The sequence below is a fragment of the Coregonus clupeaformis genome, unplaced genomic scaffold (genome assembly GCF_020615455.1).
Source record: "Coregonus clupeaformis isolate EN_2021a unplaced genomic scaffold, ASM2061545v1 scaf0280, whole genome shotgun sequence".
NCBI lineage: Eukaryota > Metazoa > Chordata > Actinopteri > Salmoniformes > Salmonidae > Coregonus > Coregonus clupeaformis.
The window spans coordinates 302,006-374,094 of NW_025533735.1; the positions used below are offsets into that span (position 1 = coordinate 302,006).

Below are 72,089 nucleotides of genomic sequence, written 5' to 3' on the forward strand. Positions count from 1 at the left end.
ACCAAGTAGGCTATTTGATCATAATGTAAAAAAGGCCTCCAATAACATTTAACATGGAAATAGCTGTTCTATCATTCAGCCTACAGTAGCAGCCAATGTGTGGTGTTCCTTCCGTAGCCTCCACTATTATATTAGAAAGTTAGGTCATTTACAGACATTCAATAGTCAGAGTAGGTTTGATATATGATCACTTATCGTGCTGACCAACCTGAAGGTCTCTGTTGGAAATGTGAAACATGCCTAGGCTACATGCTCTGTCCTGCTACTGGTAGGCCTGTAACGTTATGGGAACTGATCTGAACAGGTTTAGGCTGGTCATCTAGGATATGTAGGCTATAGCTGAGGTATAGACCTCCATCTGCATATCACTAACAAACCGCTATTATATACTCAGCAAAAAAAGAAACGTCCTCTCACTGTCAACTGCGTTTGTTTTTAGCAAACTTAACATATGTAAATATTTGTGTGAACATAACAAGATTCAACAACTGAGACATAAACTGAACAAGTTCCACAGAAATTGAAAAATGTGTCCCTGAACAAAAGGGGGATCCAAATCAAAAGTAACAGTCAGTATCTGGTTTGGCCACCAGCTGCATTAAGTACTGCAGTGCATCTCCTCCTCATGGACTGCACCAGATTTCCCAGTTCTTGCTGTGAGATTTGCCGACGACACAACAGTGGTAGGCCTGATCACCGACAACGATGAGACAGCCTATAGGGAGGAGGTCAGAGATCTGGCCGTGTGGTGCCAGGACAACAACCTCTCCCTCAACGTGACCAAGACAAAGGAGATGATTGTGGACTACAGGAAAAAAAAGAGGACTGAGCACGCCCCATTCTCATCGACGGGGCTGTAGTGGAACAGGTTGAGAGCTTCAAGTTCCTTGGTGTCCACATCACCAACGAACTATCATGGTCCAAACACACCAAGACAGTCGTGAAGAGGGCACGACAAAGCCTATTCCCCCTCAGGAGAGTCTAAAAAGATTTGGCATGGGTCCTCAGATCCTCAAAAAATTCTACAGCTGCACCATCGAGAGCATCCTGACTGGTTGCATCACCGCCTGGTATGGCAACTGCTTGGCCTCCGACCGCAAGGCACTACAGAGGGTAGTGCGTACGGCCCAGTACATCACTGGGGCAAAGCTTCCTGCCATCCAGGACCTCTATACCAGGCAGTGTCAGAGGAAGGCCCTCAAAATTGTCAAAGACTCCAGCCACCCTAGTCATAGACTGTTCTCTCTGCTACCGCACGGCAAGCGGTACCGGAGTGCCAAGTCTAGGTCCAAAAGACTTCTCAACAGCTTCTACCCCCAAGCCATAGACTCCTGAACAGCTAATCATGGCTACCCGGACCACCCCATCCTTTTTATGCTGCTGCTACTCTGTTAATTATTTATGCATAGTCACTTTAACTCTACCCACATGTACATATTACCTCAACTACCTCAACTAGCCGGTGCCCCCGCACATTGACTCTGCAACGGTACCCCCCTGTATATATAGCCTCCCTACTGTCACTATATTTTACTTCTGCTCTTTTTTTTCTCAACACTTTTTTTGTTGTTGTTTTATTTTTACTTTATTTTTTGTTTAAAATAAATGCACTGTTGGTTAAGGGCTGTAAGTAAGCATTTCACTGTAATGTCTGCACCTGTTGTATTCGGCGCATGTGACCAATAAAATTTGATTTGATTTGATTTGAGATGTTACCCCACTCTTCCACCAAGGCACCTGCAAGTTCCCAGACATTTCTGGGGGGATTAGCCCTAGCCTTCACCCTCCTATCCAACAGATCCCAGACGTGCTCAATGGGATTGAGATCCGGGCTCTTCGCTGGCCATGGCAGAACACTGACATTCCTGTCTTGCAGGAAATGAGCAGTATGGCTGGTGGCATTGTCATGCTGGAGGGTCATGTCAGGATGAGCCTGCTGGAAGGGTACCACATGAGGGAGGAGGATGTCTTCCCTGTAACGCACAGCGTTGAGATTGCCTGCAATGACAATAAGCTCAGTCCGATGATGCTGTGACACACCGCCCCAGATCATGATGGACCCTCCACCTCCAAATCGATCCCGCTCCAGTGTACAGGCCTTTGTGTAACGCTCATTCCTTCTACGATAAACGTGAATCCGACCATCACCCCTGGTGAGACAAAACCGCGACTCATCAGTGAAGAGCACTTTTTGCCAGTCCTGTCTGGTCCAGCGACAAGCGCCGGTGATGTCTGGTGTGTTCCTGCCTTACAACAGGCCTACAAGCCCTCAGTCCAGCCTCTCTCAGCCTATTGCGGACAGTCTGAGCAGTGATGGAGGGATTGTGCGTTCCTGGTGTAACTCGGGCAGTTGTTGTTGCCATCCTGTACCTGTCCCGCAGGTGTCATGTTCGGATGTATCGGTCCTGTGCAGGTGTTGTTGCACGTGGTCTGCCACTGCGAGGATGATCAGCTGTCCGTCCTGTCTCCCTGTAGCGCTGTCTTAGCCGTCTCACAGTACGGACATTGCAATTTATTGCCCTGGCCACATCTGCAGTCCTCATGCCTCCTTGCACCATGCCTAAGGCACGTTCACGCAGATGAGCAAGGACCCTGGGCAATAAATTGTCAGAGTCAGTAGAAAGGCCTCTTCAGTGTCCAAAGTTTTCATAACAGTGAACTTAATTGCCTACCGTCTGTAAGCTGTTAGTGTCTTAACGACCGTTCCACAGGTGCATGTTCATTAATTGTTTATGGTTCATTGAACAAGCATAGAGAACAGTGTTTAAACCCTTTACAATGAAGATATGTGAAGTTATTTTGATTTTTACGAATTATCTTTGAAAGACAGGGTCCTGAAAAAGGGACGTTTCTTTTTTTGCTGAGTTTACATTATAACCTAGCCTACTTTACATAACATAACATCTCTTACTTGTTGCAAAAAAAACTTTATGAATGTATCAATGATTTCCCCTCAGATCAATCATGCCCGTTTTAGCCCTTCTGTCTACATTCTCAGATACGTTTAGAAAAGAACAGATTGAAAGACAATAAATAGCCTACTTTTAATGAATACAAATAAGTGTGAGACATGGCCTTGTGTTGCTGCACTGTCAATAACTACCTTAACAAACAGTGACTTATTATTATGATTGACAGTTCACCTGACTGTTTGGATATGTATGTTTGTAAATGTTTTATTTCTAAGAGATTATGAATAAGAGAACAATTGACATTCTAGAATGAGTTGTCACTGTGTTCACCACAACCAACATGCTGGATCTCTGTTTAGGGGTCAGTGGTCTAAAATGAGTCTCTCTGGAGAGAGAGAGGAGGGGGTCCCTGCCTCTAAAATGAGTCTCTCTTGGGAGAGAGAGGAGGGGGGCCCTGCCTCTAAAATGAGTCTCTCTGGAGAGAGAGAGGAGGGGGTCCCTGCCTCTAAAATGAGTCTCTCTTGGGAGAGAGAGGAGGGGGGCCCTGCCTCTAAAATGAGTCTCTCTGGGGAGAGAGAGGAGGGGGGCCCTGCCTCTAAAATGAGTCTCTCTGGGGAGAGAGAGGATGGGGGCCCTGCCTCTAAAATGAGTCTCTCTGGTGGACATGACACCAAAGCTAAGAGGTGAGATTACAGTTTTGTTTAAGAATTATTAAGTACATTTCCAAAACTCTATGTCCACAACATTTTCAAATTATTGCTTATGGGTACCTAAAATATTACGCTTTGAACACACCGACTGCGTCATTGCGCAAAATAGTATGCAGCATCATCTAAATATGTGTGCAACAAAAGTTAAACATTCACTTTCTGCTACCATTTCTGTCAAGCCGTATACACATACAGTTTGACGCATACGTTCGATTAATCCAATTTATGCACCACACAGAACGCACTGCAACTGCCTCTGCAACGCAATACTGAAAGGCAAACACAGCGTTCCATTGGAAATGAATGTACTTCTGGTACCAAAATGCAATAACGCAGTCGGTGTGTTCAAAGCGTTACTGATCTCAGATTTTTAATTAATAGAATTTAGATGTATATGAAAATGTGTTATTTTCGCAAAATGCTATATATCCAATGTTTAGCTGGAATGGGATGTTCGTATCCTGTATATTTGACTGTGATATTTGGTTGTCTCACTTAGCTATCTTAAGATAAATGCACTTACAGATGCCATATCTTAATTTGACCCAGTTTCTCACAGCAGAAAGATTATCCTGCAGCAACAGGAACTGTGAATTTTTATGTGGATTGTAATTCATTAACATTTTTTGTTAGGGCAAATCAAGTATTTTCTAAAATACACTACAATACGGACGGTCGCTATGATGACTGAAAACACAACCGTGGGACAAACTAGTGACACATTTCTGGGCAAGGGCGGTCCATTTAAAATTAATTCATTCTTCCCTCACCCTTTGCCCTGCAAGTGTCCACTCATTATACGTCATGATACATCATCAGAAGTGTCCACTCATCATACGTCATGATACATCATCAGAAGTGTCCACTCATTATACGTCGTGATACGTCATCAGAAGTGTCCACTCATCATACGTCATGATACGTCATCAGAAGTGTCCACTCATCATACGTCGCGATACGTCATCAGAAGTGTCCACTCATCATACGTCATGATACGTCATCAGAAGTGTCCACTCATTATACGTCATGATACGTCATCAGAAGTGTCCACTCATCATACGTCATGATACGTCATCAGAAGTGTCAACTCATCATACGTCATGATACGTCATCAGAAGTGTCCACTCATCATACGTCATGATACATCATCAGAAGTGTCCACTTAACTTGAGGGCTGAGGGGGGAGGGAGTCTTTTAAGTGTTTGAAACGCTGCCATGGATAGTTTCGAAGTAACATAACCACATGATCAATGATGTCCGAAGCTTCATTTGATCTCATGCTTTTTCGAACCATGTGTTGCAAAATGCGAGAGATCTCACTGATTTCTCCCTGGTGCCGGTGCTTTTTTCGAAGCAAAGTATTTTTCAAACACTGACCTCTACTGGACACCTTATTTACACATTTAGTTTGATGTCTTCCAGTTTGTAGCCCCTGAATGGGAGCTCAGCAGGTAGGGACGGGGATTTGGATCAGACATCAACATAGGCACAATATTGAATCCCTGCTATAGTTGAACAATTATTTTTTGTTGAACCACACAATCTTCCCATTGTTGTTTAAATAATGTGTTTTATTTAGTGTAGCCTATGATAATATTCTGTCTTTAGTATAAATAAATAATACCACATATGCATCGTTTTTGAAAACATAGTGAACTGTGATGGGGAGTGGTGGTGTATCCAGGGAGAAAACTAAACTGATCTTCTGAAATGTCATTCCTGGTCTTATGCTACCATCTATTGGAATAATTTAGTAACTGCAGTAGTACTGAATAAAGTATATCCTTACTAATGTAGTAATTACTCAGATTTTCAAAATATGACATTTTCTAGTTAATTTTACCACTTACAACCATAACATAACAATTTATAGCATAACAAACAATGAAACTGACATAAACCAAAAACACCATACATTTAGTTAACTATATATATATATACTATTTATTTAGATGGGTGACATTATCTGCCAAAGTAACACCACTGTAGATAAAGAAGAGGTCTCCAGTAGGTGAACCAAAACATTTAAAGGCCAATTTCTCAAAAGTGAGGTTGCAAGTTTATAATCTTTCAAAGCAGAATTACTTTCCCATTGTTCCTCAACTGTAGTGTATGATATACCTTTTTCTAGCTGAGTCTCTACTTTTATCCAATGTAAAAAACACAATTTCAAATTTTCCTACATAAAATCGAGCCGGTCGGTCACATTTGACTGTGTAAAACCTAGCAGTACTACTTATTTCTCTGAGAGTGAGGCAGATATATATTATTACTATGTAAAACCCTAGCAGTACTACTTATTTCTCTGAGAGGGAAGCAGATATATATCATTTTACAAAAAAATAAACAATGTTTGTCTCTGAAATGAAACCATCAAGTGATAGATTTTAAACAAATACATGTCTTACATTGAACAACCCCATGCCATGATTAGATAGTGAAAAAACACACCAATCTCTTTCATAATGTCTTTAAACAATAGAAGCTAATTTACAAACATTTCTGAAAATGTATATATAGCGTTTTAGAATAAAACTCTTGTTTCCCCATCTGAGCTCAGAGCAGATGAGAGACGTAATGTTTGTCTCTGTTGTGTTGAAGTCCAATCAAGCAGGAGAGACCAGCCTCCCCTGTACCCAGCTGTGTGTCCATGAAGAGTGACCAGTCTATGGGTCATCCTATACAGTTCAGAGAGGGAGACTTTTCTAGTGAACAAAGGTAAGAAGAACTCATGGGTCATGGTCAGTGAGTCATTTCTCCTCTCCCATTTTCCCATTTATTTTTGTTGTTTTCATAATCCATAGGCTAATCCTTTTTTCCATTTTCATAGTCCTTAAACAATATTAAACAAACATCAACTACCTGGTACCCCTGCACATTTTTATTTTTATTTTATTCATTTCACCTTTATTTAACCAGGTAAGCCAGTTGAGAACAAGTTCTCATTTACAACTGCGACCTGGCCAAGATAAAGCAATGCAGTGTGATAAAAACAACAACACAGAGTTACACATGGGATAAACAAAAACATACAGTCAATAATACAATATAAAATCTATATACAGTGTGTGCAAATGTAGTAAGTTATGGAGGTAAGGCAATAAATAGGCCATAGTGCAAAATAATTACAATTTAGTATTAACACTGGAGTGATAGATGTGCAGAAGATGATGTGCAAATAGAGATACTGGGGTGCAAATGAGCAAAATAAATAACAATATTGGGATGAGGTAGTTGGGTGGGCTAATTTCAGATGGGCTGTGTACATGTGCAGTGATTGGTAAGCTGCTCTGACAACTGATGCTTGAAGTTAGTGAGGGAGATTAGAGTCTCCAGCTTCAGAGATTTTTGCAGTTCGTTCCAGTCATTAGCAGCAGAGAACTGGAAGGAATGGCGGCCAAAGGAGGTGTTGGCTTTTGGGGATGACCAGTGAGATATACCTGCTGGAGCGCATACTACGGGTGGGTGTTGCTATGGTGACCAATGAGCTAAGATAAGGTGGGGATTTGCTTAGCAGAGATTTATAGATGACCTGGAGCCAGTGGGATTGGCGACGAATATGTAGTGAGGGCCAGCCAACAAGAGCGTACAGGTCACAATGGTGGGTAGTATACGGGGCTTTGGTGACAAAACGGATGGCACTGTAGTAGACTACATACAATTTGCTGAGTAGAGTGTTGGAGGCTATTTTGTAAATGACATCGCCGAAGTCAAGGATCAGTAGGATAGTCAGTTTTACGAGGGCATGTTTGGCAGCATGAGTGAAGGAGGCTTTGTTGCGAAATAGGAAGCCGATTCTAGATTTAACTTTGGATTGGAGATGCTTAATGTGAGTCTGGAAGGAGAGTTTTACGGTCTAACCAGACACCTAGGTGTTTGTAGTTGTCCACATATTCTAAGTCAGACCCGCCGAGAGTAGTGATTCTAGTCGGGTGGGCTTGTGCAAGCAGCGTTCGATTGAAGAGCATGCATTTAGTTTTACTAGCGTTTAAGAGCAGTTGGAGGCTATGGAAGGAGTGTTGTATGGCATTGAAGCTTGTTTGGAGGTTTGTTAACACAGTGTCCAATGAAGGGCCAGATGTATACAAAATGGTGTCGTCTGCGTAGAGGTGGATCTGAGAGTCACCAGCAGCAAGAGCGACATCATTGATATACACAGAGAATAGAGTCGGCCCGAGAAGTGAACCCTGTGGCACCCCCATAGAGACTGCCAGAGTTCCAGACAACAGGCCCTCCGATTTGACACATTGAACTCTATCTGAGAAGTAGTTGGTGAACCAGGCGAGGCAGGTATATGAGAAACCAAGGCTATTTAGTCTGCCAATTAGAATGTGGTGATTGACGGAGTCGAAAGCCTTGGCCAGGTCTATGAAGACGGCTGCACAGTACTGTCTTTTATCGATCGCGGTTATAATATCGCTTAGGACCTTGAGCGTGGCTGAGGTGCACCCATGACCAGCTCGGAAACCAGATTTCATTGCGGAGAAGGTACGGTGGCATTCGAAATGGTCGGTGATCTGTTTGTTAACTTGGCTTTCAAATACTTTCGAAAGGCAGGGCAGGATGGATATAGGTCTGTAACAGTTTGGATCTAGAGTGTCACCCCCTTTGAAGAGGGGGATGACCGCGGCAGCTTTCCAAACTCTGGGGATCTCAGACGATACGAAGAGAGGTTGAACAGGCTAGTAATAGGGGGTTGCGATAATTTTGGCGGCTAATTTTAGAAAGAAAGTTGCAGTGGAGTGGGCAAGTTGCAGTGGAGGGTGCAGAGCTGGTGGCCGGGGTAGGGGTAGCCAGGTGGAAAGCATGGCCAGCCGTAGCAAAATGCTTGTTGAAATTTTCGATTATCGTAGATTTAGCGGTAGTTACAGTGTTTCCTAGCCTCAGTGCAGTGGGCAGCTGGGAGGAGGTGCTCTTATTCTCCATGGACTTTACAGTGTCCCAAATCTTTTGGAGTTAGTGCTACAGGATGCAAATTTCTGTTTGAAAAAAGCTAGCCTTTTCTTTCCTAACTGATTGTGTATATTGGTTCCTGACTTCCCTGAAAAGTTGCATATCGCGGGGGGCTGTTCGATGCTAATGCAGTACGCCACAGGATGTTTTTGTGCTGGTCAAGGGCAGTCAAGTCTGGGGTGAACCAGGGGCTATATCTGTTCTTAGTTCTGAATTTTTTGAATGGGGCATGCTTATTTAAGATGGAGAGGAAAGCACTTTTAAAGAACAACCAGGCATCCCCTACTGACAGAATGAGGTCAATATCCATCCAAGATACCCGGGCCAGGTTAATTAGAAAGGCCTGCTCGCTGAAGTGTTTTAGGGAGCGTTTGACAGTGATGTGGGGTGGTCGTTTGACCGCGGACCCATTACGGACGCAGGCAATGAGGCAGTGATCGCTGCCAAGCAATACGAACTCTGAGGATAGATGGGGTTCAATCAATTCACATATGGTGTCCAGGGCACAGCTGGGGGCTGAGGGGGGTCTGTAGCAAGCGGCAACAGTGAGAGACTTAATTCTGGAAAGGTGGATTTTTAGAAGTAGAAGCTCAAACTCTGCAGGCTATCTCTACAGTAGATTGCAACCCCACCCCCTTTGGCAGTTCTATCTAGACGGAAAATGTTGTAGTTGGGAATGGAATTTCTGACTCTTTGGTGGCCTTCCTAGGCCAGGATTCAGACACTGCTAGAACATCAGGGTTGGCGGAGTGTGCTAACGCAGTGAATAACTCAAACTTAGGGAGGAGGCTTCGGATGTTAACATGCAAGAAACCAAGGCTTTTACAGTTACAGAAGTCAACAAATGATAGCGCCTGGGGAGCAGGAGTGATACTGAGGGCTACAGGGCCTGGGTTAGCCTCTACATCACCAGAGGAACAGAGGAGGAATAGAATAAGGATACGGCTAAAGGCTTCAAGAACTGGTCTTCCAGTGCGTTGGGTACAGAGAAAAGGGGCAGATTTCCGGGCGTTGTAGAATAGATTCAGGGCATTATGTACAGACAAGGATATGGAAGGATATGAGTACAGTGGAGGTAAACCTAAGCGTTGGGTAACAATGAAAGAGATAGAATCACTGGAGGCACCGATTGAGCCGGTCTATATGTATGGGGGTGGGACAAAGGAGCTGTCTAAGGCAGGTTGAGCTGGGCTGGGGGATCTACAGTGAAATAGTACAATAAGAAATAACCCGAAACAGCAATAGGCAAGGCATATTGACATGGGAGAGAGGCATAAAGCAATCACAGGTGTTATTCGAGAGAGCTAAGACAACAGCTGGTAATGGCGATGAAAGTTTGGGCTGAGGCTAAACAGATCAACAGGATGGGGTACCATGTAAAGGAACAGTCCAGCAGGCATCAGCTGTGTAGCTGAGTGATCATAAGGTCCAGTGAACAGCAATAAGTAAGTCCGAGAGCAGTTCAGTGGCTGCTACGCAACAGGCGTATCATCAACTTCTGAGTTGATATAGTTTAGTAATACCACTGTGGACATGTTTCTACAACCTTCTGAGTTCATATAGTTTAGTAATACCACTGTGGACATGTTTCTACAACCTTCTGAGTTCATATAGTTTAGTAATACCACTGTGGACATGTTTCTACAACCTTCTGAGTTCATATAGTTTAGTAATACCACTGTGGACATGTTTCTACAACCTTCTGAGTTCATATAGTTTAGTAATACCACTGTGGACATGTTTCTACAATCTGAGTTCATATAGTTTAGTAATACCACTGTGGACATGTTTCTACAATCTGAGTTCATATAGTTTAGTAATACCACTGTGGACATGTTTCTACAACCTTCTGAGTTCATATAGTTTAGTAATACCACTGTGGACATGTTTCTACAATCTGAGTTCATATAGTTTAGTAATACCACTGTGGACATGTTTCTACGACCTTCTGAGTTCATATAGTTTAGTAATACCACTGTGAACATGTTTCTACAACCTTCTGAGTTAATATAGTTTAGTAATACCACTGTGGACATGTTATTCATTCCAGAGGCTACTACCACACTCAGAGAGCAGAGTATTCTGTTCCCAGCTGTCTGTCTATGAACAGTATTAACATCTACAATCTCTCTCTCCTTTATCTCTGTAGTGGATGGTCTACTCTGTTAAAGGATCAGTATTAACATCTACAATCTCTCTCTCTCCTTTATCTCTGTAGTGGATGGTCTACTCTGTTAAAGGATCAGTATTAACATCTACAATCTCTCTCTCTCTCTCCTTTATCTCTATAGTGGATGGTCTACTCTGTTAGAGGATCAGTCCAGGTGTGCAGTGTGTCAGCAGGTGCTGAGGGATCCAGTCTCTTTCACCTGTGGACACAGGTTCTGTAGACAGTGCATCACCAGATACTGGGAGAAACCTGCTCCTTCAGGAGACTATGACTGTCCTCAGTGTAGAAAGAGATCCAGAACACGTCCTGTACTACAGCAGCTGAGTCAACCCAATAAAACAAGAGGCTCTGAAAACAGGAAGACCACTTGCACACGTGGGCCAAGTCAATACCTTAATATCATTTACAGTAGTTAACTACAATATTATGAGATAATAGAAGTTACTGTATTTGTGGAAGGCCCACTTTTCATCCTGTCAATGAATGTTTCTGATACACATCATTTTCCCTCTTCCCTTGTAGTGGATGACAGCCTGCAGAGAGCTATAGTAAACCATAAAGACAGTCTGAAAAGGAGGTATGAATGTGTGATAGAAGGCATCGAAAAAGCAGGGAACCAAACTCCCCTCAACAGGATTTACACAGAGCTCTACATCACCGAGGGAGAGAGTGAAGGGGTTAACAATGAACATGAGGTGTGGCAGCTAGAGACAGCATCCAGGACACCAACCTCACATGACACAGCAATCCACTGCAATGACATATTTAAACCCTTACCAGGCCAAGAGAGAAGCATCAGAACTGTGCTGACGAAGGGCATCGCTGGCATCGGAAAAACAGTCTCTGTGCAGAAGTTCATCCTAGACTGGGCTGAAGAGAAGGCGAACCAAGATGTGGATATCATATTTGTGCTTCCTTTCCGGGAGCTGAACTTGATTAAAGATCTCCAGTACAGTCTTCTCAGACTTTTAAATGGCTTCCACACAGAACTAGACATAGGCAATGCAAAGAAACTCACTGCCTGTAAAGCTATGTTCATCTTTGATGGTTTGGATGAAAGCAGACTTCCATTGGATTTCCAGCACAATGAAAAGGTGTCTGATGTCACCCAGACATCGTCTGTCGATGTTCTGCTGACAAACCTCATCAAGGGGAATCTGCTTCCCTCTGCTCTCCTATGGATAACCTCCCGACCAGCAGCAACCAATCAGATCCCCCCTAAGTGTGTTGACCAGGTGACAGAGGTACGAGGGTTCAATGACCCACAGAAGGAGGAGTACTTCAGGAAGAGATTCAGCGATCAGGACCTGGCCAGCAGAATCATCTCACACATAAAGACATCAAGGAGCCTCCACATCATGTGCCACATTCCAGTCTTCTGTTGGATTTCTGCAATAGTCCTTGAACACATGTTGAGTACAGACAAGAGGAGAGATATGCCCACGACTCTGACTGAGATGTCACTACACTTCCTGCTCATTCAGACCAGCCTGAAGAACCAGAAATATCATGGAAGAGATGAGATGGATCAACAGGAGCTCATGGAGTCAGATAAGGAAATTCTTCTGAAGCTGGGAAAGCTGGCGTTTGAAAATCTGGAGAAGGGTAATCTCATGTTCTATGAAGAAGACCTGAAAGAGTGTGGCATTGATGTCAAAGAAGCCTCAGTGTACTCAGGAGTGTGCACACAAATCTTTAAAGTAGAGTCTATGTTATTTCAGAGAGTGGTGTACTGCTTTGTTCATCTGAGCATTCAGGAGTTTCTCTCAGCTGTCTACATGTACCATTGTTACACAACCAAGAACATGGATGCACTGAAGCCCTTCCTCAAGAGAAAGTCTAGAGCTGCGTCTGAAGAGCTAACCATGCATGAGCTGCTGAAGAGTACCGTGGATAAAGCCTTGGAGAGCAAGAACGGACACCTGGACCTCTTTGTCCGCTTCCTTCATGGCATGTCACTGGAGTCCAATCAGAAACTCCTACGAGGTCTGGTGACACAGACAGAAAGCAGTCCAGACAGCGTCCAGAAAACAATCCGATCCCTTAAGGTGATGCAGAGGAAGAACATCTCCCCTGAGAGGTGCATCAATCTCTTCCACTGTCTGATAGAGATGAAAGACCATTCAGTACAGGAAGAAATCCAAGCGTACTTGAGGTCAGAGAAGAGATCCAAAACCTCACACATTCTCAGTGTTCAGCACTGGCCTACATGCTACAGATATCAGAGGAGGTTCTGGATGTGTTTGACCCGAAGGTATACAAGACATCAGAGGAGGGTCGTAGGAGACTGCTCCCAGCTGTGAGAGGCTACAGGAAAGCTCTGTAAGTATTCAGGGAAATATCCCACACCAAAATACATTGTAGTTAGAGCAGCATTTTTATTGGCTGACTGGCTCTGTAAGTACTCATGTGACTATCCCTCAGACCAAACTTTACTGTATGTAAGAACAACAATATTTTCATTGGCTGACTAAACTTTCTATCAGCTGAAAAGTCTTAAACAAATGACAAACGGATCAGAAAAGTTGTTGCATTGAGACATCTATACACAGTGTTCACATTATTAGTGCAGGGGTAACAGTGTAAGCAGGAAAGCTAAATGTAACATTTTAATACAACCTGTCCCTCATGGTATTTACTCTGTTGACAGACTCACTGGCTGTAAACTCACAGACACATCCTGTGAAGTGTTGGCCTCAGCTCTCAGTTCAAACCCCTCAAACCTGAGAGAGCTGGATCTGAGTAACAATGACCTGAAGGATTCAGGAGTGAAGCTGCTCTCTGCTGGACTGGGGAATCCCCACTGTAAACTGGAGACTCTGAGGTCAGTATTCCTGTAGTTGGTCAACAAGTGATAACTGTTCACCAGATCCACATGTGTTTACCAGGCACACATAGTCCACACCATATGTGTTTGGACAGTGAAGCTTACAGTTTTACATTTAGTGCTATGCTCCATCATTTTGGATTTGAGATATAATGTTTCATATTAGGCAACAGTACAGAATGTCACCTTTTATTTGAGGATATTTTCATACATATCTGTTGTACTGTTTAGAAATGAAAGCACTTAATGTATCTAGTTCTCCCATTTGAAAAAGTAATAAGTATTTGGAGAAATTAATTTAGTCCAAAGTTTAGTATTTGGTCCCATATTCCTTACCTGCAGTGATTACATCAAGCTTGTGTTTCTACAAACTTGTTGAATGCATTTGCAGTTTGTCTTGGTTGTGTTTTGGATGATGTTTTTCCTAATAGAAACTGAATGGTGAATAATGTCCTGTCATTTTGGAGTCACTTCACTTGTATTGTCAGTAAGAATAGAAGATCATGTGGATGCTACTATGATTATGAATAATCATGAATGAATCGTGAATGATGATGAATGAGAAAGTTACAGAGGAACAAGGATCATACCCCCTCTGTTATTGGTAATGGTGAGAGGTTAGCATGTTTTGTTGTAGCCTCTGTAACTATCTCATTCATTATTTTTCATGATTCATTCATGAGTTTTATTAATCATGGCATTATAAGGATTAATTTTGTAGTGTTTCGAAACATGTTATCTACTCACTTAGACAGAAAATTACTCCAGTCATCATCCACCATTCAGTTACTATTGGGCAAAACATAACCCAAAACACAACCAAAACAAACTGCAAATGCAACCAACGAGTTTGGGACCAAATACTAAACCTTGACTATTTTAATACACTATAAGTGAATTGGTCAGAATACTTATGACTTCTTCAAATGGGGGGACTAGATACATAAAGTGCTTTCATTTAAAATGTTAGCTTCTCTGTCAAAATAGATATGGTGTGGACTGTATACTCAATACAATCTAAATATGATACCTCACTGTCTGTCTTTTGACTGATACTGCTTTTTAAACTGCTCTGGTCAGTCTACTCAAATATTTGTACTATACACGTTTCTCTCTACACACAATATTATGATTTTTTTTTTCTTCCTCACTGTACATGTTTCTATCTAGAAGCAATAATCTGAAAATTTCTAATAATGATACATTCATTTATGAATAGATATGGCAGGTTTCAGGACACTGATATATCTGAATATGTTGAAAAAAATATACTGCCACTATTTTCACCACCAAAGAATAGCAGTGTGGTTTTAATATGATTTGACTCTTTGCAGGCTGTCAGGCTGTCTAGTCACAGAGGAAGGCTGTGCTTCTCTGGCCTCAGCTCTGAAGTCAAACCCCTCACACCTGAGAGAGCTGGATCTGAGTAACAATGACCTGAAGGATTCAGGAGTGAAGCTGCTCTCTGCTGGACTGGGGAATCCCCACTGTAAACTGGAGACTCTGATGTCAGTATTCCTGTAGTTGGTCAACAAGTGATAACTGTTCACCAGATCCACATGTGTTTACCAGGCACACATAGTCCACACCATATGTGTTTGGACAGTGAAGCTTACAGTTTTACATTTGGTGCTATGCTCCAGCATTTTGGATTTGAGATAGAATGTTTCATATTAGGCGACAGTATATAATGTCACCTTTATTTGAGGATATTTTCATACATATCTATGTTACTGTTTAGAAATGAAAGCACTTTATGTATCTATTTCTCCCATTTGTATATGTCGTAATAATTTGGACATATTCACTTATATTGTATTAAAGTAGTCATAAGTTTAGTATTTGGTCCCATATTCCTTACCTGCAGTGATTACATCAAGCTTGTGATTCTACAAACTTGTTGAATACATTTGCAGTTTGTCTTGGTTGTGTTTTGGATGATGTTTTTCCCAAAAGAATCTGAATGGTGAATAATGTCCTGTCATTTTGGAGTCACTTCACTTGTATTGCCAGTAAGAATAGAAGATGTTTCTGAACACTTCTACATTCATGTGGACGCTACCATGGTTATGAATAATCATGAATGAATCGTGAATGATGATGAATGAGAAAGTTACAGAGGAACAAGGATCATATCCCCTCTGTTATTGGTAATGGTGAGAGTGTCACGCCCTGGCTCTGGGGACTCTCGTATGTTGAGCCAGGGTGTTAGTTTCTATGTTTTGTGTTCTAGGTTGTGGGTCTAGTTTTTGTATTTCTATGTTGGCCAGGGTGGTTCCCAATCAGAGACGGCTGTAGCTCGTTGTCTCTGATTGGGAGCCTACTTAGGTAGCCGTTTGGAATTTGTTTGGTGCGGTATCTTGTTCCGTTTGGTTTGTGTCTGCACCGTAGGACTTCACGAATCGTTTGTTGTTTTGTTCGTTGTGTTGTACATCAAATAAAAATGTATGCATATCACGCTGCGCCTTGGCCCGCTTCATTGAATGACGATCGTGACAGAGAGGTTAGCATGTTTTGTTGTAGCCTCTGTAACTTTCTCACTCATTATTATTAATGATTTTTCTTAATCATGGCATCATTAGGATTCATTTAGTAGTGTTTAGAAACATTTACATTTTAGTCATTTAGCAGACGCTCTTATCCAGAGCGACTTACAGTTAGTGAGTGCATACATTATTTTTTATTACATTTTTTCATACTGGCCCCCCGTGGGAATCGAACCCGCAACCCTAGCGTTGCAAACGCCATGCTCTACCAACCAAACTACATCCCTGCCGGCCATTCCCTCCCCTACCCTGGACGACGCTGGGCCAATTGTGCGCCGCCCCATGGGGTCTCCCGGTCGCGGCCGGCTACGACAGAGCCTGGATTCGAACCAGGATCTCTAGTGGCACAGCTACAGAAACCTGTTATCTACTCACTTAGACAGAAAATTACTCCAGTCATCATCCACCATTCAGTTACTATTGGACAAAACATAACCCAAAACACAACCAAAACAAACTGCAAATGCAACCAACGAGTTTACAACCAAATACTCAACTTTTGACTACTTTAATACACTATTAGTCAAATGGTCAGAATACGTTTGACTTCGTCAAATGGGGGACTAGATACATAAAGTGCTTTCATTTCTAAACGGTGAAACAGATATGTATGAAAATACCCTCAAATAAAAGGTGATATTATATACTGTCACATCATATGAAACATTTGATCTCAAATCCAAAATGCTGGAGTATAGAGCCACATTTAAAATGTTAGCTTCACTGTCAAAATAGATATGGTGTGGACTGTATACTCAATACAATCTAAATCTGATACCTCACTGTCTGTCTTTTGACTGATACTGCTTTTTAAACTGCTCTGGTCAGTCTACTCAAATATTTGTACTATACATTTTTCTATCTACAAGCAATACTTTGATAATTTGTCATTTCTAATAATGAAACATTCATATATGAATAGATATGTCAGGTTTCAGGACACTGATATATCTGAATATGTTGAAAAAAATATACTGCCACTATTTTCACCCCCAAAGAATAGCAGTGTGATTTTAATATGATTTGACTATTTGCAGGCTGTCACGCTGTCTAGTCACAGAGGAAGGCTGTGCTTCTCTGGTCTCAGCTCTGAAGTCAAACCCCTCACACCTGAGAGAGCTGGACCTGAGCTACAATCACCCAGGAGACTCAGGAGTCAGACTGCTCTCTGCTGGACTGGAGGATCCACACTGCAGACTGGAGAAACTCAAGTATGTAGAGGGTTTATGTCAATGTTCATATCAGACATGTTGGAGTTATCAGGCTAGTTAAGACAAACATTCTGACCACCACTTGGACTAAGGTATATAAAGACTGTGTGTGTGTGTGTGTGTAAGTGTGTGAGTTCACGTGTGTGTGTGTGTGTCCAGTGTGTGTGTGTGTGTGTGTGTGTGTGTGTGTGTGTGTGTCCAGTGAGTGTGTGTGTCCAGTGTGTGTGTTTGTCCAGTGTGTGTGTGTGTGTGTGTGTGTGTGTCTGTGTGTGTGTGTGTCTGTGTGTGTCCAGTGTGTGTGTGTGTCCAGTTTGTCGTGTGTCGTGTGTGTGTGTGTGTCCAGTGTGTCCAGTGTGTGTGTGTGTGCACGTGTATCAGTACACACACTGGACACACAAACACACACACTGGACACACATACACACTGGACACACACACACACACACACTGTAAACACACACACTGGACACATACACACAAAGGACACACACACACACAAAGGACGCACACACACACACACACACTGGACAAACACACACACTGGACACACATACACACACACTAGACAAACACACACACGCAAACACACACACACACACTGGACACACACCGGACACACACACAAACAGAAACACACACTGGACACACACAAACAAACACACACTGGACACACACTGGACACACATAACACACACACACACACACACACACACACACACACTGGACACACACCGGACACACACACAAACAGAAACACACACTGGACACACACACAAACACACAGACTTACTCACACTGGACACACACACACACACACACAAACACTCTGGACACACAAACACGAACACTGGACACACACATACACTGGACACACACACACACTGGACAAACACACACACACTAGACACACACACATACACTAGACACACACACACACACACACACTAGACATACACACACACTGGACACACACACACACAATGGACACACATACACACACTGGACAAACACACACACACACACACTGGACATACACACACTGGACAAACACACACACACACACACTGGACACACACCCTGGACAGACAGACACACACACTGGACACACACACTGGACACACACACACACACACACTGTACACACACACACACACTGGACACACACACACACACACTTGGACAAATGTATATACTGACTGTGTGTGTGTGTGTGTGTGTGTGTGTGTGTGTGTGTGTGTGTGTCCATTGTGTGTGTGTGTGTGTGTCCAGTGTGTGTGTCCAGTGTGTGTGTGTGTCTGTCCAGGGTGTGTGTCCAGTGTGTGTGTGTGTGTGTTTGTCCAGTGTGTGTGTGTCCAGTGTGTGTGTTTGTCCAGTGTGTGTATGTGTGTCCATTGTGTGTGTGTGTGTGTGTGTGTGAGTTCAGGTGTATCCCTCAATGACTGTCTGTTCTTCTGCTTACCACTACAGTGTGGAACATGGTGGAGAGAACACAATGAAACCTGGAGCTAGAAAATGTGAGTGTTGACTGCTGTGAAGAATATGACTAAGAATAAGTCTTAATTCAAGTGAAGTCAAAGTCAAAGACCACCATCATTACTTACTTGGTCATATTAAATATAAGCTGTAGTTCTACAGAAGCACAAATCAGGGACACCAAAGTTTACAAAGAGTTGCTTTGACAATGTGTGTGTCTGTGTGTGTGTGTGGCATGTTCCTGTTACATTAGAAAATGTGTGTGTGTGTTCATGCATGAAGATGTGTGTGTGTGTTCAGGATGTGTGTGTTCATGCATGCATACAGGATGTGTGTGTGTGTTCAGTTTGTCTGTGTGTGTGTGTGTGTGTGTGTGTGTGTGTAATTAATGGGAATAAGTGTGTTTTATATTACCATACAGTATAACATATGATCATTCAACAAGTCTCAAGTTACCTTAACTTCTCCTTTTGATACCTAGAAACATCTACATTAAATGAATTAGTGAAAAGTGAGTTAACATTCTAATGTGAATGATGCTGATTTCTAATATTGTGTCTGGTTTCATCCATCAGATGTCTGTGATCTCACACTGGACCCAAACACAGTAAACAGACTCCTCTCTCTGTCTGAGGAGAACAGAAAGGTGACATGTAGGAGAGAGGAGCAGCCGTATCCTGATCACCCAGAGAGATTTGAGTTCTGGCCTCAGGTGCTGTGTAGAGAGGGTCTGACTGGGCGCTGTTACTGGGAGGTAGAGTGGAGTGGGAGAGGGGCTGGTATAGCAGTGGCATATAAAGGAATCAGCAGGAGAGGATGGGGTAATGACTGTTGGCTTGGATACAATGACAAGTCCTGGAGTCTGATCTGCTCTGACAACAGTTACTCTGCCAGGTACAATAATAAGTCCACTACCATAGACGTCCCCTCCTCCAGCTCCCACAGAGTAGGAGTGTATCTGGACTGGCCAGCCGGCACTCTGTCCTTCTACAGAGTCTCCTCTGACACACTGACCCACCTGAACACATTCTACACCACATTCACTGAGCCCCTCTATCCAGGGTTTAGTGTTGATGATGACTCCTCAGTGTCCCTGTAAATAATAACCATGGTAACACTGGACACACACACACACACACACACACACAGGAAACACACACAGGACACACACACACACTGGACACACACACACAGGACACACACACACACTGGACACACACACACACACACTCACACACACAGGACACACACACACTGGACACACACACACACACACACACACACACACACACACTGGACACACACACATACGCTGGACACACACACACACACTCACACTGGACCCACACACATACACACTGGACACACACACACTGGACACACACACACACTGGACACACACACATACGCTGGACACACACACACACACACTCACACTGGACCCACACACATACACACTGGACACACACACACTGGACACACACACACCTGACACACACACACACACAGGACACACACACACACACACACACACACTGGACACACACACACACTGGACACACACACTCACACACACTGGACACACACACAGACACTGGACACACACACATACACACTTACACACACACTCACACACACTGGACACACACAAACACACACACACACTGGACACACACACATACGCTGGACACACACACACTCACACTGGACAAACACACTCACACACACTGGACACACACACACATACTGGACACACACACACATACTGGACACACAAACACACACACTGGACACACACACACACACACACTGGACACATTTCCATGTGTTGGATTTTGATGAAAGGAAATCCCATATAGCCTACTGGACAGGACTTTGCTATGGCATCTTCTGTTTGGGTGTCTCAGGTCAGGTCTGAGCCATGATCAGAATGTGTCTCTGTGTCTATTTCCAGCCCTGCCATTTCTACCTGTCCTGATCTAGTGTTTCACCCCTGACCTCCTCACACCGTCTCACTGTCCATGTCTGCTTTTAGCTCCCACCTCTACTTCACTGTGTTATAATGGACCTTATGCTTGTTATGTCACCTCTGTAACCAGTTATCAAACATACTGACCTTTCTGACCCTATCCCATGGCCCTACTTTCTACAACTGAACATTTCAATTCCTCTATGAGTTTTGTTTAGTGTCCATTTACTTATGTATGTATTTGTTGTATATTGGGGTTGTGCTGCAGAGCATCATGGGGGTTTGTATGTGTTGAGATGATCACGTTCCAGATAAATGGTTGAACTGATTCCTGTCTCCTGTCTCATCATTATTTAATTATTATACAGACGTGGTTATGAAACCCACAAGACATAACAAAAGATTGGTGATGAGTAAGTCTGAATCTACAGGAACTATTCTGTCTGGAAGAAGTGGGTTTTTACAACTGTTTAAAACTGTTATTTTCTGTGGTACAGAATAGGCTAATGTTAGCACAGTGTATTGATAGCAGAGGCAAGTGCATAGTCTAGCTAGCTAAGAAAGAGCGTTAACCAGTGGTGTAAAGTACTTAAGTAAAAATACTTTAAAGTACTACTTAAGTTGTTTTTTTGGGTATCTGTACTTGACTTTACTATTTATATTTTTGACTACTTTTACTTTTACTTCACTACATTCCTAGAGAAAATAATGTACTTTTTACTCCATACATTTTCCCTGACACCCAAAAGTACTCGTTACATTTTGAATGCTTAGCAGGACAGAAAATGGTCCAATTCACACACTTATCAAGAGAACATCCCTACTGCCTCTGATCTGGCAGACTCACTAAACACAAATGCTTTGTTTGTAAATTGTCTGAGTGTTGGAGTGTGCCTCTGGCTGAATGTACATTTTTAAAACAAGAAAATCTGGTTTGCTTTATGTAAGGAATTTGAAATGATTTATACTTGTACTTTTACTTTTGATACTTAAGTATATTTTAGCAATTACATTTACTTTTGATACTTAAGTATATTTAAAACCAAATACTTTTAGACTTTTACTCAAGTAGTATTTTACTGGGTGACTTTCACTTTTAGTTGAGTCATTTTCTATTAAGGGATCTTTACTTTTACTCAAGTATGACAATTGGGTACTTTTTCCACCACTGGAGTTAACATCGTCATGGACGGCAGAAAAGGACTGGAGACGGACGTCGGAGTGGGAAAACAACGTGATTAAAAAGGAGGAATATACAGTGATTAAAGGAAAGGACATTTATTCAACTGTGAAGACAAACCTTTTAATTAAATCTGCTAAATGAGCGAATTTAGGAGGAAACTTCAGTGAGTGAAGTGAAATGAAGATCACATGACTGAGGAAAATATTGCTTTGGTTGAGGACAATATTGAAGTGAGTGACAATCAGGAGCTTATTGAGAAATGAACAATTATTGGAATTGATGGAAACATTGGACAGTTTGATAAAAGTATTGAGCAGTGGAGCTCATATACAGAACGGTTTGAATATTTTGTTCTTGTAAATGACATGGATGAGGACAACATTGTGCCTACATGTTTTAGTGTAATGGGGCCAAAGACATTTAATTTACTAGGCAGCCTGCTACAGCCAGACAGAACAGGTAATAAGACGTATGGGGATATTGTGGAGATACTTAAAGGACATTTTTCACCAGAACCACTAGTTAATGCTGAAAGGTTCAGGTTCCACAGGAGACATCAGGAAGAGGGAGAATCAGTAACAATGTTTGCTGCTGCATTAGAGAAACTACCAGAACACTGTGAGTTTAATGCTGTTCTAAATGACATCATTAGAGACAGACTAGTATGTGGGCTACGGAGTGAAGCTACACAAAAGAGACTGTTGACTGAAAGTCATCTGACCTTGGCAAAGGACATTGAAATCAGTGTGTCCATGGAACTAGCTGCTAAAGAGGCTCACCAGTTGAGTTAATCAGGAACTTAGTGGGTTCATCTAACAATCCTAATCATCAGCTGATACATTTTTATCTCATACACAGGGTATAACCATTCCTGCTGCTATTTGTTCTGATATATATTTTAACAGTATTGTGTCTCTAGCTGTATAACCATTCCTGCTGCTATTTGTTCTGATATATATTTTAACAGTATTGTGTCTCTAGCTGTAAAACCATTCCTGGTGCTATTTGTTCTGATATATATCAGAGACTCCAACCAGACCCAGAGAGTAGAGTCTCCAGTACCCAGCTGTCAGAGACTCCAACCAGACCCAGAGAGTAGAGTCTCCAGTACCCAGCTGTCAGAGACTCAAACCAGACCCAGAGAGTAGAGTCTCCAGTACCCAGCTGTCAGAGACTCCAACCAGACCCAGAGAGTAGAGTCTCCAGTACCCAGCTGTCAGAGACTCCAACCAGACCCAGAGAGTAGAGTCTCCAGTACCCAGCTGTCAGAGACTCCAACCAGACCCAGAGAGTAGGGTCTCCAGTACCCAGCTGTCAGAGACTCCAACCAGACCCAGAGAGTAGAGTCTCCAGTACCCAGCTGTCAGAGACTCCAACCAGACCCAGAGAGTAGAGTCTCCAGTACCCAGCTGTCAGAGACTCCAACCAGACCCAGAGAGCAGAGTCTCCAGTACCCAGCTGTCAGAGACTCCAACCAGACCCAGAGAGTAGAGTCTCCATTACCCAGCTGTCAGAGACTCCAACCAGACCCAGAGAGTAGAGTCTCCAGTACCCAGCTGTCAGAGACTCCAACCAGACCCAGAGAGTAGAGTCTCCAGTACCCAGCTGTCAGAGACTCCAACCAGACCCAGAGAGTAGAGTCTCCAGTACCCAGCTGTCAGAGACTCCAACCAGACCCAGAGAGTAGAGTATCCAGTACCCAGCTGTCAGAGACTCCAACCAGACCCAGAGAGCAGAGTCTCCAGTACCCAGCTGTCAGAGACTCCAACCAGACCCAGAGAGTAGAGTCTCCAGTTTCCCAGCTGTCTCTATGAAGTGTGACTGGTCCATGAACAATCTCTGCATTGTATCAGCAGAACTACGCCATTTGATCAAAGGTAATATGAGAGAGACAGCACTTTCAACAGTACCTTTTATTGTTCAGAGGGTTTTGAGTTCACTTCCTGGGTCGGCGAGAAAGGGTCAGAACTATATATCAGTACCTGTTGCTTACTCTACTCTGTTAAAAAGTTCATAATGACATCACATTCATTGAGAAATAGCAGTGAACAATCTCAATGTCCTTATGTTTTTATAATGTTCTTTCAGCTCTCTGCCAGAGGATCAGTCCAGGTGTGCAGTGTGTCAGCAGGTGCTGAGTGATCCAGTCTCTATCACCTGTGGACACAGGTTCTGCAGACAGTGCATCACCAGATACTGGGAGAAACCTGCTCCTTCAGGAGACTATGACTGTCCTCAGTGTAGAAAGAGATCCAGAACACGTCCTGTACTTCAGCACCTGAGTGAACCCAGTGATGCAAACCCTCAACCATATTTGTTGATATGACATGGCAGGTGGAGAGGGATCCCCATATATAACTCTGTGGGGACACCACTAGATGGAGTCAGAGTGCCACTGTCACACCACAATTTATTCTCACCACAACTACGAGTTATTGTTTAAATGGAATGGAATAGTCCCAAAGGTGCAAAGATCAGTGGAAATCAAGTTCACCTAAAATACAGTACCTAACATTATGAATCCTTTACCCAAGTCTAGTGTGAAGCTATGATTTCAGGATGTTCAGAACATTCCATTTTCAGACAGAAAGGTAGAACTGACCTGAAACAGGATACTGGGCCTCATAGTAGGAGTGCTGATCTAGGATCTGCCCATATAATCGTATTCATTATGATCTAAAAGGCTAAACTGATCCTGGATCAGTACTCCTACTCTGAGATGGTTTGTGGATACGGCCCCTGACCTGAAACAGGATACTTTTCTCTTCATTTAAGCTTTTGTGTTAAAATTCTAAATCCCTGTAGCTCATCAACATGGGCTCCTACTGTAACTATGGCAACCAGGACTAGATACACTGAATTACTGTGTTGATGTGTCTCTACAGCTGAACAACTCTTTCCATGATGGAGGACCAGATATACTGAATTACTGTGTTGATGTGTCTCTACAGCTGAACAACTCTTTCCATGATGGAGGACCAGATATACTGAATTACTGTGGTGTTGTGTCTCTACAGCTGAACAACTCTTTCCATAATGGACAGTATAGATTACGTGGTGGTCTACAGCTGAAAATTAGAGGGAGTTAGATAATGAATTACTGTTTGTTGTGTCTCTACAGCTGAACAACTCTTTCCATAATGGGGGACCAGATATACTGAATTACTGTGTTGATGTGTCTATACAGCTGAACAACTCTTTCCATAATGGAGGACCAGATATACTGAATTACTGTGTTGTTGTGTCTCTACAGCTGAACAACTCTTTCCATAATGGCCTTGTCATTGAACAAGCCCAGAAGGCCAAAGCCTCTTCTGCACACAACATGATGGACAATATCTTTAAACAATATCTTCAATTAAAACCCTTCATTAAAACCCACTAAATATAATTTTAGTGAACCCCTTGTCCTTCCAGGTGTTAGACTATTATCAGTGAGTCAGGTGTTCTCTGAACCTGGTCCTTGAGAGCCACTGGGTGTGAGCTCTGTGGGCTACGGAGTGAAGCTACACAAAGAGACTGTTGACTGAAAAGTCATCTGACCTTGGCAAAGGACATTGAAATCAGTGTGTCCATGGAACTTGCTGCTAAAGAGGCTCACCAGTTGAGTTCATCAGGAACTTAGTGGGTTCATCTAACAATCCTAATTATCAGCTGATACATTTTAATCTCATACACAGGGTAAATCTTCCACCTAGAAAACATAATATAATAGAAGTCACAACCGCTCCTCTGTGTGATCTATGTAATCAAGGTGCCTTGGGCTCCTTTAATCATATGTACTGGGAGTGACCAGGGGACATGTTTTGGAAAGAGGTATCCTCATACCTTGTTCCCCCAGACTGTTATCACTTAATGATAATTCACCACTGTCATTACAGCAAAGCAATGATCTCCTCCCTAAACTCCCAAACTCTCTAGAGAGAATTAGGCCTACCCTGACTTAGCTACCCAACCTCATTATGTAAAAGGATATCATGATGCTCAGCAGACCACGAAACATCAATGTTGAAGGATAAATGTTGATCGGATAAAGTTTATGATAGCCATAACTGAGTCCATAGTTTTTTAAGTCAATGCTGAGTTTAGCCAAAGCACGCTCTGGCAGTGTAGTCTTATCAGTGGCGAAAGAGCCAGTAGGCGGGCAGACAGTCCCTGTACCCCTGTTAGCAGCTCTGATTGGCTGCAACTGGTATGTTACTTATATTGATTGACAGCACTTAATGGGCAAGACTATAGGAAAACAGATTCTCCCATTGGAGAATATTGAACGAGGGCTCATTTTGGCCCTAAACATTCAATTTTTACTGGGATTGTTTTGCAGATTCTTTTTAATTAATGTTCAGCATTTATCAAAGGGCCATTCTAAATTGATAAATGGTATGGATCTTGGCTGCGGGCTGCCAGTTGAATAGCCCTGACCTAGATGTTTAGAAATGTGTTTGCTAGAGCTCTGCTTCCTTCTGTTTTTATGTTGGAAGCCAGTCAATTCAACCTCTCATAAGATCCAAGTCACTGACATGAGGATTGTCATTTCATTACTTGAAATGGTTCTTATTTGATTTATTTTTCAGTCGAGCCCAAAAATTGACAATCCATCTGTTTCAACCAGAGAAGTGGTTCTGCAACTGGAAAGAACAGAGAGTGCATTTGTAAATATCAATGAACAGTATATCACACAGGGTTGGGGTCAATTCCATTTCAATTCCAGTCAATTCAAGAAGTACACTGACATTCCAATTCTCTTCAATAGTTTTCAATTAGGAAAATGTGGAATTGGAATTTGGTTAACTTTTTTAATTGAATGGAATTTAAATGGAATTGACCCAAACCCTTATATCTCAACACAAAATGGCTGTGATTATTTCATTCTTGCACAGGTTAACCACTTGTGTTAGGGAAATGTTTTTGGGATACTTGTGCAGTAGCCATTTTGGGGCTTGTTTCAATTCCAAAGTTTAGTATGTATCCCATGTTCCTAGCACGCAATGGATACATCAAGCTTGTTACTCTTCAAACTCGATGGATGCATTTGCAGTTTGTTTAGGTCGTTTCTGATTATTTTGTGCCGAATTGAAATGAATGCTAGATAATGTATTGTGTTGTTTTCTAAACACTGTGGATGCTACAGACGTCTTACCGTGCCCCCACCCCAATGGACGTTTCATGCTGAATAACCACCACTAGTCAGCTTCCTGCTCCCCCTGGCTGTCACAGAAGAGGTAGAGGAAGACCATGAGCTCAGGCCAAAATACTGTGGATATCATCTTTCTACACTCTTAGGGAAGAAAAAGTGCTATCTAGAACCGAAAAGGGTTCTTTGGCTGTCCCCATAGGATTTGGGGCGTGTACTATTCGGTGCATTAGCCTACAAAATAGGTAATGGAATGATTACAGTTTTTCTTTCTTAATTATATGAAATAACCCTTTTCAGAAAAATCAGGACATGATTGAACAGTTATTGGTTTAGTAAATAAGAGTTGATGTGTTGGAGTAAAACAGTTCATGTTTTCAGTGACCAGACAATGTATTCAGTAAAACAACTGTATGAATTCTGATTGTTTTTATGATTTCAGCTCAACAAACAAATGCTTGGATATGATTCTGAAGACTCAATCAGCAACATAGAAACAACAGAAGATGAATATGTGCCAGGAACAGAACGTGGCAACGAGAGCAGTTTAGAGCTTTACTGTATGGAAGAACAAAGGCCTTTAAGGGACATAGAAATACTGAGTCTGACACCTCAGTGCAAGAATCCGCAAGTTCACTTGAAGTCATGCACGTTACAAAGACTAAAGATTGATCAAAACATTACTGTCTCTTTTGTGAGAAACCACAATCAAATGTTGCCCGACATCTGGAAATGATTCATAAAGGTGAAGCTGAAGTGGCAAAAGGCCCTTTCTTTCCCAAAGAACTCCAAAGACTGGAAGCTCCCACTGACCATACAGAGACAACGAGGGGACAGAGCACACAACAGGCAAATCATAAGAGAAGGCAAAGGTGTTATAGTTCCTTGTAAACAAAGCAGTTTCCCAAATGGAAATCCGAAAGATTTCTTGCACTGTGCAAACTGCCAAGGACTCTTTAAAAGAACATTCCTATTGTTCAGCATTCACAATGGCATTTTCTGTTGTGACAGGATTGTTATGTTTGGTTTCTCAAGTTTCCACTCTGATGCTGCATTTGTAACCATGTGGAAGTTGGGAATTTTACCAGTTCTGAAGCCGTAAAAAGCAGTTGGATGCATTCATTTAATTTGAACTCATTGATAAACGGTGGTTGGCTAATGGCCAATAACTTCATCAACCATGAACTAAAAGTACAGTTATCATGCTTGTAACCAAATTATAGAGAACATTATCAAAAACAGATAGATTTTTATAAATAATGTTTTGTTGTTGCATTTAACTGCCAAAAATGCTGTTATAGAAACCATTTCCTTAGTAGGTGAGGTCAGAGGTCACCATGTGGGAGAAGTGGGCGCTCAGGATGATAGACCAGTTTCCCACTAGTAATTACCAGTTGGAGGGCCATTCAAGTGGATTTATGTAGTAAATTCCCACTTCCCACTTGGTAACAAACGCACCATGACACTGCCTCCTTCAGTGCCTGATGCGTACTTGTGACTCTCATAAAGGGGGCTTGTCTGTAGCACGGTACATCTCCCACTCCAGGTAATGTGAAAGCCTTGCCCCCACTAAGCCACGCCTCCTAAATCATTTCCCAGTGTGTCTTGCCTTTTATAGTGAATTGTAACGTTACCACTGACTGTACTTGTTAGTGACAGAGACATGGTCGTTGAATTCGTTCATTTTCAGTCCTGTGGCCTTAACCAAGTTAGTTCCTAGGCATATATTATCATCATAAAGTCTATCATCATAAAGTATTTGACAATACATTACATATCTCTGAAGGTACATTGTGTATTTTGATATTTTTGTACTCCAGGGAACTATACTGTACCCATATTTCTAAGTGTGTGTATACAGTCGTGGTCAAAAGTTTTGAGAATGACACAAATATTCATTTTCACAAAGTCTGCTGCCTCAGTTTTTATAATGGCAATTTGCATATACTCCAGAATGAAGAGTGATCAGATGAATTGCAATTAATTGCAAAGTCCCTCTTTGCCATGAAAATGAACTTAATCCCCAAAAAACATTTCCACTGCATTTCAGCCCTGCCACAAAAGGACCAGCTGACATCATGTCAGTGATTCTCTCATTAACACAGGTGAGAGTGTTGACGAGGACAAGGCTGGAGATCACTCTGTCATGCTGATTGAGTTAGAATAACAGACTGGAAGCTTTAAAAGGAGGGGGGTGCTTGAAATCATTGTTCTTCCTCTGTTAATCATGGTTACCTGCAAGGAAACACGTGCCGTCATCATTGCTTTGCACAAAAAGGGCTTCACAGGCAAGGATATTGCTGCTAGTAAGATTGCACCTAAATCAACCATTTATCGGATCATCAAGAATTTCAAGGAGAGAGGTTCAATTGTTGTGAAGAAGGCTTCAGGGCGCCCAAGAAAGTCCAGCATGTACCAGGACCGTCTCCTAAAGTTGATTCAGCTGCGGGATCGGGGCACCACCAGTGCAGAGCTTGCTCAGGAATGGCAGCAGGCAGTTGTGAGTGCATCTGCACGCACAGTGAGGCAAATACTTTTGGAGGATGGCTTGGTGTCAAGAAGGGCAGCGAGGAAGCCACTTCTCTCCAGGAAAAACATCAGGGACAGACTGATATTCTGCAAAAGGTACAGGGATTGGACTGCTGAGGACTGGGGTAAAGTCATTTTCTCTGCTGAATCCCCTTTCCGATTGTTTGGGGCTTCCGGAAAAAAGCTTGTCCGGAGAAGACAAGGTGAGCGCTACCATCAGTCCTGTGTCATGCCAACAGTAAAGCATCCTGAGACCATTCATGTGTGGGGTTGCTTCTCAGCCAAGGGAGTGGGCTCACTCACAATTTTGCCTAAGTACACAGCCATGAATAAAGAATGGTACCAACACATCCTCCGACAGCAACTTCTCCCAACCATCCAAGAACAGTCTGGTGACGAACAATGCCTTTTCCAGCATAATGGAGCACCTTGCCATAAGGCAAAAGTGATAACAAAGTGGCTCGTGGAACAAAACATCGAGATTTTGGGTCCATGGCCAGGAAACTCCCCAGACATTAATCCCATTGAGAACTTGTGGTCAATCCTCAAGAGGCGGGTGGACAAACAAAAACCCACAAATTCTGACAAACTCCATGCATTGATTATGCAAGAATGGGCTGCCATCAGTCAGGATGTGACCCAGAAGTTAATTGACAGCATGCCAGGGCGGATTGCAGAGGTCTTGAAAAAGAAGGGTCAACACTGCAAATATTGACTCTTTGCATAAACTTAATGTAATTGTCAATAAAAGCCTTTGACACTTATGGAATGCTTGTAATTATACTTCAGTATACCATAGTAACATCTGACAAAAAAATCTCATAACACAGAGAGAGAGAGAGAGAGAGAGAGAGAGAGAGAGAGAGAGAGAGAGAGAGAGTTAAGGTACTGTGGGAGTCTTTAATCAGTTTGGCTCATTGGACAGGTCAGAGTCTATGTTTGAATATGTTGAGTGGTTTTTGGCAATACACTGTAGATGTATGCATGGATTTAGCTGTTGAAATTCCTTCCCGGACCCTCCTACTGGCTGTGGGCTAAGCCACCGATGTCTTCACATCCTAGGGTAGAGAGGAGCTGCTACTCCTGGGGAGAGAGGAGCTGCTACCCCTGGGGAGAGAGGAACTGCTACCCCTGGGGAGAGAGGAGCTGATACCCCTGGGGAGAGAGGAGCTGTTACCCCTGGGGAGAGAGGAGCTGCTACCCCTGGAGAGAGAGGAGCTGATACCCCTGGGGAGAGAGGAGCTGCTACCCCTGGGGAGAGAGGAGCTGCTACCCCTGGGGAGAGAGGAGTTGCTACCCTTGTGGAGAGAGGAGCTGCTACCCCTGGGGGAGAGAGGAGTTGCTACCCTTGTGGAGAGAGGAGCTGCTACCCCTGGGGGAGAGAGGAGCTGCTACCCCTGGGGAGAGAGGAGCTGCTACCCCTGGGGAGAGAGGATCTGCTACCCCCTGGGGAGAGAGGAGCTGCTACCCCCTGGGGAGAGAGAGGAGCTGTTACCCTGGGGAGAGAGGAGCTGTTACCCCTGGAGAGAGAGGGAGCTGTTACCCCTGGGGAGAGAGGAGCTGCTACCCTGGGGAGAGAGGAGCTGTTACCCTTGGGGAGAGAGGAGCTGTTACCCCTGGGGAGAGAGGAGCTGTTACCCCTGGAGAGAGAGGAGCTGTTACCCCTGGGGGAGAGAGGAGCTGTTACCCTGGGGGAGAGAGGAGCTGTTACCCCTGGGGAGAGAGGAGCTGCTACCCCTGGGGAGAGAGGAGCTGCTACCCTGGGGAGAGAGGAGCTGCTACCCCTGGGGAGAGAGGAGCTGTTACCCCTGGGGAGAGAGGAGCTGCTACCCTGGGGAGAGAGGAGCTGTTACCCCTGGGGGAGAGAGGAGCTGTTACCCCTGGGGAGAGAGGAGCTGCTACCCCTGGGGAGAGAGGAGCTGCTACCCCTGGGGAGAGAGGAGCTGTTACCCCTGGGGAGAAAGGAGCTGATACCCCTGGGGAGAGAGGAGCTGTTACCCCTGGGGAGAGAGGAGCTGCTACCAGGAGAGACTGCGACCCTGCTCAGGAAGAGCTTAACGATTGGTGATTGTTGGGGCAAGTTTGGCAGGAGCTTCAGTGACGAAAACTGCTCAACTTGCCGATGTTTCACAATGTGCCATGGCCGTCTCAGTCACCAGGTCTTAACCCAATTGAACACTTATGGGAGATTCTGGAGAGGCACCTGAAACAACGTTTTCCACCACCATCAACAAAACACCAAATTATGGAATATCTCGTGGAAGAATGATTCCACATCCCTCCAATAGAGTTCCAGACACTTGTAAAATGTATGCCAAGGCACATTGTAAGAGCTATAAAGAGACAGGGAGTGGGAAAGAGAACAGCTAGAACCTGATATGGAAATGAGCAGAACAAACTAAAGGAACTTTCCACCACCGAATGATCATTCCAGACTCTACTTCTATTGAGAGACATATAAAAGGTAAGACGACGATTGTTTTGTGTATTCAAATAGTTGATGATATTGTTATGATATTAATATAGTTGATGATATTGTTATGTGTATTCATATAGTTGATGATATTTTGTGTGGACAGAGTGTTATAATAGGCCTACACTCCATAAAATGGTATTTGATGTAAATTAGATGCGTGGGGTGAATTCATTCTGTGCCCAATATGTGTTCCCCAGGGTGATCTCCTTCATAATAGTCCTATAGACTATATGTGTTCCCCAGGGTGATCTCCTTCATAATAGTCCTATAGACTATATGTGTTCCCCAGGGTGATCTCCTTCATAATAGTCCTATAGACTATATGTGTTCCCAGGGTGATCTCCTTCATAATAGTCCTATAGACTATATGTGTTCCCCAGGGTGATCTCCTTCATAATAGTCCTATAGACTATATGTGTTCCCCAGGGTGATCTCCCTCATAATAGTCCTATAGACTATGTGTTCCACAGGGTGATCTCCTTCATAATAGTCCTATAGACTATGTGTTCCCCAGGGTGATCTCCTTCATCAAGCTGCTGCTGCTGACGGGAGAGGTTGTGTTTTCTCTAGCAGGAGAGGTAAGCTTGGCTTCTTATATGGTGTTGAGTTAAGCTTAAACCATGTATTTAGATTGTAGGCAGGTATTGTAGTTTGGTATTATAGGTAGCTTACTCCGGTAGTTATTGTAGGTTATTATTGTAGGTAAGGACCGTATTCGGCGGACCCGGCGAAGCACGAGGCTAGCCTACCCTCTACTTGGACCAACAAAGCTAGCTAGCTAGCGGGTAGCTACCGGTAACTTTTAGCAACTGTGGTTAGCTGTTTCCAATATTATTTCACGCTTAAGAGTACCTGTAATTGAGCCAGCTAGCTGCCACCTTCAGCTGTTTTTCTAACCTCATTATCATTAACGTTAGGTGGTCGGGTAGCTGCTGTACTTAATTTCAGGCTACTGATTGCAGTCTGCCAGCTTGGCTTTTATACATAGCTTGGGCTTTGTCGAGTAAGGCTTAAGCTATGTATTTAGATTGTAGTCAGGTACTATAGGTAGGCATCGTGGGCTGTATATTATTAAGTAGTATAGGTAGGCATCGTGGGCTGTTGCGGGTAGCTGTTGTGTAGTTATTGTAGGTTACTTTTGTATTCGGCGGTGCCGGATGTAGCACGAAGCTAGCTAGCTAACTCACCTCCTGGATTAGCTGGTGAGTTGCTATTAGCAACGGTTGCAACTAAAAACAATATCCTTTTAGCCAGCTACATTCGCTCGGAGCGACGCCGTTTTTCAAACAAAGTCAACACAGTAGCCATTGCTAGCCAGCCAACACTATCAGCTGGCTGTACTGTGGTAGCTAAATACAACATATTTGTGCTAGCTACCCAACGTTTAATCATTGCTCCGTTATGAAAGGTAAGCTTGGCTTCTTATATGGTGTTGAGTTAAGCTTAAACCATGTATTTAGATTGTAGGTAGGTACTGTAGTTTGGTATTATAGGTAGCTTACTCTGGTAGTTATTGAAGGTTATTGTAGGTTATTATTGTAGGTAAGGACTGTTTTCGGCGGACTCCGGCGAAGCACGAGGCTAGCCTACCCACTACTTGGACCAACAAAGCTAGCTAGCTAGAGGGTAGCTACTGGTAACTTTTTGCAACTGTGGTTAATTGTTTCCAATGTTATTTCATGCTTATGAGTACCTGTGATTGAGCCAGCTAGCTGCTACCATTCAGCTGTTTTTCCTAACCTCATCCGAGGCATTAACGTTAGGTGGTTGGTAGCTGCTGTACTTAATTACAGCTACTGATAACAGTCTGCTGTAGTTTACAACAATTCTAATTTCTAAAGTGGAAGTTGGGAGAGTTTTTGTTCGGGTGGTTCAGTGAAACAATTTTAGTTTCTGAGGTAGAAGTTTTTGGTGAGGGAGGCCCTGCTCTCTCCTCTCCCAGATGCTTAGCTCATTTCATTCTGATCTCCTCTGCATTTTTGTAGCTATGCCTCTGCCTATCCCTGTTCTCTCCTCTCTGCACAGGCTACACAAACGCACCACACCGCGTGGCTGCTGCCTCTCTAACCTGGTGGTCCCAGCACGCACCCCACACCTGGAGTTCCAGGTCTCAGGCAGCCTCTGGAACTGCCGTTCTGCTGCCAACAAAGCTGACTTCATCCCAGCCTATGCCAACCTCCAGTCCCTCGACTTCCTGGCGCTGACAGAAACATGGATTACCACTGAAAACACTGCTACTCCTACTGCTCTCTCCTCGTCTGACCATGTGTTCTCGCATACCCCGAGAGCATCTGGTCAGAGGGGTGGTGGTACAGGAATCCTCATCTCTCCCAAGTGGACCTTCTCAATTTTTCCCCCTAACCCATCTGTCTATCTCCTCATTTGAATTCCATGCTGTCACAGTCACTAGCCCATTTAAGCTTAATATCCTTGTCATCTATCGCCCTCCAGGTTCCCTTGGAGAGTTCATCAATGAGCTTGACGCCTTGATAAGTTCCTTTCCTGAGGATGGCTCACCCCTCACAGTTTTGGGGGATTTCAACCTCCCTATGTCCACATTTGACTCATTTCTCTCTGCCTCCTTCTTTCCACTCCTCTCCTCTTTTGACCTCACCCTCTCACCGTCCCCCCTACTCACAAGGCAGGCAATACGCTTGACCTCATCTTCACTAGATGCTGCTCCTCTACTAATCTCACTGCAACTCCCCTCCTTGTCTCCGACCACTACTTTGTTTCCTTTTCTCTCTCGCTCTCCTCCCACACTACTCACTCTGCCCCTACACAGATGGTAATGCGCCGCCGCAACCTTCGCTCTCTCTTTCCCACTACTCTCTCCTCTTCCATCCTATCATCTCTTCCCTCTGCTCAATCCTTCTCCCTCCAATCTCCTGATTCTGCCTCCTCAACCCTCCTCTCCTCCCTTTCTGCATCCTTTGACTCTCTGTGTCCCCTATCCTCCTGGCCGGCTCGGTCCTCCCCCTCCAGCTCCGTGGCTTGATGACTCATTGCGAGCTCACAGAACAGAGCTCCGGGCAGCGGAGCGGAAATGGAAGAAAAACTAAACTCCCTGCCGACCTGGCATCTTTTCACTCCCTCCTCTCTACATTTTCTTCATCTGTTTCTGCTGCTAAGGCCACCTTCTACCACTCTAAATTCCAAGCATCTGCCTCTAACCCTAGGAAGCTCTTTGCCACATTTTCCTCCCTCCTGAATCCCCCCCTCCTCTCTCTCTGTGGATGACTTCGTCAACCACTTTGAAAAGAAGGTTGACGACATCCGATCCTCGTTTGTTAAGTCTAATAACACTGCTGGTCCTGCTCACACTGCCCTACCCTATGCTTTGACTTCTTTCTCCCCTCTCTCTCCAGATAAAATCCTCGACTTGTGACTGCAGGCCGCCCAACAACCTGCCCGCTTGACCCCATCCCCTCCTCTCTTCTCCAGACCATCTCCGGTGACCTTCTCCCCTACCTCACCTCGCTGATCAACTCATCCTTGACCGCTGGCCATGTCCCTTCCGTCTTCAAGAGAGCGAGAGTTGCTCCCCTTCTCAAAAAACCAACACTCGACCCCACTGATGTCAACAACTACAGACCAGTATCCCTTCTTTCTTTCCTTTCCAAAACTATTGAGCGTGCCGTCTTTAGCCAACTCTCTTGCTATCTCTCTCAGAATGACCTTCTTGATCCAAACAAATCAGGTTTCAGGACTGGTCATTCAACTGAGACTGCTCTTCTCTGTGTCACGGAGGCTCTCCGCACTGCTAAAGCTAACTCTCTCTCCTCTGCTCTTGTCTTTCTAGACCTGTCTGCTGCCTTTGATACTGTGAACCATCAGATCCTCCTCTCCACCCTCTCCGAGCTGGGCATCTCCGGCGCGGCTCACTCCTGGATTGCGTCCTACCTGACCGGTCGCTCCTACCAAGTGGCGTGGCGAGAAGCTGTCTCCGCACCACGTGCTCTCACCACTGGTGTCCCCAGGGCTCAGTTCTAGGCCCTCTCCTTTTCTCCCTATACACCAAGTCACTTGGCTCTGTCATATCCTCACACGGCCTCTCCTATCATTGCTACGCTGACGATACACAACTAATCTTCTCCTTTCCCCCTTCTGATAACCAGGTGGCGAATCGCATCTCTGCATGTCTGGCAGACATATCAGTATGGATGACGGATCACCACCTCAAGCTGAACCCTGGCAGACGGAGCTGCTCTTCCTCCCGGGGAAGGACTGCCCGTTCCATGATCTCGCCATCACGGTTGACAACTCCGTTGTGTCCTCCTCCCAGAGTGCGAAGAGCCTTGGCGTGACCCTGGACAACACCCTGTCGTTCTCCGCTAACATCAAGGCGGTGACCCGCTCCTGCAGGTTCATGCTCTACAACATTCGGAGAGTACGACCCTGCCTTACACAGGAAGCGGCACAGGTCCTAATCCAGGCACTTGTCATCTCCCGTCTGGATTACTGCTACTCGCTGTTGGCTGGCCTCCCTGCATGTGCCATTAAACCCCTACAACTCATCCAGAATGCCGCAGCCCGTCTGGTGTTCAACCTTCCCAAGTTCTCTCACGTCACCCCCCTCCTCCGCACACTCCACTGGCTTCCAGTTGAAGCTCGCATCCGTTACAAGACCATGGTGCTTGCCTTTGGAGCAGCGAGGGGGAACGGCACCTCTGTACCTTCGGGCTCTGATCAGTCCCTACACCCAAACGAGGGCATTGCGTTCATCCACCTCTGGCCTGCTGGCTCCCTTCCTCTGCGGAAGCATAGTTCCCGCTCAGCCCAGTCAAAACTGTTCGCTGCTCTGGCACCCCAATGGTGGAACAAGCTCCCTCACGACGCCAGGACAGCGGAGTCCTCACCACCTTCCGGAGACATTTGAAACCCCACCTCTTTAAGGAATACCTGGGATAGGATAAAGCAATCCTTCTACCCCCCCACAGCGGAGTCACTCACCACCTTCTGGAGACATTTGAAACCCCACCTCTTTAAGGAATACCTGGGATAGGATAAAGTAATCCTTCTACCCCCCCACAGCGGAGTCACTCACCACCTTCCGGAGACATTTGAAACCCCACCTCTTTAAGGAATACCTGGGATAGGATAAAGTAATCCTTCTACCCCCCCCCCCCCCACAGTGGAGTCACTCACCACCTTCCGGGAGACATTCGAAACCCCACCTCTTTAAGGAATACCTGGGATAGGATAAAGTAATCCTTCTACCCCCCAAAAAAAAAATTGTAAAGTGGTTATCCCACTGGCTATAGGGTGAATGCATCAATTTGTGAGTCGCTCTGGACAAGAGCGTCTGCTAAATGACGTAAATGTGCCCTTGAGCAAGGCACTTAACCCTAATTACTCCTGTAAGTCGCTCTGGTTAAGAGCGTCTGCTAAATGACTAAAATGTAATGTAAAAATAATAGTCCTATAGACTATATGTGTTCCCCAGGGTGATCTCCTTCATAATAGTCCTATAGACTATGTGTTCCCCAGGGTGATCTCCTTCATAATAGTCCTATAGACTATGTGTTCCCCAGGGTGATCTCCTTCATAATAGTCCTATAGACTATATGTGTTCCCCAGGGTGATCTCCTTCATAATAGTCCTATAGACTATATGTGTTCCCCAGGGTGATCTCCTTCATAATAGTCCTATAGACTATATGTGTTCCCCAGGGTGATCTCCTTCATAATAGTCCTATAGACTATATGTGTTCCCCAGGGTGATCTCCCTCATAATAGTCCTATAGACTATGTGTTCCCCAGGGTGATCTCCTTCATAATAGTCCTATAGGCTATATGTGTTCCCCAGGGTGATCTCCTTCATAATAGTCCTATAGACTATATGTGTTCCCCAGGGTGATCTCCTTCATAATAGTCCTATAGACTTGTCTTCTGAAAACAAGCTTAAAACACAACAAGCAACAAACAAACATTGTCTCTTTCGAATCCTCTTCCGAACCCTATTGGTTCGATGCATAGTGTGTTTGCCTTTATCGCCAGAGACCCGGGTTCTCTTCGCTGTTCGCAACAATATTAATATCATAGACTACTTGTTGAAGAAAGAGACACAATAATATGAATTAAAGGATTTCATGAAAATATCAGTAAGTCCTGATTTAGAGTTGTCTTTTGGGTTCAGCCTTCTAGCTTCCTTTATCAATAGGGTGAAATATAACAAATGACATGGCCTCAGAGTTGGGAGATAACCAGTCCCAGTTTAAATCACTATGACAACCATTTCATTATTTCCCCAGCGCAGCAAGGGAATCTAGAGACTCAACCTTTGCAGAATCAGAATCATCTTTAAGTACATTTATACATACATATGTAGGATCTTAATTTGAGCCAATGATTATTAATGGACATGTTTGTAGTGGCCGAAACATTCTTAAGAAAAAATTGAGTCTAAAATGTATGTGGAAATTACAAACTTCAGAAGCCTTTTTAAACCTCAAATACACTGCAGGAAAGTTCAAATTAAGATCCTACATCTTTACTCAGAATTGTACTTGGTGATATGGTGCTGCTAGTGATAGACAACATTTAGAGACAGAGTACAGACAGAGGAGTTTACACAAAGTTTACGTACAACATTATACACACATAGCTAGAATGAGCATTGAGCTATAAGAGAATGAACAGTGGATATACAGAAATACAGTACAGTGGGTATACAGTTGATATACAAATATACAGTACAGTGGATATACAGTTGATATACAGATATACAGTACAGTGAGTATACAGTTGGTATACAGATATACAGTACAGTGGGAATACAGTTGATATACAGATATACAGTACAGTGGGTATACAGTTGATATACAGTGGATGTACGCATTTACAGTATCAGTATAAATTCAGTGAGCTCCAAAAGTATTGGGACAGTGACACGTGTTGCTGTTTTGGTTCTGTACCCCACCACTTTCGAATTGAAATGAAACATTGACAGACACACAAATATCATACTCCCCCAAATGCTAACCTCCCTGTTATTGTTGAGAGGTTAGCATGTCTTGGGGATGATATATTGTTGAGAGGTTAGCATGTCTTGGGGGATGATATATTGTTGAGAGGTTAGCATGTCTTAGGGGATGATATATTGTTGAGAGGTTAGCATGTCTTGGGGGATGATATATTGTTGAGAGGTTAGCATGTCTTAGGGGATGATATATTGTTGAGAGGTTAGCATGTCTTGGGGATGATATATTGTTGAGAGGTTAGCATGTCTTGGGGGTATGATATATTGTTGAGAGGTTAGCATGTCTTAGGGGATGATATATTGTTGAGAGGTTAGCATGTCTTGGGGGATGATATATTGTTGAGAGGTTAGCATGTCTTAGGGGATGATATATTGTTGAGAGGTTAGCATGTCTTGGGGGATGATATATTGTTGAGAGGTTAGCATGTCTTGGTGGATGATATATTGTTGAGAGGTTAGCATGTCTTGGGGGTATGATATATTGTTGAGAGGTTAGCATGTCTTGGGGATGATATATTGTTGAGAGGTTAGCATGTCTTGGGGGATGATATATTGTTGAGAGGTTAGCATGTCTTGGGGGATGATATATTGTTGAGAGGTTAGCATGTCTTGGGGGATGATATATTGTTGAGAGGTTAGCATGTCTTGGGGGGATGATATATTGTTGAGAGGTTAGCATGTCTTGGGGGATGATATATTGTTGAGAGGTTAGCATGTCTTAGGGGGATGATATATTGTTGAGAGGTTAGCATGTCTTGGGGGGATGATATATTGTTGAGAGGTTAGCATGTCTTGGTGGATGATATATTGTTGAGAGGTTAGCATGTCTTGGGGGGTATGATATATTGTTGAGAGGTTAGCATGTCTTGGGGGATGATATATTGTTGAGAGGTTAGCATGTCTTAGGGGATGATATATTGTTGAGAGGTTAGCATGTCTTGGGGATGATATATTGTTGAGAGGTTAGCATGTCTTGGGGGATGATATATTGTTGAGAGGTTAGCATGTCTTGGGGGATGATATATTGTTGAGAGGTTAGCATGTCTTGGTGGATGATATATTGTTGAGAGGTTAGCATGTCTTGGGGGTATGATATATTGTTGAGAGGTTAGCATGTCTTGGGGGATGATATATTGTTGAGAGGTTAGCATGTCTTGGGGATGATATATTGTTGAGAGGTTAGCATGTCTTGGGGGATGATATATTGTTGAGAGGTTAGCATGTCTTGGGGGATGATATATTGTTGAGAGGTTAGCATGTCTTGGGGGATGATATATTGTTGAGAGGTTAGCATGTCTTGGGGGATGATATATTGTTGAGAGGTTAGCATGTCTTAGGGGATGATATATTGTTGAGAGGTTAGCATGTCTTGGGGGATGATATATTGTTGAGAGGTTAGCATGTCTTAGGGGATGATATATTGTTGAGAGGTTAGCATGTCTTGGGGGGATGATATATTGTTGAGAGGTTAGCATGTCTTGGTGGATGATATATTGTTGAGAGGTTAGCATGTCTTGGGGGTATGATATATTGTTGAGAGGTTAGCATGTCTTGGGGGATGATATATTGTTGAGAGGTTAGCATGTCTTAGGGGATGATATATTGTTGAGAGGTTAGCATGTCTTGGGGGATGATATATTGTTGAGAGGTTAGCATGTCTTGGGGGATGATATATTGTTGAGAGGTTAGCATGTCTTGGGGGGATGATATATTGTTGAGAGGTTAGCATGTCTTGGTGGATGATATATTGTTGAGAGGTTAGCATGTCTTGGGGGTATGATATATTGTTGAGAGGTTAGCATGTCTTGGGGGATGATATATTGTTGAGAGGTTAGCATGTCTTGGGGATGATATATTGTTGAGAGGTTAGCATGTCTTGGGGGATGATATATTGTTGAGAGGTTAGCATGTCTTGGGGGATGATATATTGTTGAGAGGTTAGCATGTCTTGGGGGATGATATATTGTTGAGAGGTTAGCATGTCTTGGGGGATGATATATTGTTGAGAGGTTAGCATGTCTTGGGGGATGATATATTGTTGAGAGGTTAGCATGTCTTGGGGGTATGATATATTGTTGAGAGGTTAGCATGTCTTGGGGGATGATATATGTCTGTAACTTTCTCACACATCATTATTCACACTCTTAATGATGTAACATGCATTTCCCAAAATACATTTTTGCAATTTAATGACACATTTCATGTAATTCTACACATATTGCCATGACTTATGTTAGTGATATCTGAGTGAGAGTGACTAACAAAATCAATGTTCGGTCGGTGTACGTAGCTGGCTAGACTAACTTACCAATCTAAAAATTGTTAACTCACATGGCTAATTGAATGTTGTTAATTTACTGTCAGTGACTGACATAACAAGATAAAAAATTGCTGATGCGCAACCACATTTTGAACTTGCACCTTGTGCATTCTACTATTCTTACTGTCAACAGTAAGTTGAGACCTCGACTGAGTTGCAAGAAAATGTTATTATAATTTAAAAAAATTGGGAGGGGGCTAGCCTCTGTAGATAAAGGACAGGTTAAAGAATGATTGTTAAGCCTTGAAACATGGATTGTGTATGTGTGCCATTCAAAGGTGAATGGGCAAGACAAAGCATTGAAGTGCCTTTGAACGGGGTATGGTAGTAGGTGCCAGGCGCACCGGTTTGTGTCAACAGCTGCAACGCTGCTGGGTTTTTTGCCTCAACAGTTTCCGTGTGTATCAAGAATGGTTCACCACCCAAAGGACAAACAGCCAACTTGACACAACTGTGGGAAGCATTGAAGTCAACATGGGCCAGCATACCAGTGGAATGCTTTCAACACCTTGTAAAGTCCATGCCCCAACGAATTGAGGCTGCTCTGAGGGCAAAAGAGGAGGACTCAAATCAATATTAGGAAGGTGTTCTTAATGTTTTGTGCATTCAGTGTATATTGAGGCAAAAAAGTACAGGCAGTAGCCTACATTTAGCAAAATAGAACTCAATTGAATGAACATGAAATTGATTTCAATATTATTGAATTATATAGGCCTATACAGTGAGGGAAAAAAGTATTTGATCCCCTGCTGATTTTGTACGTTTGCCCACTGACAAAGACATGATCAGTCTATAATTTTAATGGTAGGTTTATTTGAACAGTGAGAGACAGAATAACAACAAAACAATCCAGAAAAACGCATGTCAAAAATGTTATAAATTGATTTGCATTTTAATGAGGGAAATAAGTATTTAAACCCTCTGCAAAACAAGACTTAGTACTTGGTGGCAAAACCCTTGTTGGCAATCACAGAGGTCAGACATTTCTTGTAGTTGGCCACCAGGTTTGCACACATCTCAGGAGGGATTTTGCCCCACTCCTCTTTGCAGATCTTCTCCAAGTCATTAAGGTTTCGAGCCTGACGTTTGGCAACTCGAACCTTCAGCTCCCTCCAAAGATTTTCTATGGGATTAAGGTCTGGAGACTGGCTAGGCCACTCTAGGACCTTAATGTGCTTCTTCTTGAGCCACTCCTTTGTTGCCTTGGCCGTGTGTTTTGGGTCATTGTCATGCTGGAATACCCATCCACGACCCATTTTCAATGCCCTGGCTGAGGGAAGGAGGTTCTCACCCAAGATTTGACGGTACATGGCCCCGTCCATCATCCCTTTGATGCGGTGAAGTTGTCCTGTCCCCTTGGCAGAAAAACACCCCCAAAGCATAATGTTTCCACCTCCATGTTTGACGGTGGGGATGGTGTTCTTGGGGTCATAGGCAGCATTCCTCATCCTCCAAACACGGCGAGTTGAGTTGATGCCAAAGAGCTCGATTTTGGTCTAATTTGACCACAACACTTTCACCCAGTTCTCCTCTGAATCATTCAGATGTTCATTGGCAAACTTCAGACGGCCTGTATATGTGCTTTCTTGAGCAGGGGGACCTTGCGGGCGCTGCAGGATTTCAGTCCTTCACGGCGTACTGTGTTACCAATTGTTTTCTTGGTGACTATGGTCCCAGCTGCCTTGAGATCATTGACAAGATCCTCCCGTGTAGTTCTGGGCTGATTCCTCACTGTTCTTATGATCATTGCAACTCCACGAGGTGAGACTTGCATGGAGTCCCAGGCCGAGGGAGATTGACAGGTCTTTTGTGTTTCTTCCATTTGCAAATAATCACACCAACTGTTGTCACCTTCTCACCAAGCTGCTTGGCGATGGTCTTGTAGCCCATTCCAGCCTTGTGTAGGTCTACAATCTTGTCCCTGACATCCTTGGGGAGCTCTTTGGTCTTGGCCATGGTGGAGAGTTTGGAATCTGATTGATTGATTGCTTCTGTGGACAGGTGTCTTTTATACAGGTAACAAACTGAGATTAGGAGCACTCCCTTTAAGAGTGTGCTCCTAATCTCAGCTCGTTACCTGTATAAAAGACACCTGGGAGGCAGAAATCTTTCTGATTGTTATTCTGTCTCTCACTGTTCAAATAAACCTACCATTAAAATTATAGACTGATCATTTCTTTGTCAGTGGACAAACGTACAAAATCAGCAGGGGATCAAATACTTTTTTCCCTCACTGTATATGTAGCCTATACTGTAGGCTATTCATCTTTGAATGTAATCTCTGTTTTCGAGGGCTGACAGGGATGTGGCCTTGTGTTGCTGCACTGTCTATAACTACCTAAACAAACAGTGACACATTATATAATTATTATAATTATTGTTATTGACAGTTAACATGAAGATGACCTGAAAAATATCATTCATGACTACATGTTCTTGGGACTGCATTAAATCACCTGACTGTTTGGATGTTTCTGTTTAGTAAATATATTATTTCTATGAGAAAATGAATAAAAGAGAACAATTGACATTGAATAATTAATTGTCACTCTGTTCACCACAACCAACATGCTGGATCTCTGTTTAGGGCTCAGTGCTTGAAAATGAGTCTCTCTGGGGAACTTGACACCAAAGCTAAGAGGTGAGATGTTGTTTAAGAATATATTTCAAAACGCTATATCCACAATTAGTGTTTTTCTCATCAGAAATGATTGCTTATGGGTACCTTCAATATTACTGTTCTCAGATTTTTAGATGTAAATGAAAATGTATTTTTTTGCAATATATCCATTGTTTAGCTGGAATGGAATGTTCATATCCTGTATATTTGACTGTGATATGTGGTAATCTCACCTAGCTAGCTTAAGATGAATGCACTAACAGATGCCGTATTATTTTGCAAAAAAACATATTTGTTTCTCTGAAATGAAACCATCAAGTGAAACTCTTCTTATGTTTCCCCATCTGAGCTCAGAGTAGATGAGAGATGTAATGTTTGTCTCTGTTGTGTTGAAGCCCAATCAAGCAGGAGAGACCATCCTCCCCTGTACCCAGCTGTGTGTCCATGAAGAGTGACCATTCTTTGCGTCAACCTATGCTATGCAGTAGACACCTGCTCGTCAAACTTCTCATTCCAAAATCATTCCATCCCCCCGTTGCTGCCATAACAGCCTCAACTCTTCTGGGAAGGCTTTCCACTGGATGTTGGAACATTGCTGCGGGGACTTGCTTCCATTCAGCCACAAGAGCATTAGTGAGGTCGGGCACTGATGTTGGGCGATTAGGTCTGGCTCGCAGTCGGCATTCCAATTCATCCCAAAGGTGTTCGATGGGGTTGACGTCAGGGCTCTGTGCAGGCCAGTAAGTTCTTCCACACTGATCTCGACAAACCATTTCTGTATGGACCTCTCTTTGTGCATGGGGGCATTGTCATGCTGAAACAGGAAAGGGCCTTCCCCAAACTGTTGCCACAAAGTTGGAAGCACAGAATTGTCTACAATGTCATTGTATGCTGTAGCATTAAGATTTCCCTTCACTGGAACTAAGGGGCCTAGACTGAACCATGACAAACAGCCCCAGACCATTATTCCTCCTCCACCAAACTTTACAGTTGGCACTATGCATTGGGACAGTAAGTGTTTTCCTGGCATCCACTAAACCCAGATTCGTCCGTCAGACTGCCAGATGGTGAAACGTGATTTATCACTCCAGAGAATGGGTTTCCACTGCTTGAGTCTAATGGCGGCGAGCTTTACACCACTCCAGCCGACGCTTGGCATTGCATATGGTGATCTTAGGCTTGTATGCAGCTGCTCGGCCATGGAAACCTATTTCATGAAGCTCCCAACTAACAGTTCTTGTGCTGACGTTGCTTCAAGAGGCAGTTTGGTACCCGGTAGTGAGTGTTGTGTGGAGGAAAAATGTATAGTCTGGAGGGACAGCCTTGAAAATGTTCATATTGTCCACTCTGTCATAAACAATCATTGGTTCCTGCGTGTGCTGGGTAAAGATATGAGGGGGGACTTCATGAGCCCTTCCTTAAGACCATCTGGCCGAACGCCCAAAATATGTCCTATAAGTTAAGATAGGAGACGGCGCCAGTCACATGCAGGAAGCAATCCTATGAACAATGTTTTTGTGTAGCTTCAGAGCTCACTTCAGACTGGTACTTTATGCATTCATTTAAGATTGACTTCGAGTGTCCCTGCGTTGAATTTCCATGAAAATTTGGCGTCTCAAACTGGGTCAGTGATTCCACCTGTGGAGCATCAAACTGGGTCAGTGATTCCACCTGTGGAGCATCAAACTGGGTCAGTGATTCCACCAGTGGAGCATCCCAGTGAAGGTCTGCGAAGGAGACACCGGTGCCGCATTCCATAGTGGGAAAGGGAATTTCCCGTCTGAACAAAGACGACGTGGACCCGCCCAGACTAGACTTTTACTGAGAGCTGCCCGGGGAAAGATACCTGATCCGGGAACCTCTGAGGGACATGTCTTCTGAATTTCAGCAAGTCAATGTAAATGAATTTGTATTAAAATGGAAATAAATATGACAAAATCGATAAAACTACATTAAAAGGTGCCCATAGTCTTGTGAGAAGGCTATTCACTAGTCTTATAGAGAAGACTAGAGTGAGGGTAAGTAACGGTACCATGGAGAAGCCCCGCTGACAGCCATCTGTAGGCATTTATGAGAAGAGTCTACGTGGTCTGCAGCCACTGATAATAGCACAAGGTGTTATTTTATATGTATAGCAAGTACTGGCAAGAGAACCGTTGAAGATACATATGGTGTATAGCAAGTAACAACAATAGCATTGTTGAAGGTGCACATGGAGTAATAAGGGAGAATACTGAGTGTGTTCGGGAATAGTACTAAGTGAAGTACGCAGACCAGCTGGCTGGAGTGTTTACGGACATATTAAAAATCTCCCTATCCCAGTCTGCTGTCCCCACATGCTTCAAGATGGCCACCATTGTTCCTGTACCCAAGAAAGCAAAGGTAACTGAACTAAATGACTATCGCCCTGTATCACTCACTTCTGTCATCATGAAGTGCTTTGAGAGGCTAGTTAAGGATCATATCACCTCTACCTTACCTGACACCCTAGACCCACTTCATTGTGCTTACCACCCCAATAGATCCACTGACGATGCAATCGCCATCGCACTGCACACTGCCCTATCCCATCTATACAAGAGGAATACCTATGTAAGAATGCTGTTCATTGACTATAGCTCAGCATTCAACACCATAGTACCCTCCAAGCTCATCATTAAGCCCGGGTCCCTGGGTCTGAACCCCGCCCTGTGCAACTGGGTCCTGGACTTCTTGATGGGCTGCCCCCATGGGGTGAAGGTAGGAAACAACACCTTGGCTTCGCTGATCCTCAACATAGGGGCTCCACAAGGGTGTGTGCTCAGCCCCTTCCTGTACTCCCTGTTCACCCATGACTGCATGGCCAAGCACGCCTCCAACTCAATCATCAAGTTTGCAGACGACACAACAGTAGTAGGCCTGATTACCAACACTGACGAGTCAGCCTACAGGGAGGAGGTGAGGGCCCTGGGAGTGTGGTGCCAGGAAAATAACCTCTCACTCAACGTCAACAAAACAAAGGAGATGATCGTGGACTTCAGGAAACAGCAGAGGGAGCACCCACCTATCCACATCGACGGGACCGCAGTGGAGAAGGTGAAAAGCTTCAAGTTCCTTGGCGTACACATCACTGACAAACTGAAATGGTCCAGCCACACAGACAGTGTGGTGAAGAAGGCACAACAGCGCCTCTTCAACCTCAGGGGGCTGAAGAAATGTGGCTTGGCACCTAAAGCCCTCACAGACTTTTACAGATGCACAATTGAGAGCATCCTGTTGGGCTGTATCACCACCTGGTATGGCAACTGCACCACCTGCAACTGCAGGGCTCTCCAGAGGGTTGTGCGGTCTGCCCAACGCATCACCGGTGGTAAACTACCTGCCCTCCAGGACACCTACAACACCCGATGTCACAGGAAGGCCAAAAAGATCATCAAAGACATCAACCACCCGAGCCACTGCCTGTTCACCCCGCTATCATCCAGAAGGCGAGGTCAGTATAGTTGCATCAAAGCTGGGACCGAGAGAATGAAAAACAGCTTCTATCTCAATGCCGTCAGACTGTTAAATAGCCATCACTAGCACCTTAGAGACTGCTGCCCTATTTTCATAGACTTTAAATCACTTGCCACTTTAATAACGGAATACTAGTCACTTTAATAATGTTTACATACTGCATTACTCATCCCATATGTACAGTGCCCTCCACTAATATTGGCACCCTTGGTAAATATGAGCAAAATGGGCTGTGAAAAAACTGTCTTTATCGTTTATCCTCTTGGTCTTTCATTCAAAATATTCACAAAAATCTAACCTTTAATTAAAGTAAAAGAATTGAAAGAAGAAAAAAAATTCTTATCATAAAACTAATATTTTTCTCAAATATATGTGTGCCACAATTATTGGCACTCCTTCATTCAATACTTTGTGCAACCTCCCTTTGCCAAGATAACAGCTCTGAGTCTTCTCCTATAATGCGTAATGAAGTTGGAGAACACATGGCAAGGGATCTGAGACCATTCCTCCATACAGAATCTCTCCAGATCCTTCAGATTCCGAGGTCCACGCTTGTGGACTCTCCTCTTCAGCTCATCCCACAGGTTTTCTATGGGGTTTAGTTCAGGGGACTGGGATGGCCATGGCAAAACCTTGATTCTGTAGTAAGTGAACCATTTTTGTGCTGATTTTGAGGTGTGCTTTGGATCATTGTCCTGCTGGACGATCCAACCATGGCCCAGTTTAAGCTTCCTAGCAGAGGCTGTCAGGTTTTGATTTAATATCTGCTGGTACTTGATGGAGTCCATGATACCATGTATCCTATGGAAGAAAAACAGTCCCACAACATCAACGATCCACCAACATACTTCACAGTAGGGATGAGGTACTTTTCTGCATGGCTATCTTTCTGTCTACGCCAAACCCACCTCTGGTGTTTGTTTCCAAAAAGGTATGTTTTGGTCTTATCTGACCATAGAACTAAGTCCCATTGAAAGTTCCAGTAACCTTTGGCAAACTGTAGGTGCTGACTTTGTTGTTTGATGACAGCAAAGGCATTTTTATGGCAACCCTCCCAAACAAGTTGTGGTTATGTAGGTGGCGTCTGATCGTAGTTTTGGAGACTTTCTGACCCCAAGACCCAACTAACGTCTGCAATTCTCCAGCTGTGATCCTTGGAGATTTTTTGGCCACTCGAACCATCCTCCTCACTGTGCGTGGGGTCAATATAGACACACGTCGTCTTCCAGGGTGATTGTTAACATCTCCAGTTGCTTTAAACTTCTCAATTATTGCCCTGATAGTGGAAATGGGCATTTTCAACCATTGAGGTATTTTCTTATAGCGATTTCCTGATTTGTGCAGCTCAACAACCTTTTGTCGCACATCATTACTGTATTCTCGGGTCTTTCCCATAGTGATGGATGACTATGGGAACTTGGCCTGTGTGTCACCTCATATTTATACCCCAGTGAAACAGGAAGCCATGGCTTACCACTTAAGTGTTCCTAATCACTCATGTGAACTTAAAAACATAAAATATGAATGGGAATATATTTCAGTTTGATTTTACTCATACGAATTACTAGGGGTGCCAATAATTGTTGCAAAAATGTTTTTATTTCATATTTATTTTGTTGAATCATTTTACATCAATTAAAGGTTCGAATTTTTGGAATATTTTGAATGAAAGACCAAGAGGATAAACAGCAAATATTTCTTTCACAGCCCATTTTTCTCATATTTACAAAGGGTGCCAATATTAGTGGAGGGCACTGTATATACTGTATTCTATTCTACTGTATCTTAGTCTATGCCACTCCGACATTGCTCGTCCAAATATTTATATATTCTTAATTCCATTCCTTTACTTTAGATTAGTGTGTATTGTGTGTATTGTTGTGAAATTGTTAGATATTACTTGTTAGATATTACTGCACTGTTGGAGCTAGAAACACATGCATTTCGCTACACCCAGAATAACACCTGCTAAACATGTGTATGTGAACATTAAAATTGGATTTGATTTGATTTGATGTGAGCGTTGTGTGAGTGTTGAAATGACAGGTTAAGTGATTGAAATGCAGATAATAAGAGGATGGAAATTTGGATGATAAGAAATATGATTACTATTAAGTACTGAGTGAATGAGAGCTGTCAGGGGACTAGAAAGAGTGTGAAAGAGGTGCGTGTCTGGATGATATAAATAATGATCTCTACGGGTTCTGTCCACCACCGCCCGTCGGACGTATAGGTAGAGAGGATAACATATCTCACCAGAGGATAACATGTCTAACCAGAGGATAACATGTCTCATTAGAGGATAACATGTCTCACCAGAGGATAACATGTCTCACCAGAGGATAACATGTCTCATTAGAGGATAACATGTCTCACCAGAGGATAACATGTCTCACCAGAGGATAACATGTCTCATTAGAGGATAACATGTCTCACCAGAGGATAACATGTCTCACCAGAGGATAACATATCTCACCAGAGGATAACATGTCTCATTACAGGATAACATGTCTCATTAGAGGATAACATGTCTCACCAGAGGATAACATGTCTCACCAGAGGATAACATGTCTCATTAGAGGATAACATGTCTCACCAGAGGATAACATGTCTCAGCAGATAACACGTCTAACCAGTGGAGTTTGATTTATAACATTATTTTGTATGTGAAGAGATGAAAGGAGAGAGGAGACGATTTCAGAAAATGGGAAAGGGAAGCAGAAATGCAAAAGATAAAGCTGTAAGAGGACTGATGGTAAAACAAGTGGTATTACCAGAGAAGAAGAGGAGGATGAAGAAGAAGAAGAAGAAGAAGAAGAAGAAGAAGAAGAAGAAGAAGAAGAAGAAGAAGAAGAAGAAGAAGAAGAAGAAGAAGAAGAAGAAGAAGAAGAAGAAGAAGAAGAAGAAGAAGAAGAAGAAGAAGAAGAAGAAGAAGAAGAAGAAGGAGGAGAAGCCTGTCTGGCCCTTCTTCTCCGAGGGGAACCCTTAACTTTGGGCCCCCCTGGTATCCACCACTGCCAAATCCTCCACCAGTGGATGGAAATGGTGGCCTCCCACCCCCTCACAACCCACTTGGGGTTGGGCCTGTGCCCGGTGGACGAGCCGGGGGATTAGGAGCTGTCAGAGGAGCTGCAGAGGGTGCTGGATCGGAAGATAGAAGGCTACCAGCAAAAACAAGAACCAGAGCAAACGAGCTGAGAGGAACGGAGGAGAGAGAGAGAAATGGAGAGACCGTGGGATGTTGACCAAATTAAAGAAATAGTGGGTGATGTCACTGACCCAGCAAAAGATGCTGTAAAGTTCAAAGAATAGCTAAGAGCAAATATCTCCATGTACAACCCCACTACCAGAGAAACTGAAGAAATACTCTGCTGCTGCTTGAAATGGAAATGGATGGACTTTAGACACATGTGGAACCGTGATGTACTAGCGGCTGGATGCAGTGTTTACCGCTATAAAGGCTGCTTTCCCTAAACACACAGACTGGCAGAAAATCCATTCCACTAAACAGGGAACTGACGAAACATTGAGTGACTACATGGAAAGAATGGAGCCAGTCTTCCTCCAACACTCAGGCCTGACGCCTGACCAAGACTCATACAGCAACCTATTGTGCCATGCTGTGGTAACCGGCCTGAGACAAGATTTTAAGACGGCTGTAACGGCAACTTGTATCGCATGGGGAACTAAACCACTGTCTGAAGTAAAGCCATATATAACCCATGAGGAAAGACTGTTGAATGAAAATGAAACTAAGGACGGAAAGACACTGAAGAAGGCACAGCTGATATACTTCTCTGGAGGAGGAAGAGGACGTTGAAGAAATGGTGGTAACCGTGGAAACCGAAGAGGCAGAGGTACCTGCTGGAGCTGGCGGAGGGAGAGACTGGAGCTGCTCCAACGGTGGGAAGTTAGGGCATTTCTCAAGAAACTGTCCTGAAGGAGGAGAACAACAAAACAATTGGCCTTCCCCACCTGTTGGCGTACAGGTGGACAACCCATTTGGAAGACGAGGGGGCTACCAAAGATAGGATGAGGTTTAAACAGAATAAGACACTAATGAAGAAAACATTGATGAAGAACCAGAAGAAACCTGTCAAATGTTAAAATGGACCACCTTGTCAACCCAAAACCCCCTTATTGACATTTTAGTTATTAACTATAAAATTCAACTTGAATGATCAACATATTGAGGGACAGCTGAGAGAGCAATCTCTCTCTTCCCCGTTGCATGCTAACTGGGAAGTTTCTGAACACCTACATTGTACTGCTGCTGTTCCCTTATGCGAAGAGGACCCTGAATACCAACAGAGATGGTTAAACCAAAAAGAGAAAGTTGAGATGACCATGAATGGGACATACAGATGAGAAGACTTCGTAGCAGCTGGAGTGTTGCTGACGGATCCAAAGACAAGTCTGTATGAAGTCCCTGGCTCTGTTCCCCATTGGAGCTTATCAAAAGCTCCTGGAAAACAATGGAAAGATGTGGGTGTTTGGATAAAGACAGTGATGGAAGCAACTGATTGGGTGTCTTGGGAAGGAGAAGGAAAGTGGTCAGCTTCAACAGCAACTTTCTATTCCCCATACTGGGCTACTGCAATGACATTACCAAGAAAATAACCAATTCCCGTTGAAACCATGCCTGTGGTATTACAAGATAATTCACACATTGATTGGCTAAAAGATATACCTGAATAACTGTGGGTAAAATCAAAGACCGACATTGGACGCATGAAACACACCAATTTGACCTGTTAGGAAACCATCTGGTGATTATCGTGTTGTGCAAGACCTTAGACTAGTAAACGATGCATTACTGGCTAGATCACCCCTGGTGCCAAACACTGGTACCATTTTATACCAGGTGCCTCCAGGTAGTTGTTGTTTTTTGGTGATTGATTTGGCAAATGCTTTTTTCAGTATCCCTGTGGCTGAAGAGTAACAGGAGAGGTTCTCATTTACGTTTCTTGGTCAAACAAATGGACTTGGACTGTGATGCCCCAGGGGTATGTTCAATCACATGCCATCTTTGCCCAAGAAATGGCTAGGAACCTAGAGGGTTTTGTTGCCCCTGGTGGAAGCATTTTGGTTCAATATTTTGATGATTTGTTGGTTTGCTCAAAATCAGAGGAGATATGTCACAAGGACACTCGGGCATTGTTGATTTTCTTAGCAGAAAATGGTCATAAAGTTTCCTCTAGTAAGATGCAGTTATTCCAGAGCTCCGTTAAATATTTGGGTCATGACATTATTTCTGAGGGTCGCGCCCTCTCCCAAGATTGATTAGATGCAATTAAAGTTTTGCCTAAACCTGTTACCAAGCAGCACATTATGTCTTTGTTGGGTGTGGCTGGTTACTGTCGTCCGTGGTTGAAAGACTATGCAGAGATAGTTCAACCACTGCAGGATTGTATTTATGGGAGAAAGATGGAGGCGAGTGAAGTTGTGGTCTGGACTGATGAAACTTGGGTCCTCTCTGTTGGAGGCTGTTCAACTCCCCTCGTCAATCTCGGTGATGAAGTGTCAGGCCCATACTCCCTCTAAGGATAACATTTCTCTGGGGAATGCCAATACTGACTGCGGCTAAATTGTCTGCTTCTTCTTCTGTTTCCCCCTTCCTACAGATGGCAGCAGTTCCAGCTCCCACCAACCCTTTCTCTGTTAATGATATCGTTGCTTTACAGGCCATGGCTGATGCTTTCAGAAACTCAAGTGGGCGGGGTGCTGTCATAAGGACACCTCGTGTGTATGGCTCGATGTGTGGAGCAGACCTGCCATGCCCCATTGTACATTCCAGTTCCTCGCAAAATTGTCACATGGTCAAGACCATGTGTCAAAAGGAGGGATGGTGGATCTTGTAAATAAATATTGGGGTACAGTAGGTTTTACTGTGTTTGCAGGAAATTTCACTAAGACATGCTTGATTTGTAAGACTAACAATGTTGGACGTGGCATTTCAGTATCTCCCGCATCCCATCCAAGGCCTGAAGGACCTTTTGAGCAGTTAATGATGGAGTTCATTGAGTTGACCCCTTGTGAGGGGAATAAGTATTGTTTGGTGACTGTTGACATGTTTTCAAAATTGATTGAAACGTTCCCTTGCAGGAGAGCCACAGCGAGAGAGAGAGATCATACCTAGGTGGGGACTGCCATCAAAAATGTATTCTGACAATGGTCGACAGTTTGTGAATGAGATTGTTCAGTCCCTGTCAGAGGCTTTGCAGATTGATTTGAGAACACATTGTGCCTATCATCCCCAATCTGGGGGCGCAGTCGAAGGGATGAATCTTTGAAAACTAAATTAACCAAAATAATTGGTGAAACAAGCCTGACATGGGTGAACGTGCTTCCATTGTCACTGATGACGATGAGAGGCAGATCCCCTACAGTCACTGGTCTCTCTCCACATGAGGTGCTGACTGGCCGTCCCATGCGGATGACAAATATACCTTTTTCCCAGAACAGGTTGTCCCTGCAAGAAATGGAGGAAGGCTTGGTTGAGTGTTGTGTCACCCTTAACAGTGTTCTGAAGACTCTTTTCCCCCGGTTGAAAGCGTCTTTGCTAAATCTAGCAGATGGAGCTGAACACTGTTTGAACCCAGGTGATTTCATGGTGGTGAAAGACTTCAGGAGAAATAGTTGGAAGGACCCCCGTGGAGAGCTAAATGACTAAAATGAAATGATGAAATGAGAGGCCCGTACCAAGTTCTTCTGACCACCCCCCACTGGGTGAAGGTTGCTGAGAGAGATACCTGGACCCACCTGTCGCACTGCAGACGAGTTCCTGATCCAGAAGGAGATGGGGCCTGGTCAGTTCCGGTGGTGCAGTATGGCCCTCCTCTGTATTAGCACAGTAGTGCTAATAAGAACAGTAGGTTGTCCTCTTGTTGGAGATCTGACAGAGGATGAGAAGAGTCCCGAGCCAAAGGGGCCAACGCAGGCCTGGAGTAGTGGCCCAGAAGTAGATGGTAATGACAGAAGGAGTCCTGAGCCAAAGGGGCCAACGCAGGCCTGGAGTAGTGGCCCAAAAGTAGATGGTAATGACAGAAGGAGAACCCTGCTGGGCCCTCACAACCATAAGGACAATTTGTTCTTTTCTAGAGCAGAAATGGTTGCCGACCAGACATCCAAAGAAAATGACTGTTGGGTGTGTGGGATGGGTCCGGTTAAGGTAGGGGCAGGCTTGCCCCTTACAGGAGTCCCAATAGGGATGGACTTTACTATAGCATTGGCAGGAAAAATTCCTTTTTATACTATGACAAGCAATGTTAAGGTATATAATCAACCCAATGTATCCTATTACCTGAGGCCTGGTAATGTCTCACTCCCGCCCATTTCAGTGGCTGGGGTGATGACTGCCCCTTGGTGTATTAGAGGATATGGAGATCACAATTTGGGTGAATTGAAATGTAATTGTACTATGAATCTTAATGGATCAAATGCTTGCAATTTAACAGTGCTACAGGAGAATGGTCAGGCCGATAAGGAACCGTTTAAAATGTGGGTTGACAAACATAGCACAACTCTGAAAGGAGCCCCGAATGGCACCTATTGGCTATGTGGTAAGATGGCTTACTATAGCCTTCCATCAAACTGGGGAGGTACTTGTACTATTGGGTTTTTGGTGACAGCTATGAGAACCGTTCCAGATAATGAAAATGATCTGAAGGCTCTGTTTAGAGACTATAAACTTCCTGGAATGAGGAGAGATAAGAGGTCTCTAGCTGACGTCACTCACACTCAGGCACCAGCCTCCAGGTCCTTTGGTGTGTTTTTTTCTGGGTATGGAGTTGCATGTGCCCTAGACCAAATGCGTGACATCTCTAGACACATAGAGAAATTTGGCAATGCTACTAGAAATGCCCTGGAACAATTGAATGGGGAACTAAAAGAATTGCTTAAGTTAGCTCTGCAAAACAGAGAGGCTCTTGACTATATTCTGGCAGGTCAAGGGGCCACTTGTGCAGTCATTGATGATGAATGTTGTACTTTTGTACTCCCAGATCACTCTTCTAATGTGACTGATCTTCCAGAAAACATTACCACTGTTGATGAGAATAATTCCCCAAAACCAGAGTGGATGCTTGCAACTTGGTTGGAATCCCTGTTTGGAAGTTGGGGATCCCAAATTGCCCAATGGGCTGCAGCATGCATTTTTTGCTTAGTTTGCTATGTTGTGTTATTAACATGCTATAAGGCTATCAGTGTCTCCAGGGCTAATAAGATCTCAGCAGCTGTCATGTGTTTTCTTTTTTTTAGTTTTGTTCCATCAACTTTGAAATGCAAGAGAAAGGCCACAATATAATATTGCAGTTTAGGCGCAGTTTAGATTTTGGCCACTAGCTGCCAGCAGTGTTTGTGCAAAGTTTCAGATTGATCCAGTGAAGCATTGCAATACTGGACTATTTTGTATCAAGTATGCCCAAATGTGCCGAATTGGTCAATTGATACATTTTCAAGTACATAACTATAGAGAACATATAAAAATAATATGGTAATACAAAATGTAAGTTTACACACTCCCAGGAATGTCATAAATGATGGATCATTAGCTTATACACTAACTTTCACACATCTAGATGGCCGGGCGGGGAGGGTGTAGAGCCAGAGACAGCAGGGGTTCAAACTGTAGAACCCAGTTCCTACATTTCAATATAAAAATTGATTTTATCAAACAAAACTATGTTACATTTTATCTCTGGGACCCTTAGGATGACAAATCAGAGCAAGATTACTGAATGTAAGTATATTATTTATCTTCAGAGGTGAATGTATCAAACCAGTTGCCGTGATACGTTAATGCAGAACATATGTTAATACAACCCGATTGTGGTAAGTAACTATGGAAACAATGGTTAAACCTTGAGAGATTTATTCACCTCTGAATCTACAGATCCCTTGTGTATGTGTGTGTATTTTTGATAGATCCACTCCCGTTGATAAAAGTATAACCTTATTGTAGATTTGAGCTTTTTGATGATGATTATGAATTAAATTAGATTAGCTCCTGTTAATAGAAGGATAACCTTTATTATGATTTATTATGATGATAGTATTATCATTAATGAAATTATGTAATGTATTTTGATAGAGCCTCCTTTGATTTAAGTCATATGCATTACATTTGAACAATTATTATCATAGAAGTGATAAGAGGGGGGAATGTGGAGGAAAAATGTATAGTCTGGAGGGACAGCCTTGAAAACGTTCATATTGTCCACTCTGTCATAAACAATCATTGGTTCCTGCCTGTGCTGGGTAAAGATATAGGGGGGACGTCATGACCCCTTCCTTAAGACCATCTGGCAGAATGCCCAGAATATGTTCTATAAGTTAAGATAGGAGATGGTGCCAGTCACATGCAGGAACCAATCGTATGAATCATGTTTATGTAGGTTTTTGTGTAGCCGTATAAGGCATTATGAAAGGACCATCACTTCAGACCCGGCACTTTATGCATCTAAGTTTGACTGTGACCTCTCCAGCTTGCTGGCAATAAAGAATGATTCATTTACGATTGACTTTGAGTGTCCTTGTGTTGAATTTCCATGACAGTTGCAACCGAGGACAGACGGTTTTACACTTCAGCACCTCGGCAGTCCAGTTCTGTGAGCTTGTGTGGCCTACCACTTTACGGCTGAGCCGCTGTTGCTCCTAGACATTTCCACTTCACAATAACAGCACACAGTTGACCGGGGCAGCTCTAGCAGGGCAGAAATGTGATGTCTCAGAATTTTGACGAACTGACTTGTTGGAAAGGTGGCATCCTATGATGGTGCCACATTGAAAGTCACTTTGCTCTTTAGTAAGGCCATTCTACTTCCAGTGTTTGTCTATGGAGATTGCATGGCTGTCTGTTCGATTTTATACACCTGTCAGCAACAGGTGTGGCTGAAATAGCCGAATCCACTAATTTGAAGGGGTCCACATACCTTTGACCATGTAGGGTATATTGAGACAAATTACAGACAGTAGCCTACAAGTAGCAAAATAGAACTCAATTAATTGAACATGAAATGTACTTCAATATGATTTAAATAGGCCTATAGCCTAATGTTGATATTTTAATGCAGTCATCTCAGTTTTCATTTGAAGCATAATTGTATACATCACTTCTTTGTATCGACTGCGAAGACATTGGCAACTATGTATTTGTAGTCAACTTTGTTCTGAAGTTATTGGAAGTCACAGAGATACGGATACATCATGTAATTCTATGCTTAGCGGAGATCTTCTGTGTATAAAGTGACACACTTAGATGCTCTCTACGAAGGTGAACGATAAACTTAGCCCTAAAATGCTTTTGGGAAACCGGGCCCTGGATAAGAGCAACTGCTAAATTACTCAAATGTTAAAGGTAAATGTTTTATACCAAAAATCAATCAAATTGTATTGGTCACAAACAGATATTTGAAAAACAATACCCACAAATCCCCAAAATAAAAAGAAGAAATTAAGAAATATCAGGAAAAAACAATGCCTTGACCAGAATAAAGTATATACATATAAAGAGGGTAAGCAGTATGTAAACACTATTAAAGTGAACAGTGTTCAATGACTAGGTACATAGGGCAGCAGTCACTAAGGTGCAGGGTAGAGTACTGGGTGATAGCCAGCTAGAAACAGTGACTAAGTTCAGGGCAGTGTACTGGGCAGAGGCCAGCTAGAAACAGTGACTAAGTTCAGGGCTGTGTACTGGGCAGAGGCCAGCTAGAAACAGTGACTAAGTTCAGGGCAGTGTACTGGGCGGAGGCCAGCTAGAAACAGTGACTAAGTTCAGGGCAGTGTACTGGGCGGAGGCCAGCTAGTCTGATGGCCTGGAGATTAAAATCTCATAAAACTGGACTGTATATATATATTTTTCCAATTTAAAAAAAAAATATTGATGTCACAAATGTATCATTTGTAGAGATTTTTTATGTCGTTACATGAGTTTGTTACATTTGACAGTGTAAAACCTAGCAGTACTAATTATTTCTCTGAGAGTGAGGCAGATATATAGCATTTTGGAGAAAAAAAATAGATTATTTGTCTCTCTGAAATGAAACCATCAAGTGATAGATTTTAAACAAATACATTTCTGTCATGAAACAATCCCATGCCAAGATTAGATGGTGAAAAAGCCCACAAATATCTTTAATAACAGGCACTCAAGGCACGTGTGTCTCTCTGTCTCTCTCTCTGTTTCTCTCTCTGTTTCTCTCTGTCTCTCTCTCTGTCTCTCTCTCTGTCTCTCATCTCTCTCTCCTCTCTCTCTGTCCTCTCTCTTTCTGTCCTCTCTCTCCTCTCTCTCTCTCTCTCTCTCTCTCTCTCTCTCTCTCTCTCTCTCTCTCTCTCTCTCTGTCCTCTCTCTTTCTGTCCTCTCTCTCTCTCTCTCTCTCTCTCTCTCTCTCTCTCTCTCTCTCTTCTCTCTCTCTTCTCTGTCTCTCTCTCTTCTCTCTCTCTCTTCTCTCTCTCTTCTCTGTCTCTCTTTCTGTCTCTCTGTCTCTCTCTCCTTTCCTCCCCCTTCCTCTCTCTTCCTCCCCCTCTCTCCAGGTCTTTGTGATGTGTGGCTCAATAATCTACACTGTGATGTGTCCGGATGGGGAGGTGGATGCTGCGTTGGGCTTTGCCTACGTCCTGGCCTGGGTGTCCTTCCCTCTGTGTCTGGTCAGTGGTCTCATCTACATGGTACTGAGGAAGAGGGAATGAGAAAGGGAGGGAGGCTGAGGTTAAGGCCTCACACCACCACTACCAGCAGAACAAAGCACTTTGCCCCAGGGTTGGAGTCAATTCAGGAAGTACACTAACGTTCCAATTCTCTTCAATGCTTCTTAATGAGGTTTACCTTCTGAATTGATTGAAATTGAAATGGAATTGACCCCAACCATGCTGTGTCCACTGACCACCAGAGGAGGCAGGTAAGGGGAGGATGAACGGCTCATAATAAGGGCTGGAATGAAGTGAATGGAATTGTACGTATGTGTTTGATGCGTTTGATACCATTCCATTCATTTTATTCCAGAAATTATTATGAGCCTGTCCTCCATGCCACCAGCCACCACTGCTGACCACAGACCAGAGACCAGACAAACAGTCTAACTGGCAACCCACGGATACATTAGTCTGGTTCCAGATCTGTGTGTGCTTTAGCCAACTCCTTTAGATATACATGGCATGACAATGAGTCAGAAGAGTTGGTTTAAACAGATCTGAATCAGGACACTAAGAGTTGGTTTAAACAGATTTGAATCAGGAAACTAAGAGTTGGTTTAAACATATCTCAATCAGGACACTAAGAGTTGGTTTAAACAGATCTGAATCAGGAAACTAAGAGTTGGTTTCAACAGATCTGAATCAGGAAACTAAGAGTTGGTTTCAACAGATCTGAATCAGGAAACTAAGAGTTGGTTTCAACAGATCTGAATCAGGAAACTAAGAGTTGGTTTCAACAGATCTGAATCAGGAAACTAAGAGTTGGTTTAAACAGATCTGAATCAGGAAACTAAGAGTTGGTTTGAACCACACAGATCTGAATCAGGAAACTAAGAGTTGGTTTCAACAGATCTGAATCAGGAAACTAAGAGTTGGTTTCAACAGATCTGAATCAGGAAACTAAGAGTTGGTTTCAACAGATCTGAATCAGGGAAACTAAGAGTTGGTTTAAACAGATCTGAATCAGGAAACTAAGAGTTGGTTTGAACCACACAGATCTGAGTCAGGAAACTAATAGGACCACATACCTGACCTGGGTTCAAATTGTATTTGTTTTCCGTCAAACACTTTGAGCATTTGATTACATTTTTGAGTGTTTGCACTTTTGGCAATATTCCATTGGTTTCATTGTGCCAGGCAAGCTCAATCAAGCCCAGCTAAGACATTTGTAAGAAAACAAATCCTATTTGAACCCAGGTCTACATTATACAGACCCATGTGTGAGTAAACTACAGAGAAGAACAGACAATCCAAGGTTCCAGTGGAAAGATGTACATAGTGTTTGCTGTTTGATGTTCATAACAGTTCTACATACCTTTAGTACATAGTGGGGTTGAGTTGCTTTGTTGAGCTCAGTTCATTGTTAAAGCACCTTTAGTACATAGTGGGGTTGAGTTGCTTTGTTGAGCTCAGTTCATTGTTAGAGCACCTTTAGTACATAGTGGGGTTGAGTTGCTTTGTTGAGCTCAGTTCATTGTTAAAGCACCTTTAGTACATAGTGGGGTTGAGTTGCTTTGTTGAGCTCAGTTCATTGTTAAAGCACCTTTAGTACATAGTGGGGTTGAGTTGCTTTGTTGAGCTCAGTTCATTGTTAAAGCACCTTTAGTACATAGTGGGGGTTGAGTTGCTTTGTTGAGCTCAGTTCATTGTTAGAGCACCTTTAGTACATAGTGGGGTTGAGTTGCTTTGTTGAGCTCAGTTCATTGTTAGAGCGCTTGTTGTTTTCATACTTTCTCCTCTGTGCCAAAGAGATAAAGCTGTGATATCATCTTTTAGGAAAAAAGCCAACATTTTAAAAACCTTTTAAATGTTTATTTTGCTTTACTATAGAGTAGTGTCAACTCCTAGCTTATCATTGTCAAGCCAAACATGACACTTCCATAAAGAGTTGGCAAGAAAGCAAGAACAGAATGGCCATCTGTCAGGACCCGGTGCGAGAAACAGTCACTAATAATTGTCAGAACCCAGAAGATGAGGCAGACACAGCAGTACTAGAGATGGTGGTTTAATAAAGAACAAAATCCTCAGGCAAAGAAACTAAATCCACAATGTCCAAAAAATAAAGCCAAGAGGCACAAAGAGGAAAACCTAAAAACAAAGAAACTCCACAAAGTGGTAAAAATCCCACCAGAGAAATATCCATATAACACAAGGCTTGGGCTGGGGCTGGGTGCTAACCTACAAACACTGAGCAAGGAACTGAGGAACACACAGGGTTTAAATACTAACAAGGGAATGACCTACAGGTGCCAACAATAATTAGATCAAGAAAAAACAAAAGGTACAAAAAAGGTGCAATGGGGACATCTAGTGACCAAAACCCGAACAGTCATGGCCAAAACCTGACAGAATCCCCCTCCTAGGAACGGCTCTGACGTTCCTACCACCTCTCTCAGGGTGGAGGGCCCTGAACTGACGCAATGAGGTCAGGGTCCAGTATGTCCTTGGCAGGAACCCAGGAGCGCTCCTCGGGACCGTAGCCTTCCCAGTCCACCAGATACTGCCAGGACCGCTGCACCCGGCGGGAATCCAGTATCCGGTGGACGGTATAAGCTCGACTGGCCACCGAATGACACGGGGCGGAGGGGGAGGTCTGCCTGCCGGAATAAGGGGAGAAAAACAACAGGTTTTAATAAAGAAATGTGAAATGTTGGATTGATCTTAAGGGATCTGGGTAAGTGCAGGCGAAAAGTAACGGATTGACTCTCCTGGCAATCTTAAAGGGACCGATGAACCTCTGGGACAGCTTGAGAGACTCCACCCGTAGCGGTAGGTTCTTAGTTGAGAGCCATACTCTCTGGCCGGGGTACAGGGTAGGACCGGGACGGCGACCTCTGTTGGCTTGTCGTTGGTACTGCTGAGAGGAACGCAGAAGATTAAGACGTGCCTTCTTCCACGAAGCCGACAGCGTCTGATGAACCTCGAGGCTGGAAGGCACTCTGACTTCTGCCTCCTGGTCCGGGAACAATAGAGGTGCATAGCCAAACTGACACTCATGCGGGGACATACCAGTGGAGGGAGGAGCACAAGGTGTTGTAGCGCGTACTCGGCCCAAACAATGAAGGATGACCAAGTGGACGGGTTGTTGGAAACCATGCATCTGAGGGTGGTTTCCAGCTCCTGATTCATCCTCTCAGTTTGGCCATTGGACTTCGGATGGTACCCGGAAGATAAACTGGCCGTGGCCCCTATGAGTTGGCAGAAGGCCTTCCAAAACCTTGAGGCGAACTGGGGACCTCTGTCGGAAACCATATCTTGCGGGATCCCAAAGACTCGGAACACATGGTTAATCACCAACTCAGCTGTTTCCTTGGCAGAAGGTAATTTGGTCAAAGGAACAAACCTGGCCGCCTTAGAAAACCTGTCGATGATGACTAGGATCGTAGTATTACCATGGGACGGAGGAAGGCCAGTAATAAAGTCCAATGAGATATGGGACCAGGGTCGGTGGGGAATAGATAGAGGGTGAAGGAGTCCTTGAGGGCGAAGGTGAGAAGATTTGCCCTGACAGCACACGGAACAGGCCTTGATGAAAGTGGCAATGTCTTCCTTCATGGTGGGCCACCAGAACTTACGCTGGATGAACTCCAAGGTGCGGCCTATGCCCGGGTGACAGGTGAGGCGAGAGGAGTGCCCCCACCGAAGGACTTGGGACCTTGCTGCCTTGGGAACAAACAACCGATTAGCAGGACCTCCACCAGGCCCGGTTCGATGGCTTGAGCTTGTTTCACGGTATCCTCCACTTGCCACGAGATCGGAGCCACGATCTTAGCGGCCGGAAGGACAGTCATGTCAGTATCTTCTCGAATGGCAGGAGAGTAGATTCCGTGACAAGGCGTCCGGTTTGAGATTCTTCGACCGGGTCTATAGGTGAGGATAAACTGAAATCGGCTGAAGAAAAGAGACCATCGAGCCTGTCTGGCGTTCAACCGCTTCGCCTGCTGGATATACTCCAGATTCTTGTGGTCTGTAAGCACTTGAAACGGTTGAGAAGCCCCCTCGAGCCAGTGTCTCCATTCCTTCAATGCCATCTTAACCGCTAGGAGTTCACGGTCCCCCACATCGTAATTCCTCTCGGCCGGGGTAAGCCGGTGAGAGAAGAAGGCGCAAGGATGAAGCTTCTTGTCTTCACCCCTCTGAGACAGGACAGCTCCAACCCCAACCTCTGATGCGTCTACCTCCACCACAAAAGGTTCCTCCGCCGTTGGTAGTGTCAGGATGGGAGCAGAGAGGATGCGCTGCTTGAGTCCTTGGAAGGCCGTCTCAGCTTCTCTTCCCCACAGAAACCTTGTGTTGCCACCCTTGGTTACCGCCGAGAGAGGGCTGCCACACGAGCTGAAGTTCTTGATGAACTTGCGGTAAAAGTTGGTGAAGCCCAGGAAACGTTGAACTTCCTTAACGGACTTGGGGGTGGGCCAATCCGCTACCGCCTCTACCTTCTTGGGGTCCATCTGGACTCGTCCGGGTTCCACTATAAATCCCAGGAATTGTACTCGAGAGGAATGGAATTCACACTTCTCCGGCTTAACGTACAAATGGCTGTCTAGGAGGCGTTTGAGCACTTGTCTGACATGCTTAGTGTGTTCTTGAAGGGAGCTCGAAAAGATGAGGATGTCATCCAAGTACACAAACACGAAGATGTTAAGCATATCCCTAAGCACATCGTTTATGAGCGCTTGGAACACAGCCGGAGCGTTGGTCAGGCCGAAGGGCATCACCGAGTATTCGTAGTGACCAGTAGGCGTGTTGAAAGCGGTCTTCCACTCGTCCCGGGTTTGATCCGCACCAGATGGTATGCGTTCCGCAGGTCAAGCTTAGTGAAGACAACTGCTTCCTGGAGCAGCTCAAAGGCTGTGGCCATAAGAGGTAGCGGGTAGCGGTTACGGACGGTTATGGCATTGAGTCCCCGGTAGTCGATGCAAGGTCAGTAATCCTGCGTCTTTCTTGGCCACAAAGAAAAAACCCTGCTCCCGCCGGGCGAGGTAGATGGACGCATGAGGCCTGCTGTCAGAGCGTCCCTGATGTAGGTATCCATAGCAGCTCGTTCGGGAGGAGAAAGGGAAAGATCCGACCCCCTGGGAGGGCAGGTCCCTGGCAACAGGTCGATGGTGCAATCGTAAGGTCTATGGGGTGGTAGTTTGGTGGCCCTCTGTTTGCTAAATACCAGTTTGAGGTCATGGTAACACTCGGGAACTCGGGACAAGTCGATGGATTCTAGAGACTCGGAAGGAGAACTCTGGGAACTCGGGGAAGATACAAGTGGCTTGGCACGTGGGACCCCACTGCTTGATAGAGCCCACAGACCAGTCGATGTGAGGGTTATGGCTGTGAAGCCAGGGATAGCCAAGGACGAGAGGAAACTCGGAACAGGCGATCAGATGAAAGTTCATCACTTCCTTGTGTTGGGAAACTGAAAGTCGTAAGGGGGTAGTGGCACGAGTGACAAGTCCAGATCCCAAAGGACTTCTATCCAACGTAGTAACCCTTATGGGGTCACTTAGAGGTTCAGAAGGAACGCCATTCTCCTTCGCCCAGATCCCATCCATGAAGTTGCCTGCGGCTCCCAGAGTCTACCAAGGCTTGAAGAGAAACCTCGTGGTCGTCCCAGGAAAGGGTAACAGGAATGAGCAGGCGGGAGTTGGATAGATGGGAGGAGGTTATGTTTCCCGTTACAGTCCTCCCAGGCCTGCACGGGAGAGTGCGTTTCCCTGGAGCCCGGGACACGTGGAGCGGAAATGGCCCGGTTTGCCGCAATATAGACAGCATCGCTCCCTCATTCGGCGATCTCTCTCAGCCTGGGAGATGCGTCCAACCTGCATGGGTTCTGGTGGAGCCAGCGAGGATAAAGGTGGAGACTCGGAGTTGGAACCGATAGGAACTAGGGTGAGCGGTCTATGGTTTTGCTCTCTCTCTCTCAGACGCTGGTCTATGCGTGAAGCCAACTTGATAAGGGACTCGAGGTTGTCCGGTGGTTCCCGAGTGGCCAGTTCATCTTGGATGGTGTCAGAAAGGCCCTTCAAAAAACACACTGTGAGCGCCTCGTCGTTCCAGCCACTTGCTGCTGCCACAGTGCGGAACTGGATGGCATAGTCCGTCACGCTGCGCCGACCTTGGCGGGAGAATCAGGAGCTGTTTGGCTGAGTCAGGGCCGTTGGTAGGACCTTGAAACACTCGCTTGAATTCTTCAGCAAAGGTAGAGTAGCTGGCACAGCAGGGACTTTGGGCATCCCACACAGCAGTAGCCCAGGCTAGAGCCTTTTCCGACAGCAGGGTGATGATATATGCTATCTTGGACCGGTCGGTGGGAAACGACGATGGTTGCAGCTCAAAGGAGAGAGAACATTGGGTGAAAAAACCCCTTACAAACACTTGGGTCCCCTGAGAACCGTTGAGGAGGCGGCAGACGAGGTTCCGCCAGGGGGATTAACTGCCAGGAGCCCTTGAATCGGATGAACTGGAGCAGAAGCGGTTGCCGGGGAAAGTCGATCCGAAATCTGCTTTATGGAAGTCAGCATCTCTGACAGAAGTTGAGAATGTCTAGCCATTAAGGCCTCTTGCTGAACCAGAGCAGCTTCGTGGCGTTGGACAGTCCCCTCCTGGTGGGACAGCATGGAAAAAAAATCCTGGGTACTGGCTGCCTCTGGGTTCATAATAATGGCTCAGTGTTTCTGTCAGGACCCGGTGCGAGAAAACAGTCACTAATAATTGTCAGAACCCAGAAGATGAGGCAGACACAGCAGTACTAGAGATGGTGGTTTAATAAAGAACAAAATCCTCAGGCAAAGAAACTAAATCCACAATGTCCAAAAAATAAAGCCAAGAGGCACAAAGAGGAAAACCTCCAAAAACAAAGAAACTCCACAAAGTGGTAAAAATCCCACCAGAGAAATATCCATATAACACAAGGCTTGGGCTGGGGCTGGGTGCTAACTTACAAACACTGAGCAAGGAACTGAGGAACACACAGGGTTTAAATACTAACAAGGGAATGACCTACAGGTGCCAACAATAATTAGATCAAGAAAAAACAAAAGGTACAAAAAAGGTGCAATGGGGACATCTAGTGACCAAAACCCGAACAGTCATGGCCAAAACCTGACACCATCAGGCTAGTCAACTCCTTCAGACACAGTTAATTCATAAACAACAACAGTTTTCTTGATGAAGGAAAATGGGGATATGTTTAGGATCCAACTAATTATAATTGTGTTAATGAACGAATGAGCATTACTGTTAAAAAAAAAAAAAAAAACATATTGTAAAGTGGTTATCCCACTGGCTATAAGGTGAATGCACCAATTTGTAAGTCGCTCTGGATAAGAGCGTCTGCTAAATGACGTAAATGTAATGTAAATGTAAATGTTTTAAATCTTTGTGATACACCAAATACAACTACTGTATTGTTTACTAGGATTCTGAAATGAAAATGGTGCTTTGTCTCTGCCGTTATTCTACTGTATAGACTGGTAGTTAGTGTTGTGTTATTAAATGATTTTAACAATACTAGTTACGTGTGTCTTGTACGTGTGCCCTTTATGTACAAAGACAATTTTGCGGCAAAAAAAATAAAAATAATGTTTAGATAAATAAAAACCCTTGAAAGATTATTTCATTCATCCACTCCAAACTGGCCTGATTGACACATCTGCAATACTGATGTTAACCACAGGGTGGGGCTGTAATGCAGAGGAACTGTTGTGAGACAGTTGTGGTATCACAAACCGTGTGTGTGACATTCCACTCTAGACTTGACATTGTTTACGATGCTGACAGATGGATCTATAATGAGGTGCAGAATACATATCTAGCTGAACCCACAACAGATGGATCTATAATGAGGTACAGAATACATATCTAGCTGAACCAACCACAGATGGATCTATAATGAGGTACATAATACATATCTAGTTGAACCAACCACAGATGGGTCTATATAGAGATACAGAATACATATCTAGTTGAACCAACTACAGATGGATCTATAATGAGGTACAGAATACATATCTAGTTGAACCAACCACAGATGGATCTATAATGAGGTACAGAATACATATCTAGCTGAACCCACAACAGATGGATCTATAATGAGGTACAGAATACATATCTAGCTGAACCAACCACAGATGGATCTATAATGAGGTACAGAATACATATCTAGCTGAACCAACCACAGATGGATCTATAATGAGGTACAGAATACAGATCTAGTTGAACCAACCACAGATGGATCTATAATGAGGTACAGAATACATATCTAGTTGAACCAACCACAGATGGATCTATAATGAGGTACAGAATACATATCTAGCTGAACCCACAACAGATGGATCTATAATGAGGTACAGAATACATATCTAGCTGAACCCACAACAGATGGATCTATAATGAGGTACAGAATACATATCTAGCTGAACCAACCACAGATGGATCTATAATGAGGTACAGAATACATATCAGGTTGAACCAACCATAGAACCAATGAAAGCTCTTGTGTGTCGATATCTTCACTAGTTGTTCCTGGCATCAAACCTGTAAACAATCACGATAAATTGAACTTCGGATACCCACCTGGATACCCTTCTGCTGGAAACTAGGCAACAAGATACACACACAAACACTAAATATTTCACCAGAAATCAAGGAGTACATTTAAATGTGGTCATGGAAAAACAAGGTCTGAAAAGTGGTTTCTAAAAACAAAATAAAAAGTAAGGAACAAGTTGTTTTTATCACATTGAATATGAACTTTGTAGTAGAGTGGTTGCTTGTTAAAAATCATGCAGATCACAATTCATCCAAACAACTTGGCATAAGTCCTTGCCACAGTGCTATTGCTTGGAGCTAGGGTTGGGTTAGGGTTAGGGATAGAGTTGGGTTAGGGTTAGGGATAGAGTTGGGTTAGGGTTAGGGATAGAGTTGGGATAGGGTTAGGGATAGAGTTGGGTTAGGGTTAGGGATAGAGTTGGGTTAGGGTTAGGGATAGAGTTGGGTTAGGGTTAGGGATAGAGTTGGGTTAGGGTTAGGGATAGAGTTGGGTTGAAGCTAGGGTTAGGGACAGAGTTGGGTTGAAGCTAGGGTTAGGGATAGAGTTGGGTTGAAGCTAGGGTTAGGGATAGAGTTGGGTTGAAGCTAGGGTTAGGGATAGAGTTGGGTTGAAGCTAGGGTTAGGGATAGAGTTGGGTTGAAGCTAGGGTTAGGGATAGAGTTGGGTTGAAGCTAGGGTTAGGTTTAAGCCAACATGTGGATGGACATGAGTCTAAGGTTTGAGGATATATAATCTCTTATCTGGCTGTAATGGGGAGAGAGAGAGAGAGAGAGAGAGAGAGAGAGAGAGAGAGAGAGAGAGAGAGAGAGAGAGAGAGAGAGAGAGAGAGAGAGAGAGAGAGAGAGAGAGAGAGAGAGAGAGAGAGAGAGAGAGAGAGAGAGAGAGAGAGAGAGAGAGAGAGAGAGAGAGAGAGAGAGAGAGAGAGAGAGAGAGAGAGAGAGAGAGAGAGAGATCCTACCAGTGTTTAGTTGTACCTTTACCTTCCTGTAGTTGCTCATTTGGAAGGATTCTGTATGTAGGAATGGTCTAATATCCCTCCCAATGTGTTCTCGCAAGGGAGGTATTGAACTGGGGTGTCAATTTTGACCGCTACCTTTTTGAGAAAAAAAGTATTACTTGTAAACAATCTCTTTCTCTGAGCAATTGTATTAGTATCAAATCATTTAATTTAATAATTTGGGACCTTATTGTATACTTCAATGTTAGAGATATGTTGAAACTGGATCCATCATAATGATTCTACATATTATAGTATGCCATGGCCTTTACTGGCCAAAGGTTAAACTACTGTTATGTTAATGCTATACTATGGGATTGAGTCACTAGACTTTGACCAGATATTATTGCATCCAAAGATCAACTGTACCTAGAACATAGATACAGAGCCACTTGTCATCAGGAAGGTGCTCTCTCAGCACAACGGAAAATATCTCAATGATTTGACATGTTCTGGTTGTGAATACAGGCTACAAGGTAAGACTCTTCCAAGGGATTATTGTAAAGTTTGTAAGGAAATTAAATATATGGTGTTATTATAGTATAGAGAATGACAGTAAAACACTCAGATCTAACAGTCCATTTCACCTGGGACAGGTACGTGTCAGTTCAATCATACAAAATGGGCTAACTGGGCGTGAGGCAAGTCAGATTCAAAAACATATTGTTGTTCATATCTCTGTATTATAGGATTCGTATGTCGTGGTGATTTTACAATTTGTAAAAATGTTAATGTATCTTAGTTCTAAATCATCTTTCAGAATATCAGAACTTTTGTTGTTTTCAAAATTACAATGAGCTCCTGCTTCCTGTGTAATTTGGTATGAAACCTGAACGTACTTTTCTTAACATTGATATTATGAATTAAATTAAATAATATCATAATTATAGCAGACCTGTTGAACAAAGCAACACACTAGAATGAGTGGAATTATTACAAGAGAAAGTGAGACATTATTATCATTTTTATTTTATTTTATTTTTAGATCAGCTTTAATATTTCAGATAGATTGTAACTTCCATCAATCCCCCATTATTATTATTATTACTATTATTATTATTAGTTCCACTACATGGAGAAAAGGTTAACAATATCAGTCATGACATTTAACAGACGCACTTATCCAGAGCGACTTACATGAGCAATTAGGGTTAAGTGCCTTGCTTAAGGGCACATCGACAGATTTTTCACCTAGTCGGCTCGGGGATTAGAACCAGCGACCTTTCGGTTACTGGCACAACACTCTTACCCACTAAGCTACCTGCTCACTAAACTACGTGTTGATGTGATTGCATTAAATCACCTGACTGTTTGGACGTGTCTGTTAGTAAATGTTTTATTTCTAAGAGATAATGAATAAAATAGAACAATTGACCTTCAATAATTAGTTGTCACTGTGTTAACCACAACCAAACTGTTGGATCTCTGTTTAGGGTCAGTGCTCTAAAATGAGTCTCTCTGGGGAGAGAGAGGAGGGGGCTCTGTCTCTAAAATGAGGCTCTCTGGGGAGAGAGAGGAGGGGTCCCTGCCTCTAAAACAAGTCTCTCTGGGGGACATGACACCAAAGCTAAGAGGTGAGATGACAATGTTGTTTAAGAATTTATAAGGAGTTTATTTCTAAAACGTTATATCCACAATTTTTTCACGTTTGTTATTTTACATCAGAAATGATTGCTTATGGGTACCTTCATGTGCGTGTAAAATATTGTTGTTCTAAGATTTTAATTAATAGATTTTTGCGTATAAATTTTTGTTAGCAAAAACGCTATATAGCTGGAATGAAATGTTTGTATCCTGTATATTTGACTGTGATATGTGGTTGTCTCACCAGCACACACACACACACATACACACACACACACACAAATCTTTACCAGCATACACACACATCTTTACCAGCATACACACACATCTATAGAAGTTCTGCATGACACAATCATTTATCCTACTCTTAGTTATTGTCTAATATGATGTCATGCAGAACCTTATTGTTTTTACTAATTCTGATCGTTGTTACAAGCGGAATTTTGACAATACTACACATCAAATCAACACACTCTTCACTCCTGTTTTAAACAACAAGGGTTCTATCGCTTGCTTAATATATGGAACCACTAAAAGTTCTATATAGAAACCTTTTATAGGGTTCTTTAATCAGAACTCTAGAGGTTCTTCTTCCCTGAACCAAAATGGCTCCATATAGAACCCTGCATGGTGCCATTTATGAATTATGGCTACTACTATTAAATATGAATATTTTTAGCTAAGAATATAATTTATAGGAAAATAGGAATGGTTGAAAAATCCCAATATTCATTAAAAATTATCCTTAGAAATAGCAGTGCTGGGGGTTTGGAAAGCCATAGTCAGTCAATCAACAATAGAACAATACTCTTATGAAAAATATTGATCTTTAACTTACAGTCTGTGGATACTATGTGACTAGAAAGGCTAAAAATGCATGTATGACATCACAGCACAGTTGAAAAAATTATGGCAGGTGGAAATCAAAAGAGGATGTTCTACGGAGATAGGTGGGCGGGGCTGAGAGTAGCAGAGGGGTGGGGTTAAAAAAGATCATGATCGGTAATAGTCATTACTGTAAACACTATAGATGTCTGAGTATTATCTATCCAAAATGTAATGTGTATAATTAATTATTATTATTATATATATAAAAAAGTAATTACTGTGTATGAAAGTATTGTATGGGGGGTAGAATTGATCTTGGTTATATTCAAACACACTGGTGGCCAGAGAGGCATCTCTTTGTTCGAACGATGGCCCAACTCTGGCTGACTTCTTTACAATACAATACATTACAATACAGTACAACTTTGTCCATTAGTTCCAGCAAACAACAAAAATGTATTTTCTGCTCCGTTCATAACCCCCCCAAACAGCAGACCTCACACATACAGTTGAGACCAACACAGGTTCAAGCTGCAGTGCAGCGCCCCTGGATGGAGAGCATGTTGTGGGGTTAAGGGCCTTGCTCAAGGGCACAACGAAAGGTGATTGTTTTGAGGACGTGGACCCAGCAGCCCTCCAGGGGTCAGATCAATTCTGTCCGTTCTTTCCAGCGCCCGGCCCGGGATTCAAACTGGACACTTTTCGGCCACAGGTCCAACGCCTGCCACAGCTCCAACTCATTTGCCGCTGGGCGAAAACCTGAGTTAATATTCAGAAATAAGCATGAGTTAATCTGCCAAAATGAAGACTAAATGTTATGCAGACATCATTATTATGATAACATACATGCAGTTGTCATCAGCAGCAGCCACAAGAGAGAGAGCCTATGATAGTTCTGGGTAACTGCCAGACTGAGCAAAACATAGATAGTG

General features: G+C 43.6%; 1 pseudogene; it reads left to right on the plus strand.

Moving 5' to 3' along the window:
* The first annotated feature begins 3,582 nt into the window (after positions 1–3,582).
* LOC121555512 lies at positions 3,583–59,200 on the plus strand (annotated as a pseudogene).
* The last annotated feature ends 12,889 nt before the right edge of the window (positions 59,201–72,089 follow it).